The 62,699-nt window shown below is 44.2% G+C and overlaps 2 protein-coding genes and 1 pseudogene across 3 annotated transcripts; 1 reads left to right on the top strand and 2 right to left on the bottom strand.

The window, feature by feature from the left end:
- The first annotated feature begins 40,277 nt into the window (after window positions 1-40,277).
- Window positions 40,278-43,236, top strand: LOC136517503 (rho guanine nucleotide exchange factor 8-like). Its single transcript, XM_066511075.1, has 7 exons — window positions 40,278-40,910; window positions 41,004-41,120; window positions 41,285-41,439; window positions 41,588-41,662; window positions 41,769-42,041; window positions 42,139-42,459; window positions 42,562-43,236. The coding sequence occupies exons 1-7, from the start codon at window positions 40,586-40,588 to the stop codon at window positions 42,949-42,951; spliced, it is 1,656 nt and encodes a 551-aa protein (XP_066367172.1). The 5' UTR covers window positions 40,278-40,585; the 3' UTR covers window positions 42,952-43,236.
- Window positions 43,237-44,291: 1,055 nt separating this feature from the next.
- On the bottom strand, window positions 44,292-47,345 carry LOC136517782 (uncharacterized protein At1g76660). Of its 2 annotated transcripts, XM_066511423.1 has the most exons (5): window positions 47,210-47,345; window positions 47,107-47,127; window positions 46,853-46,984; window positions 44,855-46,088; window positions 44,292-44,680 (listed from the first exon to the last, which is right to left on the bottom strand). In XM_066511423.1, the coding sequence occupies exons 3-5, from the start codon at window positions 46,976-46,978 to the stop codon at window positions 44,454-44,456; spliced, it is 1,587 nt and encodes a 528-aa protein (XP_066367520.1). In that variant the 5' UTR covers window positions 46,979-46,984; window positions 47,107-47,127; window positions 47,210-47,345; the 3' UTR covers window positions 44,292-44,453. The 2 variants fall into 2 exon arrangements, with proteins under 2 accessions (XP_066367520.1, XP_066367521.1); XM_066511424.1 differs by lacking the exon at window positions 47,107-47,127.
- Window positions 47,346-48,651: 1,306 nt separating this feature from the next.
- LOC136516072 (uncharacterized) lies at window positions 48,652-50,528 on the bottom strand (annotated as a pseudogene).
- Between the last annotated feature and the right edge of the window lie 12,171 nt (window positions 50,529-62,699).

The raw sequence follows: 62,699 nt of genomic DNA, 5'->3' as shown, positions 1-62,699 counted from the left end.
AACCGGCAAAGCCCTGCAAGTACATTACCTTGCTAATGAATATACGTATATTCCTAATAGCCAAACAAGCAAGCCTGGTGATCACGTATATGCATATATATCTCCTTTGCTTTAATCAGCATCCACATCAAGCCCCACATGCATGCATGTGACTCTTTTATTTGCTTGTCTCTTCCTTGTACGTCATTTAAATTTCCTTGTGCAGCCTAGCTGGATAATATAAGAATACTATCTTTCTCAAATATCTAAGCCGGACTCCTTTCTTTCCCATCTCCTTGCATCATCTATTTTCTCTCATCCGGCTGAGCCTAGATACGACAATTATTGCAAGATATATATGGTATGCATCTTGCCTATATACGTATCTTAATTTAGACACGTATCTTAATTTAACCATCTTGTCTGGACACATCCAAATTTGGCCATCTTGCTTGCTTGTACCCAGCTATAAGTATGCCAATGATAATTAAACTGGTTTGCCGATTCATATTGGAGATCTAGCTAGCATGCATTCCTTGAATCGGCCGTTTAAACTCAATACTCATCAAATTATCAGCTTTTTTTGTAGTCTTTCATTGGCAATAACATTACCAAATTTTGGTGTCAACAAGTATGTCTATCGTGTTTTCAACAAAACCTCCAGGAGAGTTGAAATAGCGGTAGACGTGACATTTGATGAATTTAATGGCTCTCAAGTGGAGCAAGTTGATTCAAGTGTTGTAGGAAAGGAGGATCCACCATATGAAACAATCAAGCAATTAGCTATTGGTGATATAAGACCACAAGAAGACGAAGTCACTAAAGTGGAGGTTCCTCAAGCTGTTGATGAATAAAGTTTCGCTGACGTACCTGATGCTAAGGGGGAGCAGACCCCTGCTGCAAATTAGCAGAGCAGGAGTGCCGCACATAAGAGCGGCAGTGCCGTACTCCCTCTGATAGCAGCAACAAGTTCGACTCTGATTCAAGGACATAACCTACAACCCATATTCGAGCAAGAAGATAATGAAGATCCAGAAGATGGACAAGAGGCCATTGATCATCCATGGCTAAGGCAAACAATACAATGGGATCATCTCGTTAACAACATCCTTAGGAGTCTTCGAAAGGGGGTAACAACTCGTTCACATTTAGCAAACTTTTACCAATATTACTCGTTTGTTTCCTCTTTGGAACCTCTTAAGATTGACCAAGCACTTGGTGATCTGGATTGGGTGATGGCCATGCAAGATGAGCTCAACAATTTTGAAAGAAATCAAGTGTGGACCATGGTGGAGAGACCCAACACCAATATCATTGGCACCAAGTGGGTCTTCCGCAACAAATAAGATGAGAATGGTGTGGTGACAAGAAATAAGGCAAGATTGGTTGCTCAAGGTTTCACTCAAGTAGAGGGCTTGGACTTTGAGGAAACATATGCACCGGTGGCAAGACTTGAAGCAATCCGAATGCTTCTAGCCTATGCCGCTCATCACAATTTCAAGCTATATCAAATGGGCGCAAAGAGTGCATTCCTCAACGGCCCCATTGAAGAACTTGTCTATATTGAGCAACCACCGGGTTTTGAAGATCCTAAGTTCTCCAACCACGTCTACAAACTCTAAAAGGTGCTCTATGGGCTTAAGCAAGCACCAAGAGCATGGTATGAATGCCTTAAGTAATTCTTGGTTAAACAAGGGCAAAGCCGACCTGTAGCAGAACTGACCAATTTATAAGAGCACAAGTACAACGACAGCCCACAAGCGGTTGCACTGTCATACTTGAGCCCATATAAACCCGGTAGTCCATTGAGTACCACGATGGGTCTCGATTAACCATCAACATACAACTAAGATTGTACATGATTCAACATACATGTCACATGTTACATAAGGTTCACAAATATAGTTCATTCATCAAAGTACGAATTAAGATTATTATAAACCAAGTTCAGTAAATAGTAGCAGAAGCAAATTAAAGTTTGAAACTATCATATGCCATTATAGTTCAAATACAGTGCCAACTCGTGATCACACTACCACAAAAGCATATAAGAAGGATTAATAAGAGATGCCTGCCCAGGGCTCACTCTTCGTCCACGGTGGGACAGAAGCAGTTCTTGCAATAGCCATGATAAACTGTACCATCTGCAACAATGGTAATAAAACCCTGAGTACGAGAAGGTACTCAGCTAAACTTACCCATCATAAATCAAAATAAAGTGACTCCAAGAATTATGCAAGGCTTTATACGTGGAGGTAGCTTGACAACATTTTCCATAAAAAGCGACTAATTTAGTTGTACAATTATAATTTAGTCATCAAATTAATTATAGCTATTCATCTCTAGATTAGTAACTAACCTATGCCAAACATGTGGTATATTATTTTGTAGCATACAATAGTAACCATAGCAAGTGTGGTAATTCCATATTCATTAGAACCATCACATTCCATAACACAGTTACTATGATGTTGGGACTAGCCAAGTTTCTCACTGTCCAGGAGAGACGGCGATTTGAATCGATTTCAACCAGCTAGGAATTTATTCCTAACACAAACCTAGGTCTACCAGCCATGGTAGCCTTAGGTCACATTTGGTACAGCTCTGGTACACATTTCACTGGTTCGACTAGCGCCACACAATCAGGGATGACCAGCTACTAGGACGATCAGGACTACCCTACCCTTAGGCTCAATGAAAGCATCTAGGCCCCTGGTAGGGTTTTGGTGATTGATGACAATACAAGATTACTATGACTAATGTGTGGTTTGCAGATGCAATTAAGTTAGGTCATGGTAATAGAGATCAATTGGGTAATCGAGGTGGTCATGCCCGTACGATGGAAATTGTTTTGGTTTCAAAGGATGGACGACAAGGTTAAGGATGACTAGTTCTAAGTGTCGATTAGAGTTGGAGAGACACTTAGAGTAGTTTAGGACTTTGTTTTTTCCTTTGGCCATACTATTAAGGGGGGTATGGACGGGTAGCTTGACCTAGGTGAGTCTAGTGAGTTAGGTGTGGTGCACACTTGTTAAAACTAGCGCTAGGTAGCTCCTACATATGCCTAAGATCCAATGGAGCAAACTTCATTCACGTATGATCGAGAGTTGGAAGTGAATGGAGGGTCAAATACTGACCGGACGCTGGCTTCGGTGTGACTGGACGCTGGCGCAGGGTCCGGTTAGTTCATTTGACTAAGGTGAAATCGTTCGGTGTGACCGGACGCTGAGAGCCAGCGTCCGATCATTTCCAGTAAGGTTCTAGAGAGGGTAAATCATAACCGGACGCGTCCGGTCAGTGCTGACTAGACGCTGGCAGCGTCCGATCACACTGTAAACCCTGGAGTTCGGGGTGTACTGACCGGAGCGTCCGGTCACCCCGCAGAGGCACATAACGGTTCATTTTTCAGCCCATGTTATAAATACCACCTCCACTTGTGTGTGGGGGTACTTTTGCTCATTCCAACAGCTAAAAAACACCTTAGAGAGTGCCAAGAAGAGCAAGGTCCTAGTGAGGTGATTGAGATTTGAGAATCCAGAAGAGAGACCTCATTAGTGAAGATCGAGAGTAGCAAAGTGTGCATCCACCTTCTCATTAGGCTTGTCATGGTTAAGTGAGAGTTCATGCTTGTTACTCTTGGTGATCGCCATCACCTAGACGGCTTGTTGGTGATTGGGAGTTCGGTGATCACCGGTGGAGCTTGTGGGTGACCCAACTCAAGTTGTGAGCGGTTGTGGGTGATTCACCGCGACGGAGTGTCGAAGAATCAACCCATAGAGAGCACTTGATCCTTGCGCGGATCAAGGGGGAGCTACACCCTTGCGCGAGTGCTCCAACGAGGACTAGTGGGGAGTGGCGACTCTCCGATACCTTGGTAAAACATCGCCGCGTTCTTTCCTCTCTATTTACTTTGAGCATTTACTTTGAATATTTACTTTATGCAATTCAATTTATATCTTTACATTCTTAGAATTGCCATGCTAGAGTAGGATTGGAACTTAGGTTGCAAGTCTTTTGTGCGGTAGAACAATTAGGAACACATTCTAGACACAAGGGGTTAATTGGGCTAACCATAGGACTTATTTATTGCAAAGAAATTTAGAATTAGCCCAATTCACCCCCCCTCTTGGGCATCTTGATCCTTTCACTCACGTCTGGCTCCCCGCACATCCTTACTACCATCCAGAGTGCGCACTTTTACATAACGTCACTCGGCCTTAGTTGAGCTACTCGGCTTTGCGGTCAGAACGAGTTATCCGGCCAGCTAAGTGAGAGGCATGTGTTCAATCTTGTTAGAAGCGTCAACAATGGTACGATCCTTAACTGTCATAGACGGAGTCACATAAGTTAACTTACACATAGACTCTGCTTGACCTCCATTTACATTACCCCATGGTTCTTTTCCACGATAGCAAATATATCCAACCGTGCTTTGGTATGCACCTATATCTCATAGGTGATAGGAAATCACTCGACTTTTACTGGTCTAAGCATGGCTAAGCATATATTCGATCCTAGACCTACTCAGGGTTAAAGATATATGTAACTAGACAAGGTAGTTATTAGATTCATAAACCCAGGGTCCCCGATGGGCCCGCTTCCCAGCAAAAACTTGGCCTAGCAGACAACATTACAATGACACACGACTCTTGGGCTGGCCCAGATACCTAACGACAGACCAAAAGAGCGATCCAGTCTCCGACCAGAAGGCCTGGCCAAGGAGGGGACTATGCTCGCTTCCGACTCCGACCTGCTTTTCTGACCAGGAATACATCAAACCTCTACTTACAGCTCCTCTTCGACTGGCGCGATCGAATCCGACTGGGAACAACCGATCGGGGACGCCTGCTCGGTAAGGACCCAAGAATCAGGTGGAGCAGATAAGGCAAGGAGCTCCAGTCAATCGCAATACTGAGGACCATACCCTACACACCTATAGAATAGTACTGATAGGCCATGCTAGAAGGAAGCTTTGCAACCTTTGTCAAAACATGAACAGTGTTGTGGGCGCTGACATTTGACCTATAGTATAGTAGGCGCCAACATTTGCCATACCAGAAGAACATGATGGAGCCTGCCACATGCATCTGGGCGCCAACAGTATTATGGGCGCTGACAAATTGTCTTGTACCCGATGGTGTGGGCAATAAGACTAGGAAACTCTCTCTCTCTCCTAACTTATAAGGCCAACCCCTTCACCTATAAAAGGGGATGCGCTCTCTTCTAAGAGGGACGGTCATCCTGACTCTTTCTTCGCTTAGCTTAGACATTTTGAGCACTTGAACAGCTCCATAGCTTTAGAACTCTAAAGCTACACAGAGCGTACGTTGCAATACTTAGCACACATTGGAGCTCCCGTCACTCTTGGCCCTTCGGTTCAGAGCCTGACCGGACCTTTAACACCCCCTTCTCATTCTCACTCGTTTGTAACCCCACAACAAACTTTGAGCACCTAGGCTTAGGAATAAACTCGCCGACCAACTCAAATTAGACGTAGGGCACGTTGCTAGAACTAGTATAAACCCTATGTCATTGAGTGCTAGGCCACATCCGTTCACAACATACGGCAAAACTACAAATATTTTCTTGTTGGTCACTTTTTGCACCGACAGTTGGCATTGTCCGTGGGGAGAACACCGTATGTTCACGCCTTTGGTCATCAGATGGCCCACCTTTTCGTCATCTTTGTCATGATGGGCTCAAGCGATACGATTCGCTTTGGCTCGCTGGAGTTTCCCACGCTCCTGCCTATTGGGATGTGGGTTCCTCCCATCTTCAAGCCATTCTAGACCTTCCTCTTCGGAAGCCTAGACTTCATCGCCGACTGGCTCGGCGTGCTTTGCCTCCATAAGGAGGCTCTTGTCTTGGCGCCCATCAAAGGAGGAGCGCCCTCTATTGGATCTAGGCCACATGATGACCTCAACGATGAGACACCTACGCTCTGCTTTGAGCCCACATAGGGCTCAAACCCCACTGTGAGTAATGTACATATTGTTCTTTACTCTCTATTTAATATCTTCTGCCGACTCTCCGGAGGGACCCCATTGTCCTTACCACAACCACCGTACGACTGGTTCCCCTATGGCCTCGCATCCCCGTGGACGCGTACGCGCGGGGGCTCCAAAAGATGCTGATGCTGCCCACTCTCACATCCAAATTTGTGGGGATGGCAGGCTACGCTCCCGCCACTTCCCACGACCTCATGGATGATGAGGTTGAAAGCGATGGCTCCAGCATCGGCGACATCGTGGCACCTAGCCACCCTCTGTCCTACGAGTGCGCTATGGTGGATGCTTCAGGACAGCCATCGGTGATAGCAGAGTCTCTATAGACTCACACCCCTCCAGACCCTCGTGTAGAGGCCCTCACGCACGCATAGGAGCACAGCGAGGAGTTATGACAAAGGCAGCAGAGCTAGCCACCACCTATGCCGGTGCACTCGCTGCAGCACGCTGCGCCATGTGTGCGTAACCTAGCTAATAGTGCCCGAGATTGCGCCGGCCAGGTCTAGTGCAACATCATAGATGGAGGAAATGATCCCCCATAGTTCGCTCAGGCTGGCCAGAACATCACCGCTGCGGCGATGCTTCTGCGTGGCCTTCCCAAGCCTGATGACCCCTAGGAGCAGGCGATCCACCAAAATCTCTAGGCATTGGTGGAAATCACCACCGTCCAATAGGCGAAGAGCTCCGCGTCGTGACACCGACTCGCAGTCTCTCTCCCCACTAGGGGAATCGAGGCACACCAGTCAAACTGCTCCATCTGTTCACCGCTACAGTCTCCAGGCATGGAACAGGAGGCTGTAGCTACACCACAGCCTGACCTAGTGCCCGCTCCACACCGACCACCTATGCATGAATGGCTCAGGCCAAACCAAGATGCTCACAACGTCATCAACAATCGACGTCAAACCTGACGTGATGATGACATCCATCATGGGGCGGTGAGAGTAGGCGGCATGGTCCTCGGTCGGACCATCGAGGGAGTAGTTAAATGCACCCCAGGCATGGTCGCTGATTAGATGACCGGAGTCCCAGCCTATATAGCCCAAGACCATAGGCCTTTGGCCATCGCATCCAGAAAGTGCCGTCCCACAGCGCTTCCGACCACCTACCAACATTACCAAATACACTGGGGAAACGAATCCCGGTATATTGCTTGAAGACTTCTGGCTCGCCTACCGAGCCAGAGGAGTGGATGATGACCACTTCATCATTCAATACATCCCCATATATGTGGGGGAGCATGTTCGAGCATGGCTTGAATTCCTCTTGCCTGACAGCATCCGCAACTGGGCGGATCTCAAGAGGATCTTCATCGTGAATTTCTAGGGGATGTATGTCCATCCTGGGAATTCCTAGGACCTCAAGAGCTACTAGTAGGAGCCCAACAAGTCCCTACGAGATTACATCCGTAGGTTCTCAAAATGATGCAACTCCCTTCCTGATGTCATCGACGTGAATGTCATCAGCGCGTTCCTCTTTGGGACAACCTATGAGTCCTTGATCCACAAGCTCAGCTGTCTAAAGCCCCATACCACCCGTGACCTGCTCGATGTCGCCATGAACCATGCCTCCGGTGAGGAGGCGGTTAGAGCGGTCTTTAGTGGAGGCCAAGACAAGCACAAGGCCAAGCACGAGGACCAAGATGAGGGCCCCTCCATGCAAAGGGGCAAAAAGAACAAGAAGGATCAGTGCCGACCGACCAACTCCACTTTGGTCGCCGCGGCTGATCGTGTGGGCAAGCAACCCTAGCAGGGCTAGCCTAACCACTTCAACAAGCTCATGGAGAGCACCACTACTCGCCTACCTCCTCGAGGAGATTCTCCCACCAGAAAGGACTAAAGCATGATGAATCGCTCAACACACCAAGATGTTCATCACATTCGGTAACAAACTTTACAAACGAAGTCTGTCGAGAGTACTCATGAAGTGCATGCCTATCGACTAAGGGAAACAACTCATCCTTGAGGTCCATGCTGGAATCTGCAGACACCACGCAGCCCCAAGGTCGCTGGTCGAAAAAGCCTTTCACTATGGTTTTTACTAGCCCACTGCGCTGTGAGAGGCAGAGGAGGTCATCTGCAGGTGTGAGGGATGCTAGTTCTACGCTCGGCAAATTGACTTGCTGACACAGGAGCTTCAAACCATCCCCATCACCTAGCCAATCATGGTCTAGGGCCTCGACATGGTAGGACCCCTCAAAAAGGGCCCGGGTGGCTTTACCCACCTACTCGTAGCGGTGGACAAATTCACCAAGTGGATAGAGGCAAAGCCCATCACCAACATTCGCTTAGAAGAGGTGGTCAAATTCTTCCTTAACATCATCTGTTGTTTTGGTGTTCCTAATTGTGTCATCACTGACCACAAAACTAACTTCACTAGGAAGAAGTTCTTGGACTTTTGTGATGGATACGATATCAGGATCGACTGGGACTCGGTCGAACATCTACGTACTAATGGTCATGTCGAACTAGCCAATGGCATGGTCCTCTAAGGACTTAAGCCACACATCTTCAACAGACTCAATAAGTATGCCGAGCGATGGGTTGCAGAGGTCCCAGTGATCCTCTAGAGCCTGAGAATAACCCCGAACCGATCCACAGGATTCACACCTTTCTTCCTGGTCTATGGAGCTAAAGCAGTGCTGCCCTCCGACCTCGACTACAGTGCCCCAAGAGTGAAGGCCTTTGACCGAAACTGAGCCATGGAGGCTCAGTAGGACATGGTCGACCTGCTCAAGGAGGCTCACGAGATGATTGTCATCCGCTTCGCTCACTACCAACAAACTTTCAGTAGGTACCATGAAAGAAAAAATAGAGGGAGGATCCTCGAGGTCGGTGATCTCATGCTCTGAAGAAACCAATCAACCAAGGAGAAACATAAACTCTCTCCACCATGGGAAGGACCCTATATGGGGACCGAGGTGATCCAATCGGGCACCTACTGACTGAAGGACGACAACAGCAATGTTCTCACCAACACATGGAACATCGAACAATTATGTCATTTCTTCCCCTAAAGCTCGGTCTTACCATTTTCTTTCATTCAACGTTTGCTCCTACAAGCACCCCAGCCCGAGCACTCTCGGCCTAGGTCGCTCAGGGGCTCCACGAAGGTGTGATACCACCTCTCTTTTTTACTATCATATAGTAAATACTTTTCACCCAAATGAAAGGGTGGTCTGTTTCTTTAATTACCCTAAGTAACTTATGTTTTAAACTCCCAACCAATCACACCCCACCACGACCTACGGTTACGAGCAGCTGAGCCTCGCGGGCCATGCCCGGGTTCTTAAGGTTGTAGCCTATGGGTCAAATGGGCAGGTGCAAAAAAGAAAGGATAAAAAACAAAGCTATGCTAGGGTAAAAACAAGGAACGGATGGGACAAGCTTCCCCTTACGAAGTAATTCCATCACAAAACAAAATTGAAGTATTCATGAATACAAAAAAACTATTCACATAGGGGCTCCCGTATGAACTTATCTTTTACATATACTGACTGCTTCTACTCTAAATTCTATTGTGGCCGCCCGGCGGCATCGGCTGACGGCACGATCGATGAGGATAAGGGCCGCTCGCTTTCCAACAGGACGATGTTCGGCTCGGTCGGAGGTGGGACAACGCTCATTTCTAACCTAGTCTCCACTCCGTCCGCAGGCTAGATGACGTCTTCCATGTGCACGCCTTCAGCCATGCTCGAATGGTGAGCCTCCATCACCCACTGCGTGGAGACTTGCTCAGCAACCATCTAGGCGTATGGCACCAAGCTCTCCCCAAGCGCATGGATTGCATCCGCGCTCCAGCCATCGGTGTACCCTCTATAGATGGCAGTGAAGTCTAGGTCCGGGTGGTGCATCACCACTGAGGTCAGCACCCTCAACGTCCCATAGAACATCCTGTCGGAGATGAGCGCTCGAACTTCCTTTGGGACCTCCATCAGCTGGACGGCAGGTGTACTAGTGCTCGGCGCTGACCTGAACACCTCGAAAATGACCACCTGGGTGACATTGCGAATCTGGTCGAGCTCCCCCTCGAGAGCATGTCACTCTTCAAGGGATTTGGCTAGAGCCTCCATGCTCCGACTGATTGCCACCTTGGCTGTCTCCAGCTCTCGCTCTAGGGAACCAATTTTTCCACCCACTTCTAGAAAAAGGATGACAAGTTCAAACATGAAGGAAAGAAAAAACCAAGGCATCAACTAAAGGTAGAATAGATACATACCAAGGTGGGTGCTTTCAAGGACGGAGAGTCCCTCCTCTTGTTGGGTCACCTTCTCAAGCAGTCGAACGTTCGACTCCTTCGCCCCAAGCACCTGCTCCCAGAGTGTGAGCACTTCTTAATTAGCCTCCGACCAGGCCCTCTGCTCCATCTCTAGAGCCTCCAAGGACTTCTAAAGCGCCGCCTTGATCTCTACTAGGTGGACCTTTGCTGTGTCGAGTCTCCGCTCTACAGCAGTCGCCTGTTCCGCCATGAGCAGTTCCACCTCCCATGCTCTCATCGCCTCGGCCGGCCAGTCTTGGGACTCACAGTGGGTGGATTCCAGCTGGCGCTCAAGCTCATCAACCCACCACAACATTGTGGCTTCCTACTCCATCCAACCGTGTTCCTCCCAAAGGAAACAGGACTTGTGGATCAACATCGCCTCTAGATCCTGTAAAGCAAGAAGCAAACATGTTGAAACAACTAGTGAAAGACCAAGGAGTCAAGGACAAACCCTAAAACATAGAAAGCTTACCTCTGTGACACATGGCAGGTCGACTAAGACCACATGATGGATGAGCTCGACCCACTCCAAGGCCTCCTTGAGCCTCACCTTGGTTTGGGCAAGATCATACTCCATCGATAGTCCTCTCTCCTCAAGCAAGTGCTAGAGCACCACCTCCTCCTCATTACGAAGGACAAACTGAGCCTTCCTTGGGTCACCAGGGCATGGCCACACCAGCTCATGGGTCGCCTCCAACCCGCTGGAAGATCCAGCCATCACAATATCGTGCGATGACCGGACAATCACCAACTCCTACGACGGCGGGATGGCTGGCGGCTCCACCCTAGTGCCTGCCTCACCGGGGCAAGGGATCTCCACTATCTAAACTCCATGGCCTGCTAATGGATGTTCTACCTTTGGACTAGCCACATCTCCTCCCGACCCCTCTAGCTCCAACCAGGAGGGTGAACCATGCGTTCCTCCACCGGGCAAGGCAGGGAGCCCGGTCTCCCTCCTCTCTTCCACCACAACTATTGGGGGAGGGATCGCAAGGGTCACCTCTGACCCAACCTCTGCCATCACCATGGGGATCGCCGCCATCACCGTCCCCGCCACTACCGCCGTACTCATGGCCGGCCGGGAGGACACAACCCCAAGAAGGGAAGGTTGCACCGCTGCCTGTCTACTTTCCCTACCGCTCATCGCGACTCGCTACAGGCTGGGTATCCACTCCTCCCACATGGTAGGTGGGGTGATGCCTAGTCCCGTCAGTCCTTGGCCGCTATCAAATAAGTATAGGTCATCACGCTCAAAGAACTCAACTGTGAGATAAAAATGGAACATAGATGCATACCTAGATGAGAGTGGTAGGGCCCTAAAGCCCCAACCCGCTAGCAATGAGCCCAATAGATGAGGACCACTCACGGGTCGCAACTTGTGCCCCCTTATATCAATTGAGGGAGGAGCCGACCCGGTCGGTTCCCGATCGGCCCGTGAATGGCCACGACCATCGGCTCATGGCGCACCCCCTGAAGTAATTGACAAGGCATCTCCCCATTGTGGGTCACGCGCACATGTCGACCCCAAAGATGCAGGGGTATGCGCATGCTCCTCCGACCGGCTGGCATGCTCCACCACACTCAGAGCAGGGGGGTGCAGAGCCAACAATGCCTCCAAAGGGTGTGGCTACCGTGCTTGCTTTGCCTTTCTCTCGATGGTGGCATTCGAGCTCGCGGTGCGCTTCCCTGACTCAGGAACATCGCCACGCTTCTCTGATAAGAGCTCCTCAAACCTACCACTCGAGTCATCAAGGTATCTTTACCAAACCTTCATACTTTATTTTATCTTCTAATGCATAGTCATTCAGTCATCCTTCCTCATACACACATTCACACATTCATCCATGTATTCATTCATTCATCCCACACATCCAAATCATTGCATATGCAATTGATGCATCACAACACTTTGTGTTGCGTCACGTAGCAGTAGTCGCCTCATTCAACATGAGCGATGACCGACTGAGGTTTGAAGGTTGACCTATGAAGGGCTTGAGGCCACCTCACGTCAAACAGAGCCAGGGGAGAAAACACAGATGAGCCCTAGCGGCCCTCGTCTGATCTACTCAGAAGTAGATAGGGTCATCTCGACCTTCTTGTTTGATCCTAACCTTGAGCCATGCCCATAGAATCTCCATCGAGGGGAGGCCAGCGGGCCACCTGAGTCAATCTCTAGAATGGCTCAGGCATCTACCGAGGGGTGGGTTAAGGAGTAGTGGAATGCTACATGAGGTCTATGTTGACCCCATTATGAACAACAAGCCTAGATTCCACTCAGACATACCTGTTAGAGAGCTCACCGAGCGCGTCACTCAAGCCATCGAAGCAAGCGACGTTAGCTCAGCCCCTCTAGTTGTGGAAACCATAGATGGGGTAACGCACAAAACTAGACCAACCCCTTGGCCATGCCTAGCACTTGGGTCCACACTCCATCATGCCCGACCTTCCGGCCGCGCCCGATGTATGGGTTGGTGCCCAACCCCTAGGTCCGTGCCCTCAGAAACGATGGCTTAGAACGTTGGCAAGTCAAAAAATCCCCAGGCGATTCTACCCGAATCGCCCGGGGGCTACACCCACCGGGTGCGCTCGTGCGCACCCACTAGCAAGTCAAAAAATCCCCTAGGTGATTTCTAGAACCACCAAGGCCATGCCCTTTGTTGGGCTCCGCCTCGTCCGACCCCTGTGGGCTAGCTCCGCTTTGGTTGACCCCCAAGGGTAGGCTCTCCCTCGGCCAATGTTTAGGGGCTAGCTTCACCTCACCCAACGTCTGAGGGCTGGCACCGCTTCACCTGATCCCTCAAACATGGTCCCTAACGGAAGCTTGCGCCGTCACCAAAGTCTATGGGCTAGAAAGTACAACCCTAGGTCAACACGACCCATTTCCGTGACGTGACATTCTAGGGGACTCACATCGACCCACAGTGATGGACGTATGGTCACTATGCTACCTACACCCGGTACAACCGCTGATCAGCATGCTGGTCCAATGCCTGGGTCCACGCTCCATCACGCCCGACCCCTCAGCCACGCCCGATGCATGGGTCCATGCTCCATTGCGCCCAATAGCGACTCATGATCTTACACCCATCCATTGCTCTCGTACAACAAGTATAAACAGCCCCTTCATGACTTCACAGAAGTCCCAAAAGGGCTCGGGGGCTCTTATCGGGTTCATAAACCCAGGGTCCCTGATGGGCCCGCTTCCCAACAAAAACTTAGGCCAGCAGACAGCATTACAAGGACGCATGACTCCTAGGCTGGCCCAGATGCCTAATGACAGGCTAGAAGAGCGATCTAGTCTCCGACCAGAAGGCCTGGCCAAGGAGGGGACGATGCTCGCTTCCGACTCCGACCCGCTTTTCTGACTGGGAATACATTGAACCTTTGCTTACAGCTCCTCTCCGACTGGCGCGATCGAAGCCGACTAGGAATGACTGACCGGGGACGCCCGCTCGGTAAGGACCCAAGAATCAGGCAGAGTAGATAAGGCAAGGTGCTCTAGTCAACCACAATACCGAGGACCATACCCTGCACACCTGTAGGATAGTACTGATAGGCCATGCCAGAAGGGTGCTTTGCAACCTATGTCAGAACACGAACATTGTTGTTGGCGTCGACATTTGACCTACAGTATGGTAGGTGCCGACATTTGCCATACCAGAAGAACACGATGGAGCCTACCACATGCATCTGGGCATCAATAGTATTGTGGGCACCGACAAACTATCTTGTACCCGACGACGTGGACAATAAGACTAGGAAACACACACTCTCTCTCTCTCTTCTAACTTGTAAGGTCGTCCCCTTTACTTATAAAAGGGGATGCACTCTCTCCTAAAAGGGATGGTCATCCCGACTCTTTCTTCGCTTAGCTTAGACATTCTGAGCACTTGAATAGCTCCATAGCTTTAGAACTCTAAAGATACACAGAGCGTATGTTCCAATACTTAGCACATGTTGGAGCTCCCGTCACTCTTGGCCCTTCAGTTCAGAGCCCGACCGGTCCTTTAACACCCCCTTCTCATTCCCACTCATTTGTAACCCCACAGCAAACTTTGAGCACCTGGGCTCAGGAATAAAGTCACCGATCGACTCAAACTGGACATAGGGCTTGTTGTCTAAACCAGTATAAACTCTATGTCATTGAGTGCTAGGCCACATCCGATCATAACGTACGACAAAACTATAAATATTTACTTATTGGTCACTTTTCACACCGATAGTAGTTCTATGCATCAAGTGTTTCCAATCAACTCTTATAACCTAGTGTATCAAATATAAATGACTCAAGTGATATTTTGTAAAACATGGAAGACTTAGAATGCTCCTAGACTTGCCTTTGAGGAAAGAGGTTGGCCGGTGATCCGGGCACTCAGGGAGATCTTCGAGAGTTTGCTCCTCTTCTCCTAGAGCTATGGCCTAAGGCGTCTTCTACTGATCCTCCTCCTCTTCTTCATTAAACTCTAGGAGAGTTATCTCTTCGGACGATCCTATATACATGAGCATGAAATAAGATATCACGAATGCATATATGATGACATGTATAATATGATATGATGTGATGAATGCATCCTCACAAGTGTTTTCAATTGTTTTGTATTAAAGTAATAATAAATTGCATCGTATTTTACTGTGTAGGTGCTTGTCTCTTCTCTAGTAACTTAAGCAAACACTTATGTAAATCATTTTCAGGACTATAAGACAACATCCACTTGTTTTGACCATAACTGGAGTTATACACATCAAAATAATATGGTTGTGAACATTATGGAAATCTTATGAAATTGCCTACAACTTTATTTTAATCATCTTAATGTGATTCAGTAGTTATCTAGGTGAAACAAATTAATCCTTAAGATCTGTCCAGAGAGCAAGTATTCCTAACATCAGACTTCTAACAGCCATAATTCTTAAACCATAAGGACTATAACTATGAAAATTTAACACAAGGTAGATCAGTAAGTTGTCTACAACTTTGTTATTAACCATATTTATAGAAAAGATCATTATCATCATGAAATCATCACAACAACAAAACTATACATGCAGCCATGTAGTTGAATTATAAAGCAACAATTAGCTAGTTTGCATACAACCAATTACTTCTAAGCTTAAATAATAACATCAACATACCATATACATCACAAGAACCACAGAAAACATTATGGTTAAACATAACTAATTTATTTATATCCATTTATTAATTTCCTTAGATAATAAGGTGGTTTAAAGAATAAATAATTATAGTGCTTAATAAATTCTAAGAAATTACAGTAGCCTACAAATGTCCTTAATAGTCTACTGTATAAATTTCATGTCATTTGGATAAGTATAACTACCTCTACAAAAATGATAAGTTACAGAGGCTTATTTTAGCAAAAAAATAGTTTAATGTAGTGAAAAGTGTCAAGCAATAGATTTAATATTTTTCTTACATCCTCCAAGCATAATAATACTGTGTAAAAATTTGCATGATCATATGTTATGTATTTTTACCTCAATTAATTTCACTAGAAACTAGCAATTAATTAGGATTAAATAAGAAGACCATATCTAAAGTATGACCACTACAAGTTTAGTATTTTTCCTAGCTAGATCATGTCGACAGAAGACCAGCAAAACTGGAATCACAAATTTATCATTTTTCTAGCTCAAGTCATGCAATTTACAAGATAGAAACTATTTAAAAAGCATTTATCTAGCTACATTTTATTCTCATAGGAAACTACCAGAAATAGTGCATCTCATATTTTTATCAAATACTACACTTTATGAGGAATCCAAAAAAATTTGGTTCACCAAAATTGAACACTCCTAGCTTGAGATATGAATTTTTAAAACACACATTCAAATCTATGAAATAAATCCAAAAAATCAAATCATATTTGACTAACAGCTGGGGCTCACGGTCAACGGGGACCCACCCATCAGCGAGACCAAAACAGAGGACGGCGCTGACCGGTGAGAACTCACCGACGGTGAGGTCTCCGGCGGTAGCGTCTTCACCACTGCACTCATCTCACCCATGTGCATCGACTGGTAGGCTTAGTTGGCTCGGTGGCTTATCGGAGCAAGCTCGACGGCAGCCATGGTGGACGACGGAGGTCTGGCGGTGGTACACCGGCCATCTCCAGCTATGGCACACTTAGGCGAGGATGGCTACTCTATCTTGGTGACCTAGCAAAGCTACACGGTATAGGTGAGGGTTCGAGGTGGCATCGGTGAGCTTGGCCGCGTGCATGGCCATGTGGCGGCGCACGGAGCACGGCAGTGCTCACGCTGTTCCGGCTAGACGGTGGCGAAAGGTGGGTCTCCGTCATGCTGCTAGCGAGGTCTAGGGTTACTTGACCTAAGGCATGAGAGAAAGGAGGGAGATGATGAACCAACTCGACAACGGTGAGCTCGAGTGCCATGATGGCCATGGCGGACGTGGGCGAAGCGGTGACTCATTCCAGTGCTGTCAGGTGGTGTCATCACCCCTAGATCTAGCCTAAGCATCTAGACTCTAGCATGGTGCTAGACCAGAGGAGATGGAGGCATGCGGTGTGGTGAAACGGTGGTGCCATGCTGAGCCACGAGCGCGGTGGCGCTTCGGTGACAACGGTGGTTGTGGTGAGGCGAAATGCCGCTCTACCTATGGTCGGTAGGTGGTGCTGGTGGCTCGAGGAGGTGGAGGTAAAGATGGCAACGAGTAAAATCCACGTGGATACTAGCCCTAGATATCCATACCCACGAGCAAAAATCCGTGCCCGCGCCCGCACCCGTTAACCATCACGGGTAGAAAACCATGCCCGTGCCCGCTATCCGCGGATATCACATGCCCACGGGCACACCCGTATACCCGCAAAAATGAAGCAACAAAGCACCCAACCATATCTTAATAGCAAGTAAGAAACAATATATCAAAAAATAAACGTCTATATCTCAACATTAGATAAAGTATGACACATTGACCATACAAGAGTAATCAAAAGTACGTCTACATTAGTGTATCTCAAGTCATCACAAATTAACACGAATAAAGACATACAACCGTATATAGACTTATAGGGTCATTGGCGTGGGTCTAGCGGGTTTGCGGGTGCGGATATCATTTTTCCATGTCCACGAGCAAATATCCATCGGGTTTAGAATCACACCCATGCCCATGCCTATGGGCACAAACTTAAACCCATATCCATGCCCATCGTGTTTTCTATCCGCGGGCACGCGGATATTTTGTGCCCGTTGCCATCTTTAGGTGGAGGTGATGGTTGGGTAGCTGTGGCCGAGACGAATCGGCCGGTGAGGCTACGTCGATGGCGAGTGGCTGCGATAGAGCTACGGTGGTGCTGCGGTGAGCTTGGTGTGGCACTGTGGAGAAGCAGAGCGAGAGGGAGGAGGTGAAAATGGGCGAGTGGAGTGAGTAGCAGGGGCGCATCATGAAAGGTCCTAATGGCGAGAGGGGGGTGAATAGCCTATTAAAAATTTCTACAACAACACTTAACAAACTAGTTAGACAATTATGAGGCAAAGCAAGTGTGCGCTAGCCTACTAAAAAGACAAGCCACCTACCACAATTCTAGTTTATATAGTTTCTATCCACACAATAGCTATGACACTACACTAAGTTAGTGTGCTATGAAAAGCTAACTAAAGAGCCTCACTAACCAAACTAACAAGCTCTCACAACTAGCTACACTAAAGAGCTTAACAACTAATTTACGGTAATGTAATGAGAGTGAGCAAGAGGGTTATACCGCCGAGTCGAGGAAGGAGCCAATCAATCATAAGAATGAATAACAATGAAGACCAATCACCTCGGAATCAAATGATAAACATAATAATTTTTTACTGAGGTTCACTTACTTGCCGGCAAGCTACTCCTCGTTGTGGCAATTCACTCACTTGGAGGTAGGGTACCATAAAACCAATATAAGATGAGGATCACATAAGCCACAAGCAATCCACTAGAGTACCTTTTGGCTCTCTACCGAGGAAAGGTCAAGAACCCCTCACAATCACCACGATCAGAGCCAGAGACAATCATCACCCTCCGCTCGACGATCCTCGCTGCTCCAAGCTATCTAGGTGGAGGCAACCACCAAGAGTAACAAACAAATTCCACAGCAAAACACGAACACCAAGTGCCTCTAGATGCAAACACTCAAGCAATGCACTTGGATTCTCTCCCAATCTCACAAAGATGATGAATCAATGATGGAGATGAGTGGGAGGGCTTTGGCTAAGCTCACAAGGTTGCTATGTCAATACAAATGACCAAGACAGTGAGCTTAAGCCGGCCATAGGGCTAAAATAGAAGCCCCCACAAAATAGAGCCGTTGTACCCCTCCACTGGGAACAACATGGTGTGACCGGACGCTCTAGTCATATTGACCGGACGCTGGACCTCAGCGTCCAGTCACACGATGCGTGCCACGTGTCCTCTCTCTTCAAATGTTAATCGCCCGATCTCAATGGTTAAGTGATGACCGAACGCTGCAGCTCAAAGTGATCGGACGCTGAACCCCAGCGTCCGGTCGTTTCCAGTAAGCATCCAGAGATGACTTTTCATAACCGGATGTGACTGGACCTAGCGTTTGGTCACTCAGTGACTCCTCAGTGCGTGACCATGTCAGTGTGACTGGACGCAGCCAACCAGCGTCTGGTCGATGACCGACGCTATGCATTTTCTACTGCTACTGACCGGACGTGCCGGTCCTTCAAAGACCAGCGTCCGGTCACTTACAGTGACCTCCATCTTATCTATCTAGGGCGTTGGTGGCACCATTGGACTGTCCACACTCTATGGGTGGATACTCCATTGGTGAAGTTCCAAACCCTTGCTCAAATATGCCAACCACCAAGTGTATCATCTTGTGCACATGTGTTAGCATATTTTCACAAATATTTTTAAGGGTGTTAGCACTCCACTAGATCATAAATGCATATGCAATGAGTTAGAGCATCTAGTGGCACTTTGATAACCGCATTCCGATACGAGTTTCACCCCTCTTAATAGTATAGCTATCGAACCTTAATACGGTCACACTCTCTAAGTGTCTTGATCACTAAAACAAAATAGCTCATACTATTTATACATTTGCCTTGAGCCTTTTGTTTTTCTCTTTCTTCTTTTCAAGTCCAAGCACTTGATCATCACCATGGCATCATCATCATCATGTCATGATCTTCATTTGCTTCACCACTTGGAATGTGCTACCTATCTCATGATTATTTGATAAACTAGGTTAGCACCTAGGGTTTCATCAATTCACCAAAACCAAACTAGAGCTTTCACAGCATTTATGCGCCTGCACTGGCCTGACCGATCGGGCCAACGCCAGTGTGCTACCACCATGCGGTGGCCACAGCCTATGGCCGGTCGGCCATGACACTGCACGCGTCCACGCGGTTCAGTCTGCTAAAACCGACTAACAGTGCATCTTAGTGACTCAATAACTCCTAATCCGTGGTGAATTGACAAAACTTTCTTAATAACTATTGTAGAGCTACATGAGATCTCCAACTTTTCTTTAAGAACCATCATCTAATTCTCACTAGTTAACAAACTACACTGCTCCAAAGTGAGATACTCTGAAACTGAAAATCGTTTTAACAGAAAATTTTGCAAGTCTCAAAACAACATTTTGTTGATACTTGTGAGCTATTTTTGAACATGCTATGCAATGAATTAGACCTTGACACAAAAATAAAAGTTGTTACCCTAGTCAAGCACTACAACTCTTATTTAGGTCACACAACCATGCAAACACTCTAAGCTACTGTTCAACTTTAGTCAAACTAGTATCATGAAAATGGCATTTCAAATGAAACCAACACTTAAAAGCAAAATTGGCCTAGGTTATGAATACAAACATTGCTCCATTGATCATCCTAGATGTGTCTAAGGTGTTTCCATGACCTCCCAACCATCTCATACATTGGTCATACATGATTGCAAGCATAACACATATATAAATCAACATTTCAAGTGACAATGTATAAGAATGAGATGAAATTTCATATGCTCATGTTCATGAATGCTTGGATGATGCTTGTGCTCATGAAATGCAGGTGTCAAATGTAATGCTTAACACTGGGGTGTTACACGACCCTACCCTTTTCACTCACAAAGTTGGTAAAGATATATTTGTGTGCCAAATATATGTCGATGACATAATATTTGGTAGTACTAATCATACTTTTTGTGAGGAATTTAGTAGGATCATGATGAAGAGATTTGAGATATCCATGATGGGTGAGTTGAAGTTCTTCCTCGGATTTCAAATCAAGCAAGTGAAGGATGGAACTTTTATTAGTCAAACGAAGTACACCCATGATATGCTCAAGAAGTTTGACATGGTGAATGCCAAGCCTATCAAAACTACCATGCCAACCAATGGACATCTTGATCTCAACATTGAAGGGAAAGCCATGGATATCAAGGTATATCATTTCATGATCGGCTCTCTACTTTATTTGTGCGCATCTAGGCCTAATATTATGCTTAGTGTGTGCATACGTGCTAGATTTCAAGCTAACCCAAAAGAGTGTCACTTGGTGGCCGTTAAGAGAATCTTGAGATATTTAGTACACACTCCTAACCTTGGTTTATGGTATCCTAAGGGCTCTAAGTTTGATCTACTTAGATATTTAGATTCCGATTACACCGGTTGCAAAGTAGATCGAAAAAGCACTTCGGGGGCATGTCAATTCCTTGGACGATCCCTAGTGTCTTGGAGTTCTAAAAAGCAAAATTGTATAGCCCTTTCAACTACCGAGGCTGAGTACGTTGCGGCTGGTGCATGTTGTGCCCAACTACTTTGGATGAGGCAAACTCTTCGTGATTTCAGATGTCATTTTACCAAAATCCCATTATTATGTGACAATGAGAGTGCCATTAAGCTTGCAAACAATCCCATAAGCCATAATAGAACCAAGCACATAGACATCCGTCATCATTTTTTGAGAGACCATGAAACCAAAGGAGATATCGAAATTCGCCATGTGAGCACCGAAAAGCAACTAGCCGATATCTTCACAAAGCCCCTCGACAAGTCAAGGTTTTATGCTTTGCGTAGTGAGCTAAATATACTTGATTCTTGTAATATGGTTTGAATTTTAGGATGCCTCTATTTGATAAACTAGTATCTAGGCAAAAGAGTTGAAAATTTTCATATTGTGCATGAAAATGATTTATAAAAGGCAACTTATGTATCATGATCATGGTCTATATTGATTATTTGTTTCTGGTCATGGTATATAGGTGATATGTGTCCATACCTTATACAGAGAGAGTCATATAGATTATAGCTAACTCCCACTATTTTGGGGAGTGCGGTAGTGCGTGCCTGCGATAGCACCGGGCTAGGCATGCGGCAGTGTCGCACTTTGAATATCAATTAAGATTCGGCCCAAACGGTTTTACTGTGGAGCCCATTTACTCTTCCTCTTATCCTTAGGTCAACATTAACTTCTTTCCCTCTTTCTTCCCCCTGACACCGACGCTTGCACCTCTCTCTTCTCTCGCGCCCGCGCCGTCGCCGTCTCTTGGCCGCGCGTTGTCGGTCTTCAGCAGTGCCATGACAACTGCCAACCCTCCCTCAATGTCACTGACGACTGCTATTTCCCCTAACCTGAGTAGTTTCTTCCCTCTCCTCTTCAATCCTTGTTTGAGAAGGTAGAACCCTAAACCTACTTGATCTATGCAATGTGAGTGTTTCTCTGATGGATTCGGGTTCTTAGTGGTACTATGAATGAGTAGGAGGGAGATTTGATGGATAAATTGAATCAATAGATCAATTCATTTAGGGCGGTGCATAGCACATGTGGCAGTGCTGCGGTAAGGTGCGGTAGTACCGCACCCCACAGTTTGAGACTACGTCTGGTTGTGACTTTCCCTAGATGAATCGATGTATTGGTTGGATTTATTCACCACATGCTCTCTCCCACTCAAAATGTTATCACTATTCCCATCTATTACATGACATCATGTGTTTTTATCTTGAACTATGCTCTGGAAATTGTTTGGTGATGTGGGAAGACATTTGAAAAATGGATTTGCAAAGAAAGAAGAAGGAGGTCATGGGCTTGTGGAGATACTGAGTGCGGCAGTGCCGCACTGCCTGGGCAGCACTATCAATAGTGTCTCTCAAGTTCAAGATCTAAGTCCTTTTTCTTATCAAGACTATTCTTCAAGTGATTTTCTATGTTCCATTTATATAGTTCTTATATAGTTCATTCTATGCATAGATGGATCATGGAGATAGTGACCGAAGGGGGAAAAGGAAGATGAATGAGCAAAGAGACAGGGATCCACCTTGCTATGGTCGAGGGAGGTCAATAGCAGCAGGCAGGAGTGCAGCTCCAAGGGGACTTGGTGATAGGGGGAGGCGCGAGCAATACATTGAAGATGAGGAGAGGCTAGAGATGATAGGTCGTACCACTGATGCCATTCCTAACACCCCACAACATCTCTCTGAGTTTGATGGCAGATACATGAGAGATTTTGAGGGTGAGATTATCATGAGACCTCCAGATGACTCCCACCAGCATGTAGTTGTCAACTATTCTAAGAGTTGGAAGCTGGTGGAAGAGGCAAGGGGGATCAATTCCTATGCAGTGCACAAGGATTTGGGCATTGATTACATATTCTGGAATGAGTTTCATTCCAACTTTTATGCCACTGCCATTCTTGCATCTAAGAAAACCAAGATCATCAAGATGTAGTATATTGATTGGGATGAGATGCAGGAGAAGGAGGAGCCTAAGTTTGACAAGGTAATCAAAATTTGTGATAGGTTCTAGCTTTCAGACATCATGGGTTTCCAGTAAAACTAGAATGAGGAGGTCCTTGCATAGTTTTATGCCACATACTTCTATGGCCAGACCTCTGATGAGATTCACTGGATGACTGATGGTCGGCACTACCAAGTCGACTTTGTCACTTTCAGCCAGATTCTTGGCTTTGGGGAGGAGCACAGGGGTTACACTTACATTCATGATGAGCCTCGAGCTGAGATCTATGACATCAGTTACATGTGGAGAGATAGAAGGATTGCAGATAACAAGAGGAGTGGTCTACATAGCTTCTATTACATCCTCAACAACATGTAACACCTCGGGTGTTTAAATACTAAAACCTGCCATGTCATCATATGCATTGCACATCATTTTGGTGTTAGTGAAAAAATTTATATGCGTACATTAAAACAAGTTTACCTTTATGTATATGTGTTGACTTGTATGGTTTGAATCAAGTTCAAAATCTTTGTATTGCTTTGAAATTTTCAAAAACCCTGATTTTCAGTATTTAAATTCTACCTTGAAAACCAAATTCAAAATCTAAGCACATTTTGGGATTGAGCCTAAAAGCAATAGTGTAGAGCTTGTCAAGTTGTACAAAGTTTGTTTTTGGAGTTTTCAAGGTTGTTATATAAATTTTGAAGTAATTTGAAAAGGCGAAATGTACTTAAAGTGTCCCCTTTTGATTTTAAACTTGCATTTCAAAATGTAGACATAATTTGGGTATGGTTATGAAAGCAAAGTTGTAGAACTTTGAATTTGGAACAACTTTTATTTTTGGAGATTTTTGAGTTACCATACAAATTTGGGAGTAATTTGGGAAATTAGGCGAGTGGCAATTCTATAATTTTGGTGGACAGTACCCACGGGCAACACCTCACCGTCGACGACCTTCTTCTGGCTTCCAGTCGCGCCCGTGGCCTTCTCCGGCTTTGCGCTGGCATGAGCAGGCTGCTATGTGTCATCTCCTTGCTTCTTTGCCGCGCTATAAAGGCCGAGACGCCGTCGTCGCCGCTCTTTCTCCTTCCTCTGCTTTTCCCGTCGCCACTGCCCAACTCCGACGAGCCCATGTCGTCGCCGTAGCGCCTTTCCAGCCATAGCAAAGCCATCATAGCTCCGCTTGCTCCTCGCACATCTAGCCGACCAGCTCTTGAAGCTTGACTCTGTCGGGAAACTACAGAGCGCGCCTTTCTTCCTCGCAGCTGGCAGCACCACCGTCGTGTGCGCGTTGCCGTGGCCAGCAATCCTCGGTGCGTCTTGGCTCTTGCTCAGCGTAGTTCCTGCTTCGCCTTGTTGCTATGGTGCTTTGTGACCTATTGATTGAGCCTTTTGTCCACCGCAGCCACCGGAACACCACCGTCGACGTTGCTCACACCGCCGTGGCTGCTGTGATCGTCGACCCGCTTCACCGCTGCTCCTCTAGTCCATCCTTCGGCTCGAGCGTGCTTGGGGTGAGCTCCTGGTGCTTCCTGGACCTTTTATTTAACTGCTACCGGCCTAGTTTCACTGGCGTAGTGCAGCCGTGCCGTTGTGGCCATCATGGCCGGCGTCGAGCTCGTACACCGCTATAATTAGTCCAGATAGTACTGTCAATCGATGCGTTGTGATGTGGGGAGTGCGTTGGTACCCTCGCCGTCGCCGTTGACCTCACCGGCGGTGAGAAATCGCTGGTCAAAGCATGGTCGTCGCTGTTGAGCAGGGAGGACGGCGCTGATAGGTGGGGTCACCCCTGTCAGTGACCGTTATTTGAAAATGGATTTTTCCTATTTTGCAGAATTGAATGAATAGTGCTATGATTTATTATTTTTGTATAGAATTAATTAGAACTCCAAAAATTATGAAAATTTTTGTGTGACCTCTCTGTGATGTAAAATATTTAGGAAAAATATTAAATGTTGATTTTTAGTATATTTTGACTGTGATAAAAATTGCTCTAATTAATTAATAAATGAGCTTCCATGATTTTTCTAGGCTTTATTATTCATCCAAAAATTATGAAAATTATTTTGCCACTTAGTTATCATGGGATAAGTCTTCATAAAAATTTTGAGCTCATTTGGAGAAAGTTGATTTATTTCATATCTTTTAATTAAATAATTAATTCATAAAAGCAAATAGTAAACCTTAATAATTTAGGTTTTGTTTGAATTTTGGATTGAGTGATGACCTTGGGTCATTAGTATAGAATAATTCTTGATATTTAAAGTAAGTGTTTGAATTTATGAAATTGTTTAATTAATTGTTGGTTTGCAACTGTACCGCGAAGGAAAGTTGTATTCAGGTTATTAATGTTTGCATCCATTGTCAAGCATCATGTTTCATATCACGCATCATATTAAACATGGCATTGTTACTATGTATAGTGAACGAAAGCGAGAACGTGGTAGTGAATTAGGTTGAGGAGGAAGTTAATCCGTCTGTTGAGGTCGGGTTTGATAATTGTGGAACGTCTTCGGAACCTGACCTTTCTGTCAATCAAGGCAAGCCCCGGATGCATTTAAACCTACCTTGTATTTTACAAGTTTTCATCACTTTTGCTTTTTTATACTGCATTAAGTGATTAGGAGTTGAGTGAAAACCTAATTGGTGCATTTCTAACCTTGTTTTTTAATATCAACCTTGATACCCGTTTCAATTCGAGAATACTTATTTATGCTTAGCCATGCTTAGAACGGTACAAGTCGAGTGATCACCGGTCACCTGTGAGATATAAATGGTTTCTTAGATATGACTGGTTATTTATGTTATCATGAGATATGAGCATGTGGAGTAATAAATCTAGACCGGGCGGACTCGGTGTATGGGAGCCACAAGACATGGAGGTCTTGTGAGCGGGTTCTTTCCGCCTGAGTCGATTAAGACACGTCCGTTGTTGAATTGCATGAGGTGAGACTTTGTAGTACCGATCACATACTCCGGTAAGCCTTAACTTGGCTATTCTATTATGAGAATGGCTACTCACGCACTAGGAGTGGAGAGATGGTGAGAGTAGCGTGTACCCACGTGGCAATGGGCTAGAATGGTGGAGTACTGTATTCTCGGGTGGCGTGGACCCGTTCTTGTTTTAGAGGATCTGAGGGTGGGTTGGTATATGTAGGTCAGGGACCTGCATATGTCGTGTGGTTGAGAATCCCCGGCTGGGTTATAATCGGTTTGAATCGTCGATGCTCCTCAGTTATGGAGACTCAACTCATTGTTCATCATCGTAGTTAATAAATGAAACATGAGTTGGATTTGAGAAAGAGTTTGATATGAAGTTCATGATCTCATTACAGATCATGGCAGATTCATATATGGTCTTTTGAAGAATTAAATGTAGAAAGAATGAATCTTTTAAAGAGCTTTTACGCAAAAGAACTTTGAGTCTTGCTAAAGCCCTACCTTGAATCCCTGAGCCTGCATACCTGAGTTATACTCCATTTATATTTCAGTTAAGTCTTATTGAGTACTTTTGTACTCAGGGTTCGTTAACCCTTATTGCAGGTGAGCCTCATGGGTAGGTCTGTCTTGGACTGTGCTGCATGACTGTTGTTCAAGTCGACGATAATAAGTAAATGTGTGACCCTTGGGCAGGGTATTTCCTTTGTGTTTTATATTTTATATTACTTATGCCACTCCACTACTATGGTTTATAATAATCATCGTACTTAGTTTATAAGGTTTGAAATAGCTGTTTTGTAAATTAAGTTATTGTAAGACTTCCGCTATTTTACTCTGATGTATATTAATGAAGAAACTATTGTAATACTATAATGACTCTGTAATGGGATCCTGCTCGGAAAATCGTGGATGATTCGGGGTTCCCTGGGGACACTCGACAGTTTTCTTAAGTTACCGGGAACATATGCATAGTCATCAGAGGTCTTTGGACAGTGACAGGTGCATGTGGGCCCTATAATTTTGGAGGTTCTGCCATAGAGTGGTATCAGAGCGATTATTACAAGGTTTTTGTAGTATTGTTTTACAAAAACTTCAAAACGATTTGGGGCAGATAAATTTAAACTGTTAATTTGGTCCAAATTACTTCTGACTTATCTTAATTCATTCTCGCCATTCCTTATTTGATTAAAGAGGTCTTGTTGGTGGAGTAGTAATCTTATTATGCCCTATATAACAAGAACTATTGTTTATATACTTTAGGAGCTTTGATGTTTAAGTTTCGTAAGGACGATTCATGCATCATGATTAATCCACTTGTTACTTACTTTCCCTCTGAGTTTGGGTTGAGTAGTGAGTCTGGGTTGAGTAGTGTAATCCATTCTTGCTGCTTTTTAGACTTTTATCAGATCATCTTATTGTTTGAAATCTTGCTTTCTATAGTATGGTTCGTACCAAGATAACGCCCCATAAGTCCATTGGACCCAAAGGAGTTCCTCGTCACTAGCTTGCCCCTAGGAGTGATGGTGCTAGCAGTAGCAGCTTTAGGCCTGATCCCTAGGCTGAGGTACAGAGGCTTTCAGTAGAGTTAGCATAGGCTACTAGAGATAGGGCCTTGAATGCCATCTAGGTGGGCAAGTTAAATGATCAATTGAGGTGTCGCACCACCGCTCATAAGAACTATGAGCGTATGTTAGTTCATATGGTGGAAGGAAGAAATGAAGCTTGGCATAGAGAAGATGTAGCTAGAGCCTGAGCTCATGAGTTAGAGTTCTATGTAGAAGACTTAGAAGAATATTATACCAATCTGCATGAAGAAGTCCATAGGCTGAATAATCTCCTGAATCCAAATCATGAGCCTCAAGTTGATGCAATAGACCTAGGTGTCATCATAGCAGATGATGATGAAGTGGAAGAAGAAGAAGAAGATCCAGAAGAAGTAGTGATGGTCAACAAAAGTGATGAGGAAGGTGGAAATGTTTCGGGAATGGATACCGATCATGAGGTTTGAGGTGATCGAGGAGAAGAGTAGAGTTGTAATATAGTGAGTTCTAGTCTAGTTGGGTAGTCTAGCTTAAGTGCAGACTTGTGTATAAATAAGTGAGCCCTATGTAATGCGTTTGTAGCAAGCTCTTTTAACAGTTCAATAAATGGTTGTGAATAAAGTTTGGATTATTATGAACAGATGCGTCGTACTCAGGGTTCAAATGTTCCTGGTTCTTCGCAAGATGAGGATGGTATTCCTAATCCACCACTAGTTCCACCAAGTTTGGCTGATGCTATCGCAACACTAGTCAATGTGACTGTGGAGAATGCTCGATTGCTTCGGGAGTTAGCTCAAAGCAATCAGAATATGATGCAAGGGAACCATGGTCATAATCATCATAGGCAAGAAGCTACATATGTTGACTTCACAGATACATGACCACCAGTATTTACCAAGGCTGACGAATCACTTGAAGCTGATGATTGGCTTCGTACCATGGAGCAAAAGTTTGATCGCATTCCATGCACTAAGTTCTAGAAGCCTATGTTTGCTGCCCAACAGCTTAGAGGTGCAGCAGGTGCTTAGTGGGCAAACCTTGTGGCTATGCAACCAGCAGGTGTTCAGTTAACTTGGGCTAAGTTCCGCACTGCTTTCCATGCCCATTATATTCCGGAGGGAGTAATGGCCATGAAGCTTGATTAGTTTCTTGCTTTGAAGCAAGGTGATCAGACAGTCATGCAGTATGTGGGCAAGTTCAATCACCTTTCACAATATGCATCTGAACATGTTAACACAGATGCCAAGAAGAAGTGGTTCATGCGTGGCCTAAATACCAAACTTTAGACCATGATGACTACCTACACCAATGTCACATATCATGAGGTAGTCAACATTGCTATTGCATCTGAGGAGAAATATCGGCAGCATAAGGAGATTAAAAAGAAAAGGAGTGTGCCATCTGGATCTTTTAGTGGGAATCAAAAGAGGTAGAAGATAATCTATCATCTAGTGAATCACTATCGCCCTCCTTATCGCCCACCACAGTTCCAAGCCGATCAACAACCAAATGTTTGTCCTGCCATAACTTACCCAAACTCTCAATAGATAAATGTTCCTGGTGTTCATGCTCCAACACCCCAAGGCCACCATTACCTATGTTTCAATTGTGGGAAGTCAGGTCATTTCTCTAGGGAATGTCTGTATCCTAAGCAGTACAATCCAAATTTTTAGAAGGCTCCTAGAAATCAACAACAGGGTCAAGCTCAGGACAAGAACAACAACCATAATGCTCAGAAGGGCAAAAATGAAAAGAAGACGGGGCGGGTTTTCTATATTCAAGCTAGGGAGATTCCAGAAGGGGAACCCATGATGCTAGATATGTTTCCTGTAGCCGATCATTCTGCAGTTATGCTTTTTTATTCTGGTGCATCTCATACATTCATCAATAGAACCTTTGTCATAAAGCATGAAATTCCAATTGGGAAAACAAAGGAGAATTTTTATATACAGTCGCCGGGGGACGTCTGTGTACTAAGGAAATGGTGTACCAGGTACCCATAAACCTGGGTGGGCATATTTTTCCCACCACCATGATTATTCTAAAGGATCAGGATATAGATGTGATTGTGGGAATGAACTGGATGTATCAGCATAAAGCTGTGGTAGATACTCTGAATAGGACAATAAGGGTGAGTTTACCAGATAGTAATTCTTAGCTTCTTATCCAACTTCCAATCTTAAAGAGATCAGTGGAGAAAGTTTGTGCGACTTCCATCAAGGATATTAGAGATATCCCTGTAGTTGATGAATTTCTAGATGTTTTTTCTGAAGATTTACCCGGTCTACCACTCGATAGGGATGTCCAGTTTGGAATAGATCTAAAACCTAGAACAACTCTAATCTCTAGGAGTGCTTATAGGATGCCTCCCAAGGAATTAGCTGAGTTGAAGACTCAGTTGCAAGAGTTAATTAATAAAGGGTTTATCCAACCTAGTTCATCACCTTGGGGATGTCCTGCAATTTTTGTGAAGAAGAAAGATGAGACCCTGAGATTGTGTGTTGACTATTGTCCATTGAATGAAGTAACCATTAAGAATAAGTATCCCTTACCTCGGATAGATTTACTTTTTGATCAACTGGCTAGAGCTAAAGTTTTCTCCAAGATTGATTTGAGGTCAGGTTACCACCAAATCAAAATTAAGCCTGAAGATATTCCCAAAATGGCATTTACCACCAGATATGGATTATATGAATACCTGGTAATGTCTTTTGGTTTGACAAATGCCCTAGCTCATTTCATGTATCTAATGAATTCAGTATTCATGTCTGAGCTAGACAAGTTTGTAGTGGTGTTTATTGATGACATCTTAGTATATTCCAAGAACAAGAAAGAACATGCGGAACATCTTAGAATTGTTCTGACCCGCCTAAGAGAACATTAGTTCTATGCCAAGTTCAGTAAGTGTGACTTTTGGCTAAAGGAAGTGCAGTTTTTAGGACATGTCTTATCAGCTGAAGGAGTTGCAGTGGATCCAAGCAAAGTTAAGGATATACTAGATTGGAAACTGCCAACTACTGTTCATCAGGTTCGGAGTTTTCTAGGAATGGTGGGTTATTACTGTCGTTTCATTCCAGATTTCTCTAGAATATCCAAGTCCATCACTGGGTTGTTGAAGAACCAAGCCAAGTTTGTCTGGTCATCTAATTATGAAGAAGTTTTCTAGACTTTGAAGAGATTATTAACCACTGTACCAGTGTTAGCACAGCTAGATATCGAGAAGCCATTCGACGTTTATTATGATGCTTCGGGTATTGGGATTGGATGTGTATTGATGCAAGAAGGCCGAGTCATTGCCTATGCTTCCAGACAACTTAAACAACATGAAAAACATTATCCAACTCATGATCTGGAGTCAGCAGCAGTTGTCCATGCTTTGAAGATTTGGCGGCATTACCTGCTTGGTAATACATGCCATATATATACAGATCACAAGAGTTTAAAGTATATCTTTACTCAATCAGAATTGAACATGCGACAAAGAAGATGGTTAGAATTGATTAAAGATTATGACTTGGAGGTGCATTACCATCTTGGTAAGGCAAATGTGGTTGCAGATGCCCTCAGTCGTAAGAGTCATTACAATTGTCTGACAATAAAAACAATGGATCTGACTTTATATCAAGAGATGGAGAAGTTGAATGTAGAGATATTTCAACAAGGTAGTTTGACCAATATAGCTGTTGAATCAACTATTCGAGATCAAATTATTGCCGCTCAGAAAGAAAACAAGGGTAGAGCTCATATCAAAGAAAGAGTTAGGAAGGGAAAAACAACATGCTTCGGGATAGATGATGCAGGTGTGTTATGGTTCAAGGATCGCCTTGTGGTACCAAAGGCTCCTGAGTTGTGACAGTCAATTCTTGAAGAGGCACATACAACCAAGTTATCTATTCATCCGAGAAGTAATAAGATGTACCATGACTTGAAACAGAGATTTTGGTGGACCAAAATGAAGATAGAGATTGCTCAGTATATAGCCAAGTCTGATACTTGTCAAAAAGTAAAAGCTATACATTTGAGGTCTGCTGGAGAGTTACAACCATTGCCTATTCCAGCTTGGAAGTGGAAGGATATTAGTATGGACTTTATCGTCGGTCTACCCAAGACATCAAAAGGTTTTGACTCAATATGGGTTATTGCAGATCGACTAACTAAGTCAGCATATTTTCTTCTAGTCAAGAGTATATATCCTACTATCCAATATGCCAAGATGTATTTAGCAAGAATCATGAGCTTACATGGTATACCAAAGACCATTGTGTCGGATAGAGGTACACAGTTTGTCTCTAACTTTTGGAAACAATTGCATGCTTCGTTGGGTACCAAACTTTTGTATAGTACAGCTTATCATCCATAGACTGATGGTCAGACTAAAAGAGTAAATCAAGTACTTGAAGATTTGTTAAGGTGTTGTGTCCTTAACTATTCCAATAAGTGGGATGAATGTTTGCCTTTGGCTGAGTTCTCATACAACAATAGTTATCAAGAGAGCATTAAGATGGCTTCGTTTGAAGCACTTTATGGTCGTAGATGCAGAACATCACTAAATTGGTCTGAACCTAGGGAAAGATGGTTCCTTAGAGTTGACCTTATGAAAGAAACAGAAGAGAAGGTTAGGCAAATACAAAGTAATTTGAAGATAGCTCAGTCCCGACAAAAGAGTTATACGGATAAACGACATAGACCATTGGTGTTTAACAGGGGAGATTTTGTATATCTAAAGGTATCACCAATGAAGGGAGTTACCCGTTTTGGTGTTAAAGGCAAGTTGGCACCTCGTTATATTAGACCATTTCAAATTTTGGAGAGGTATGGAAAGGTGGCATATCGCTTGAAGTTGCCAGAACATCTCTCAGTTGTGCATGATGTGCTCCATGTTTCACAATTAAAGAAGTGTCTTCGAGTGCCTGAGCAGAATATTGAGGTTGAAGGAGTGGAACTTGAACCTGATTTGACCTATTCTGAATATCCTATCTGGGTTCTGGATTAGAAAGACTGTGTCACTCGAAGGAGGACAATCAAGTTCTACAAGATACAATGGAATCAACATTCTAAAGAAGAGGCTACTTGGGAATCCAAAGATTACTTGTTAGAAAAGTTTTCAGAGTTTCTTGTGTCAATATAGAATAATGTTAGTTGTGCTCTGTCGTTACAAATCGTGTTTTGTAAAGAGACCTTAGCTGTTTTATGGACAGGTTTTGAATGTGTTCGCTCAACACATTTCCTTATCCATTACTTACCCTCAGACTTTAAATCTTGGGACGAGATTTCTTTTAGGGGAAAGATTGTAACACCTCGGGTGTTTAAATACTAAAACCTGCCATGTCATCATATGCATTGCACATCATTTTGGTGTTAGTGAAAAATTTTATATGCGTACATTAAAACAAGTTTACCTTTATGTATATGTGTTGACTTGTATGGTTTGAATCAAGTTCAAAATCTTTGTATAGCTTTGAAATTTCCGAAAACCCTGATTTTCAGTATTTAAATTCTACCCTGAAAACCAAATTCAAAATCTAAGCACATTTTGGAGTTGAGCCTAAAAGCAAAAGTGTAGAGCTTGTCAAGTTGTACAAAGTTTGTTTTTGGAGTTTTCAAAGTTGTTATATAAATTTTGAAGTAATTTGAAAAGGCGAAATGTACTTAAAGTGTTCCCTTTTGATTTTAAACTTGCATTTCAAAATGTAGACATAATTTGGGTATGGTTATTAAAGCAAAGTTGTAGAACTTTGAATTTGGAACAACTTTTATTTTTGGAGATTTTTGAGTTACCATACAAATTTGGGAGTACTTTGGGAAATTATGCGAGTGGCAATTCTATAATTTCGGTGAACAGTACCCGCGGGCGACACCTCACCGTCGACGACCTTCTTCTGGCTTCTAGTCGCGCCCGTGGCCTTCTCTGGCTTCGCGTTGGCATGAGCAGGCTGCTGCATGTCATCTCCTTGCTTCTTTTCCGCGCTATAAAGGCCGGGACGCCATCGTCGCCGCTCTTTCTCCTTCCTCTGCTTTTCCCGTCGCCACCGCCCAACTCCGACGAGCCCATGTTGTCGCTGTAGCGCCTTTCCAGCCGTAGCAAAGCCGTCATAGCTCCGCTTGCTCCTCACGCATCCAGCCGACTAGCTCTTGAAGCTTGACTCCGCGCGGGAAACTATAGAGCGCGCCTTTCTTCCTCGCGGCCGGCAGCACCACCGTCGTGTGCGCTCGCCGTGGCCAGCAATCCTCGGTGCGTCTTGGCTCTTGCTCAGCGTAGTTCCTGCTTCGCCTTGTTGCTGTGGTGCTTTGTGACCTGTTGATTGAGCCTTTTGTCCACCACAGCCACCGGAACACCACCGTCGATGTTGCTCGCACCGCCGTGGCTGCTGTGATCGTTGACCCGCTTCACCGCTGCTCCTCCAGTTCATCCTTCGGCTCGAGCGTGTTTGAGGTGAGCTCCTGGTGCTTCCTGGACCTTTTATTTAACCGCTACTGGCCTGATTTCGTCGACGTAGCGCAGCCGCGCCGTTGTGGCCGCCATGGTCGGCGTCGAGCTCGTACACCGCTATAATTAGTCTAGATAGTACTGTCAATCGATGCATTATGATGTGGGGAGTGCGTTGATACCCTCGCCGTCGTCGTTGACCTCACCAGCGGCGAGAAATCGCCGGTCAAAGCACGGTCGTCGCTGTTGAGTGGGGAGGACGACGCTGACAGGTGGGGTCACCCCTGTTAGTGACCGTTATTTGAAAATGGATTTTTCCTATTTTGCAAAATTGAATGAATAGTATTGTGATTTGTTATTTTTGTATAGAATTAATTTGAGCTCCAAAAATTATGAAATTTTTTGTGTGACCTCTCTGTGATGTAAACTATTTAGGAAAAAATATTAAATGTTGATTTTCAGTACATTTTGACTTTGATAAAATTACTCTAATTAATTAATAAATGAGCTTCCATGATTTTTCTAGGCTTTATTATTTATCCAAAAATTATGAAAATTGTTTTGCCACTTAGTTATCATGGGATAAGTCTTCATAAAAATTTTGAGCTCATTTGGAGAAAGTTGATTTATTTCATATCTTTTAATTAAATAATTAATTCATAAAAGCAAATAGTAAACCTTAATAATTTCGGTTTTGTTTGAATTTTGGATTTAGTGATGACCTTGGGTCATTAGTATAGAATAATTCTTGATATTTAAAGTAAGTGTTTGAATTTATAAAATTGTTTAATTAATTGTTGGTTTGCAACTGTACCGCGAAGGAAAGTTGTATTCATGTTATTAATGTTTGCATCCATTGTCAAGCATCATGTTTCATATCGCGCATCATATTAAACATGGCATTGTTACTACGTGTAGTGAACGAAAGCGAGAACATGGTAGTGAATCAGGTTGAGGAGGAAGTTAATCCGTCTGTTGAGGTCGGGTTTGATAATTATGGAACGTCTTCGAAACCTGACCTTTCCGTCAATCAAGGCAAGCCCCGGATGCATTTAAACCTACCTTGTATTTTACAAGTTTTTATTGCTTTTGCTTTTCTATACTGCATTAAGTGATTAGGAGTTGAGTGAAAACCTAATTGGTGCATTTCCAACCTTGTTTTTCAATATCAACCTTGATACCCGTTTCAATTCGAGAATACTTATTTATGCTTAGCCATGCTTAGAACGGTACAAGTCAGGTGATCGCCGGTCACCTATGAGATATAAATGGTTTCTTAGATACGACTGGTTATTTATATTATCATGAGATATGAGCATGTGGAGTAATAAATCTAGACCAGGCGGACTTGGTGTATGGGAGCCACAAGACATGGAGGTCTTGTGAGCGGGTTCTTTTCGCCTGAGTCAATTAAGACATGTCCGTTGTTGAATTGCATGAGGTGAGACTTTGTAGTACCGATCACATACTCCGGTAAGCCTTAACTTGGCTATTCTATTACAAGAATGGCTACTCGCGCACTAGGAGTGGAGAGATGGTGAGAGTAGCATGTACCCACGTGGCAATGGGCTGGAATAGTGGAGTACTGTATTCTCGGGTGGCGCGGACCCGTTCTTATTTTAGAGGATCTGAGGGTGGGTTGGTATATGTAGGTCAGGGACCTGCATATGTCATGTGGTTGGGAATCCCCGGCTGGGTTATAATCGGTTTGAATCGTCGTTGCTCCTTGGTTATGGAGACTCAACTCACTGTTCATCATCATAGTTAATAAATGAAACTTGAGTTGGATTTGAGAAAGAGTTTGATATGAAGTTCATGATCTCATTACGGATCATGGCAGATTCATATACGGTCTTTTGAAGAATTAAATGTAGAAAGAATGAATCTTTTAAAGAGCTTTTACGTAAAAGAACTTTGAGTCTTGCTAAAGCCCTACCTTGAATCCCTGAGCCTGCATACCTGAGTTATACTTCGTTTATATTTTGGTTAAGTCTTGTTGAGTACTTTTGTACTCAGGGTTCGTTAACCCTTGTTGCAGGTGAGCCTCATGGGCAGGTCTGTCTTGGACCGTGCTGCATGACTATTGTTTAAGTCGACGATGATAAGTAAATGTGTGACCCTTGGGCAGGGTATTTTCTTTGTGTGTTATATTTTATGTTACTTATGCCACTCCACTACTATGGTTTGTAATAATCATCGTACTTAGTTTATAAGGTTTGAAATAACTATTTTGTAAATTAAGTTATTGTAAGACTTCCGCTATTTTACTCTGATGTATATTAATGAATAAACTGTTGTAATATTACAATGACTCTGTAATGGGATCCTGCTCGGAAAATCGTGGATGATTCGGGGTTCCCTGGGGACACCCGACAGTCTTCTTAAGTTACTGGGAACATATGCATAGTCGTCAGAGGTCTTTGGACAGTGACAGGTGCATGTGGGCCCTATAATTTAGGAGGTTCTACCACACAACCTCATCAGGAACACCATCAACCCAAAGGATGAAGCAGCCTTAGATATTAATGGCTATGTGAGAAATGTGTTGGCTAGATTTGCTCCAGGTGGGGATAGGTTCAATGTCCCTAGATTCATGTGGACTGAGTTGAGATTTATAGTGGAGGATGGGAGGAGGGGGCTGCCCTATGCTCCTTATCTCATGTTCATGATTGAGAGGGTCACTGGATTTTATTTTCCAAATGATGGGATGCACACCGTCTATAAAATTGAGAAGACCTAGCCAGCTGTAGCTACTCAGGGAGCAGGAAGCTCTCATGCTCATGTAGATATCCCTGAGTCTTCTCGCTCTAGGTCTCGCAGAGGAGGCATGATGAAGAAGTTTGGCAAGTGGTTGAAGGCAATCTTTGGCAAGTTCACCTATACAGCTGATAGAGCGTATGAGACACAGCTTGAGCAGCATGGACAGGACCTTCCACCACTTCCTCCTATTCCACCTCCTCCATAGTATGACCTTCTGAGTCTCTCCGACACAGATTCAGATGATGATGATGATGAGCAGCAGGGACGAGTAGCAGATTGGGATGAGACCCTGGAGGGATACCGTCAGAGACAGGAGCCAAGGTGTTCCACTCGTTCCACTCGCTACACCGCCACTACTCACCATTAGGGCCGTGCACCTATTGACTCTGACGACGATGATGGTGATGGTGGTGCCGGGACTGCTGTAGGAGGTGCTATGGCTGTAGGAGGTGATGATATTGATTGGACGGACATCCAGGGAGATGATGAGTAGGTGTTGATCTTTCTTTTCTTTTCTTTTTGGTGCTTTATGCCAAAGGGGAGAAAATCAGAGGGGTCAACAACTTTTCGACGCCATGGTCAGCAGCTGCGCTTCATGTCCTATTCGATGAGTGTTAGTCTTCGCTGGGTGGAAAGTTTGTGAGTCGCTCAAAACTCTAAATTGTAAAATAATGCTACTATTTGACTCTTTGTGTATCAGATATGGACATGTATCGTTTGTGTGAATTAGAAGTCATCTTATCGTGCTAGGTTGGATATCTTTTTTTATCTGAGCTAGCTGTGTGGTGCTTGACGCTGTCTTGTTCGTATAGTCAGGTGCGGCAGTGCCGCACTCAGCTACAGCAGCAATCACATGTGTGCATGATCTGTCATATGCATCATGTATATATTTTCTTAACACTGTGTGAAGCACGCCACAAAAGCATGGATGTAGGAGGAGCGCCAATTTTTACTTCACTAAAGTGTGAATCTTGGCCTCTTATGCTAAGTTGAGAATTCAATTCTCTATTCACATATTTAAGGGAGGCTCTACACCCATGGCCCAAAAAAATCTTAGTTATTCATTTCATATCTTTTGTAGACTCTAATTGGGTTATCATCAATCACCAAAAAGGGGAAGATTATAAGTGCAATAAAGCCCTAATGTGGTTTTTGATGTTGATGACCACCTAATTAGAGAACTAATGAGATTTATTAAGATGACAAGCAGGGAATTCATTATAGAGGATGTCACATGGAAAGGAGGAGCCTCCAATTACAAATAAGGATGTCATCGTGTTCAAAGGAGTTTTGAATTCTTTTCTTTTAAAATTGAGTATGGGAAAAGTCGTACTATAAAGAGGATACTGCAACTGGTTAAAAGTGTGCAACCAAATGATCAATCTTTACACAAAATATCCTCACACCTCAGCCAAGACAGCCAACTTAACAACTCATTCACCCTTGTTGTCTTGCTGGGTACGGCAGTACCGCACCTGGAGAGAGGCACTGCCGCACTTAGGGCGGCACTGTCACACTTAAGTAACCGTTGGGAGGCAGAGGATATTTATACTTTTTCCTGTCCTCCATAACGTCTCTCTCTTCTTCCCCAATGGTTCAGACCGACAAAAATCAGCAGGTGCTCATCTCCTCTCTCTCCTCCATTGGTGCCCTTCAAGCTCTCAAGCTTTTCCTTTGACTTCCCCATCAATCCTTGAGAGAAAAATGTACCAAAAGTGATTAGAGAGTAGCTCCACTGATTCTCAAAGCCTAAAGAGCATTTGATTCATGTTTTGGTCTGCGGTTGTGTTTGTTACTCTTGGAGCTTGGCTCCTAGCCGGCTAGAGCGTCGTCCGATGAGCTTGCCAAGTTTGTGGCAAGCCCAGGAGGTTTGTAACCACCTCTTGCAGCGAGTAAAATCACCCCTCATCTCAAGAGTTCACTCTCTTGACTTGAGAATGAGGTAGGGTTGCAAAGCCCTAAGTCTTAGTGGTATACCTCAACAACGTGGACTTAGGTAAGTCTTGGTGGCGAGCTAAACCACGGGATAAATCCTTGTGTTATCTTGTGCTTGTGTTGCTACACTTGTGTTCTTGTTGTTATTGAGGTGATTTTTAGGGTTTGAGGCCGATCTACTTGTGTGTGGTGTTCCCACCACTTTCAGCTGTCGATCTATGATCTACTATCCTGCAGGAATCTAAGAAATTTACCCTATCTAAATTTCGTTGGGTAGATTTTGAACTATGAACTAATATCTCCTGTAGGTGCGGCAGTGCCGCGCTCACAGAGCGACAGTGCTGGGGTGAATTTGACTTCGGTTTGAGTTGAATTTTTACAGGCCTATTTACGGCTCTAGGCGTACCAGAGATCCTACAGTCGTTGCAGTTTCCTTACCTCCCGGTGTGGATCTTCTGGGTGAAAACCTCGTCCCTTCTGGACAGGCAGCAGTGGCGTTGTTTGCGTCGCATTCCTCCTTGGAGGCGTTGCCTCTTAAGTCCCATAGCCATTGCACGCTTGGGGGCTGCTTCCCCCCTCTCCTTGGTGCTGCGCTTGGTCATCATTGTGACTTGTGCTCCTGTCGAATCATCCGGTTGGCGGTGGATTTTTTTGGCTGTGCATGTGAGTGCTTCATATCCTTCATGGCTTCAACGCCTGTGTTTGTCCTACAGTTTGGTTGCTTCTTCGACGGATGCTTGGTCGTTTCCTTTATCGCTTCGGCGGCGGATGCTTTGCCGCCGGTGTTCCTAGTTATCACTGAGCAGATACTTTGTTGCTGCAGTTTGCTGGTCGTAGTGGATACTTTGCCACTAACATCGTGTGCCTCTTTTCTGTCAGATGCTTGGTTGTCGTGGTCGTCTCTCTATCAATGCTTCGCCTTTGTTGTCGTATTGGCTTCCTTGACGGATGCTTTACGACTGTGGTCGCTTGGTCCTTTTCCTGGTGGATCTTTGCCGCCACTACTATTGGAAGCCCACCTCGTCTGGAAGCCCGCCTCGTCGCCGTCGCTCGCTACAATGTAGGCTACCATTGTGTTGTAGTCCTTTTGTCATAGACTTGGTCTGTTAGGGTCCTGAGGATGAGGGTCCCTCCCCCTCCGTTTTCTCATGTTGCTCTTTTGTGCCTCTGGGACTGCTATGGTAATCTTAGTATTAGCTGGCAAGTCTTGTGTAACTTTTAAAACTCTTCTTCTATTTAATGAAATACGTGCCACGTGCTCGAGGAAAAAAAAGCCAAATTGAGCTCCGCTTACGACTTTGAAATTGACCGACTCCTGGTTGAGGAAACTCTTAACAGAATCTTGCCTTCTTTTTACTGCTACTATGGTTTCAACTAACGTTCTCCAAAAGGCAAAAGTATCCGCAGTACGATCCGCAGTGAGGAATTTGTACTCATCCACCGATCCAAGAGCTGGGCCAAGCGCAAGCAGGACGAGAGGCCAACGCCACCATGCACGGCACGGTTCTTGTCATTATTGCACGAGCAGCGGAAGATTTCGCAGGCCGTGGCGGCGTGGCGCCGTGCTGTGCTATCAAGGCGTGCCTGCTCTTTATATTTGGCGGCCGGCCAGCCGGACGCACGGAGTCCGGCGCCCGCGCACGATAAAAAGCCTGGCGCTGCATGCCGGGAACGCTGCCGTTTTCCAAGCTTGGCGTGGGGCAAGGCAAGCCCAGAAACCAACCAATTCTGCTCCGCTGCCACCCACGAGGCCACGACGAACACGAACAGCAACCGCAGCCTTCCAGCAGATCGCACGCACGCACGCCCCCAGCTTGTGCTTCCCTCCCTCCCGGCCTCCCTCCCTCCGCCCCTCCCTCTCCTGAGTCTCCTCACCTCCCATACACAGCGTCCCCGAAATCTAGCCAGCCACCGCCCACCGCCTCCCTCCCCTGACTCCTCTCTCTCCCTGCGCGCCACGTTGACATTGCGGATGCCGTAACGGGCGCGCGCGTGCCAGCCATGCGCTCGTGATGGCCCGGCCGTTCCAGAAGATCGGCCACGGCCTCGAGAGGTTCTCGTTCAGGCGCCGGAGGTCGGCGTCGTCGTCGTCGCCGCTGTCGCTGGCCTCGGACGGCTCGGACGCCTCCTCGATGGAGGCGCAGGCGCCGGCGCCGGCGCCGGGGCAGCCTTGCACCAGGCGCGCGCTGTCGAGGAGCTGCGGGTCCAAGGGGAGCCGGCTGTCCGTTGACCTTCCACCGCCGCTGGCTGGCGGCCCTTCGGATAAGGGGGCAGCCGGGAGCTCGTCCTCGCTCGCGGTGCCGCCCAAGCCGGTCCGGCACGAGGGCCCGCCCTCAGGTGACGGCTGTTCTTGGACAATCAACCAACGCTCGTTATGCTGCTGCAAATTGCAATCTTGTTGGAGAAATGATTCGCGTTTGTGGGTTGCAGATGCGGAGATCGTGAGGGAGAAGTTCTCCAAGCTGCTGCTGGGGGAGGACATGTCCGGCACCGGCAAAGGGGTGACCTCTGCTCTTGCCCTGTCCAACGCCATCACTAATCTTGCAGGTAATCCCCTTTCCCCCCTTTTGTCCCCAAGAATCCTTTCTTTCCTTATTTTTCTACAGATCAATTATTTCCTTCGGCGGTTCCACAATTTGAGCTTTTGCCCAATTTCTAGTGGAAACCCTGATCAGCTGCGCGTTCTTTTTCTCGTAATGCCACCTTTTCAGCTTCTGTGTTTGGTGAGCAGCGCCGTCTGCAGCCCATGGCCGCCGACCAGAAATCGCGGTGGAAGAAGGAGATCGACTGGCTTTTGTCCGTCGCCGATCACATTGTTGAATTTGTTCCTTCGCAGCAGGTCGCCGAGAATGGGACCTGCATGGAGGTAAGAAATTCTCCCTATTTCAGTACTTGCTGTTGCTGTAGCAAGTAAGTAGCATCCAGGTATTCAGCTTCATTGTCCAATTCGGTTATACAGCATTAAATAACAGTGCGTTAACCGCCTTCAATTGATGCGTTTTCATGTCAAACAGATAATGATAACCCAGCAGCGTCAAGATCTACAAATGAACATCCCTGCATTGCGCAAGCTCGATGCAATGCTCCTTGTAAGCATGGGCATGCTCTTATCTTGATCATTTACTGAACAGTTTTGACTTCAGAGGGATATCTGAAGTTCTAAGTTTGGCATTGCATATGTCTCCTGTGGAATAGGAATACCTTGACAGTTTCGAGGGTAAGCAGGAGTTTTGGTATGTGAAGAAAGATGCAGATGAATCGGGGCAGGGCAACATGCCGAGGGAGGACGACAAATGGTGGCTCCCAACTGTCAGAGTCCCTCCTAATGGTCTGTCAGATGCATACAGGAAATGGCTTCAGAACCAGAAGGAGCTTGTTGCACAGGTGCTGAAGGCAGCAATGGCTATCAATTCTAATATTCTTATGGAAATGGAGGTTCCTGAATCCTACACGGAGTCCCTACCAAAGGTGATCCATAAGACCAGACTGTTAACCGCCTTGCCGTATTCTGTTTACAACAATTCTAACGATATAACTATAACTTCTATTGTTTTATGTCTGCTAGAAAGGGAAGTCCACCCTTGGAGATTCAATGTACAAACTTATAACCGACGATTATTTTGACCCTGAAGAACTTCTACGCTCCGTTGACTTGTCGGATGAACACAACATTGTTGATCTGAAGAACCGAGTCGAAGCCTCAGTAGTCATCTGGCAGAAGAAATTGACCCACAAGGACAGCAAATTGTCGTGGGGGCATAATGTCAGTCACGAGAAGAGGGGAATGTTTGAAGGGAGGGCAGAAAATGTTCTTCTCCTTATCAAGCACAGATTTCCCGGCATCGCCCAGTCGGCTCTAGACATAAGTAAAATCCAATGCAACAAGGTATGAGAAGCATTCACAATTACCTTTGCCTTTTCAGATACCCCACAGTGCTTTGTTTACTCGAATGCCTTGCATACCTCCCTTCTACCCTTTTTTCATCAGGATGTTGGCCTTGCCATTTTGGAGAGTTACTCCAGGACTCTGGAGAGCTTAGCTTTCACAGTCATGTCTCGAATCGAAGATGTTCTCAGCGCGGACTTGGCCACTCAAGATCCCAAGAACGCAGGATCGATGAGAATAGCCAGTTTAACTTCAGACGACACCGACAAGGTTGTCTCGGATGCTAAGGCCGAGGTAGAGAAGATGAGGAGAATGGAGCCAGTTTCGCCGATGCTATACGACTATGTGGGCCCACGGGACCAAGACCTCAGCACATATATCAAGGAGGGTTCTAATGGTCCAAAGCTGACAAAGATGTCATCAGTTGCAAACAAGAGGTTTTCATACCTTGAGAATTTGGGTGGAACAAGAAGCCCAATAGCTAGACACTAGCTGTTATAGGGGGTGTGAGGATAGATGGATCATGCTGCCACAGAGCCTTCGGAAGAAACTTTGTACATAGCACGTATGTCCAAAGGAGGTGCCAATGTGAGGTCTTGGCATGTTTACATGAACTAATCATAAGATCATAACTCATGAGCTGGCGCTCAGTGATGTGCCTGTGGTATTTGTACTTGTATTATGGTTTCAAAAGATAAGGAAGGGAAAAGATTGTATTTTTCTTGTAGCGCCTTGTTCAATTGAGCTTCTCTCTCTTGACAATGCAAGGGGGTAAACCCCTTATGACTTCCAATATTGTTACAAATTCTAGTCCTTCATATTTACAAAACAACAATAACATATCATTTCTGACAAGATGACAGGGGATGGATACTAGTTCACACATCATCACCAGCATCTAATTAAAAAGACATGCTACTTTACAAAACCACAGCAAATGTTTGCGTAACGATAATGTAACATCTAATCGAATAATAAACGCAAAAGTTCTTAAAGCGCAAGCATTTTCACCGAAACCAAAAGCCCTGGCTTTCATATTAACTTTATTTGATACTTCTATCTTCATTATCCATGGAAGACAAACACACACACACACACACATATATATATATACACATATACATATATAGAACTACTACCATGTAGCTGGCTACAAAATAACTTATTCTGTAGCCACTTTGAGTTACGATAATTACTATACTAATTTACTAAGTGATTTACTATAATGTTATGGTAAATTTCTCCATATGTTATAGTAACCCAACTATCGTAAATATATATTGATATTATCATAAATTAGTGTATAAAATTATCATAAATGGAGATGGCTACAGAATAACTTATTTTGTAGCTGGCTACTGAATAGCCTCTCCATATATATATATATATATATATATATATATATATATATATATATATATGCCGGTAGCGATGGCGCCGATTAGTTTGAACAGCAAACGTGACGTCTCTCCGTTACGTCAGAGGAGCAGCGGGTCTGTGAAAGAGTTTTTTTATGTAGCAGAATAAATAATAATCATCATCAAGTGAAACACGGTTCAAAATATTCTTGACGTCGACCAGCTGTTGCTTTCTTTGCGTATATATAAGACCCTAGAGACGTCAGATTGATTGTGTTAGACAAGTTGCTGTCTCGATGACATACGTGAATAAAAAGCACAAAGATTCCCAATCAGCAGGCTGCAAAATTCAAACACAACCTACATCATCAGGAAGGCCAAAACACAACTCCTGTAATGTACCAACGATATTTCATTTCACTGCTCCTGCGAACGATTGGAGTGTCTACAAAAGAGGATCTTGGAGTTCAAACAGAGTACAAGCTCATCATCACATATCTAGAACACAAACTGGTAATATAATCCTCATATACGATAAAGGCTACTCTTCGCCTACAGATCACTCTAATGACAGCTCGAATTCAATGCACACTAGGCTACATGAACTATGAAATTACCCTGCATACTAGTGACTTATTAATGCAGTTGTCTTGCCAATGCACTCCGCCGCGATAAAACGCCGTTGGCATCCCTCAAACTCCTTGTCCTTCTGTACTCGATTTCTGCATCTGAGCAAGAATGGCCAGGAAGAGATTTCTTCCTTACTTCTATGGGTTTTAGAGATATTTCATCTGTTGTCCTTCTGAAAGGATGACCATCTTTCACAATACCCTCATCCTCAGACTGATGACCTCCTTTTGTTCCTGCCATTTGAGAACAGAAACACAATAAGCATTTGTGGAAACAGAAACACAACAATAGTAGGGGCATAACAAATTTGTTCCTATTAAAATCTGGGTGTACAAATCAGCCTACAATATGTATGTCAAGTCAGCAGATTATTATTTCACACAGTAGCAAGAAAAACCTAATGTTACCTTTGAACACGTCCAAGCGCAGAACTTTATTTGGAGAATCAATGGAAAGTTGGTTTGCTGATTTCTTTGGACTTGTGCCATCTTTAGCGTAGGAACATGATTTATCCACCTTCTGAACCTCATTAGGCAGATCACTAAATGGGCAGATCTCAGTAGCAGGAGTATTGTTTCCAAATGGTGATATACTGAATGACTCATCAACCGCATCTGGTATCCCCACATAAGATTGAGATTGGACAATTTCATCGGCACTAAACCCAAATGAAGCTCTGTAAGCTTCAATTTCATCGGGATCTTGCTTCTCCCTCGATACACTAACCCTCCCGCCATTATGTGGAAACGCCTGCTGAGCCTGGTCCAGGTAGAATTGAGCAGATGCCGCTGGCCGAAAGAAATTGCTATCTAGCATATAGTTTCTCGGGGTAGATGAATCAAGCCCAAAAATATTGGTTGGTGAGGTCCTGGCATACGGTGTGTCACAAGCAGATCTAGAGGTCTTCCACTGTGCAGTGGTTTCTTGCTCAGGAATGGGCGAAGCCCTGAAGTATGGTGTGTCGCAGGCAGACCTAGAGGTCTTCCAATGGGCAGGAGGAACCTCTTGCTCAGGTATAGGTGAGGATAGACCAGTCCTCGGAGTTACTGAAGCCGGTGAGATAAGGCTGCTACAAGGGCTTTCAGGGTAAAGTGGGTAAGATGCCTGGAGTCCTGAACCACCAGAATAGGCTGTTGATAAGAAAGGCATGTTATGCTCCTTGCTGGCGGTTTTGATATCCATTGAAGAAGAAAGAAATCTAGCATATGGAACATCTGGAGAAGAAGGTGTAGTTGCATGAGCTAGTTCAGGTGGTGGGGTCAACGGTGCTGTGGATGGCTCAGTTGTGTAAGTTGAGAAGACAGGTGGCGAGACAAGTTGAGGTTCATTAGCATATGGCCCAACAGCGAACATATTAGATGTCGGACCACCAGGAGAGTTTGCAGATACAGACAGAAAGCAATTCGGTGATTGAGCAGTCGAAGGAAGTGCAGAGTTTGAGAAGGATGCTGGTGATGATGGTGGAGCCAGAAGAGATAAATTCATAGGCATATTTTGGTTTGAATTGGCACCAGATTGACCATTTCCACGAGCATTTGATCCATTCCCATCAGAAGTACGTGCTGCAGGAACAATTCTTTTCCCGCCCTTCTGCGATCCGAAACATGATAAGCCTGAAAAGCAGCCAGCCCATCTACTTTGCTGTTTAGAGTAGAGAAGCGTGTGTTAGTCCAAGCAAATAACTTAGCTGTCACCGCAGAAATAGAAAGAAAACACATGACAACGAAATTTCAAAGGAGCAGTAATCTATACTTTGTATACAAAAAAAAACATTTTTTATTATCATTGTGGGAATAAAAAATGCATAAGAATAAGCATAAAAGGCAATCATGTAATAGAACATACGAAATGTTAGTGTTTCGCAAAAATTCAATGTATTCACATGGAAAAAGATTTTATTATAAAGCAAGGATTATCCCAGGTGTAAAAGCTATTTTGCCCCTACTTCAACTTCAAATGGGTGTGAGTGTATCGAGAGGTAAAATCAAGAACTTATTAGTATATACATTCTCTGGAGGAATGGTATCACAAAAGCAGGACAGAGCTCTGGAACTGAAAAAAAAGGAGTGCAAAACGCGTGTATTACATTACAACGTAGCAAAAGCAAAATCCAACTGAGTAAACTATCTGATAGAAGCAACCAAGCATATGTATATAGTACTGAAGCCAAATTATTGCTGGTAAAGATGCCCAGTTTCAAGATGTAACCACTGCAGGGCAGTACAATTCGTACTGAGTAAGCAAAGGCTGGGCCAAATTGCCAATCTAGGTCGTCAAGACCTACTAAAAATTCCGGTACTGATCCTGTCGTCCACATATCTAAAGCATGCAAGGCAAAAGCTGCAGCTAAAGCACAAGTCCGATCGCATCCGCCCATAGAACAACAAGTGGTGTAGTGTATGTACCCTGTCCTGCTGTAGTAGTTGGGAGTGGAATCTGGCGTCGGCCGAGCCTGCTGCCGTCGCGGCAGCACTGATGGCAGCTGCACCATTCGCCGCCCTGGTGCCGCTGCTGCTCCCAACTGAAGACATTTCTGACTGTATACACACACGGTTGCTCGGGATCAGAGGCGGACCCAGTAAATGGCATGGGTGAATACAAATACAGCCGATAATTTTTGCAAAGAAACGAAATTAGTAGGCATAATGCACGTATGCACCTGTAATTAGCTCAGATCCAGCTGCAAATAGCCAAATAGCTTAAGTTAGGGTTTGTGTGCTCGGTTTCACGCATCTGGAAGGGAAGACAAGAAGTGCGCATACCTGGTGGGTGCTCTTCGCCGGCGATGGTCCCGACGAGGGCCTGGGCACGGTCGGCGCCGGCGGTCGCCCAGTCGTCTCCACGAGAGAGAAAGAGAGAGTGAGAGTGAGAGCGCACGAGGGCTGGTGAACCGGAGAAGAGAAGGCAGGGGTGACTGGTGACCACGGGATGGCAATGGGGCGGGTCGGGGCCGGGTGGTGCATCCGCGCACCCGCACCCGAAACCCGATACTCAAATCCGCCCCGTTGCCATCCCTGCGGCCTAGTCATGCCGCCGCCGAGCCGGGAAAGCGAGCGGCTCGGCGGCGGCATGACTAGGCCACACGCTCACCTGTTCGGCGCAGCGACGCCGCCAGCCTGTGCGCTCTCGGTGGCAGCGGCTTCACCTGTGAGCGGACGATGTCAGTGACCGGAGACGGAGAAAAGAAGTTGAGGAAAAAATAGTGACAGATCCCCTTCATTTAAGGAATTGAGGTGGAATTTTGAGGGATTAAAAAGTTTAGTAAAAGGAATTGCAAAGGGGATTCGCTAGAGCATGTTTTTTTTAATTTAATCCCTTTTATTTCTGGTTATAGGGGGAGAAGATCTTAGTTTGCCTCAACCCGGTAGAGATGCTCTCAATCGCATCATTCCAAGAAGTCAACTATTTTTAGCCTAAGAAAATAATAATAATTATCTTTAAATATATTCTCATAATCAAACCAAGTCAAAATTTAAGAAAGTTGACCGGCACTAATTTCATAGCGGCATTTTTTAGAGAGAATTCTTTATTTGGCACCGAAACAAATCACTCTTCCGTATTTGGCACTGGAAATTTTGAACTTCCTTATCTAGTATCAACTTGAAAATTCCTTCCGTATATGGCACTTCCGTCCATTTGATGTAGTAACGGTGTTAAGTGCCACCTAAAATGACATATATACCCTTCTATGTACCAGCAACATATAGTGCCAGATAGGTAAAGAATAAATGGACATAATGTCAAATAAGGAAAGCACAAATATGACAAATATACTTGATGCACAACTTCACAAATCTGACCACATTGTCAGCATATCTACATAGAGAATCACATTACATTTCACATGTCCGGGTTCATAAATATGCATACATTATCAGGTTCATAAACATAAACACGTGAAGGTTCATACATAGGGGGTACTCTTTCTTCTTAATGAAAATGACAGACACCTCTCCAGGGCTGTTCGAGGAAAAATACACATGGGATACGCTTCTGATAAAACATCAACGAAAGCAATATTAATGATCATTCATGGATCATTACATCATACTAGTGGGACACTTTAACACATTATAGCACATAAGGTCACATGGTTTATGCAGTCAAAATGAAAAGAAAGCATCTACATAAGCATTGTTTGCACTTGTTGGCAGTAGTGCTTGTATGGCAATAAGGCTTAGACAATGCCAGCTCACCTGGCATCTCATTTTGTATCCCAGTCCTTCAGCTTCTTACTTCCCTTTGGTTTAGCAATAGGCGCATTCATGCCAGCCATTTTTGCATTTACTTTGCTCGCAGAGGCCCATCTGTTGACCATCTGAAAAAATCATTAAGAAATTATTAGTCCAGACTCAGTACAGATTTTTTCCTGTTATAAAAGACCAACATACAGCAAATGTTCGAAGCAATTCAATTGATAGATATGTACTAAGCTTTGAGGTTTTGACGAATTAGCAGATCAAAGAACTGCAGTCAAATTCTGTCTCAAAAGGTACAATAGTTATGTCAGGGGGCCTCCATTGGACTTCCTAATAAAAAGCATCCAAAATAATTAGCTTTCAGCCCATCAAAATTTCACTAGGAAATTAGAAATGAAAGCACTTGCAAGAATACTAAACAAGCCAACTGAATAATATCACGAGAGTAAATAACGATGCAACAGACATATGTACTTACGGTGCATTCCAATCTGTAGTGTCCTCATTAACAAGATGTGTCCATTTTGTTCTACCACTGCGCCCGAAATGTTTAACTTGCATGACCTTGGGCAGGATGCTCTTATCCATCTTATCTTCACCAGTGGGTTCAGAGAAATCGCGGCTGTAGATATCATCTTTACCAGCTGACTGGATAACATCATCAACACCTTCCTGGAAGAAAGCACCTTTGTGGTAATACTTCTGCATGAATTTCCACTTCTGTTTCGTTGTCTGACGAAGTGGCTTCGGATTCTTCCGCTCCCATTCCCGACGCTCCTCCTCGGTCATATTCCTGACCTTCTCGATCTCCTCCTTCTCCTTCAACCTCGCATCCCTTTCCTCTCTGTCCCTCTTAATTCTTGCTATTTCTCTGTTTTTCCATGCCTCATACTCCTCTGCTTCATTCAACTCGTCGTCTGTATCGACATCCTCAATGTTGGCCTCTTCATTCAGCGCCTTCTCAATGTGCTGCTCCTTTCTAATCTCTTCAACCACAATATGTCTAGTCTCAATCGCGAACTCAAACCATGTCTGCATACTAAGGCCACTTTGAAAATCAAAATCATGATGGCCTCAGTTCAATGAAATCCCATGGTAATTTCAGCAGTTTACATTTTTAAAATGCTCCAAATACTCAAAATATGGGTGCTATTTCAGCACCAATGGTAACATTATCACCAAGCAAATTTCAGCATATTTCACATGGTTATTTAGATCCAGAAATCAAAACACCAAAGCAAGCATACAGAGACATTGAATAGGCTGACAAAAGGATTAGGGATCCCAAAGGATTATCTCAATGAGGTGTTTAGATGGACATCCTAAACCTGACACAAGATTATGAACACATATGTCCTATTCTTAAACAAAGATTATCGATTTGTTAAGTAAACTTAAGAAATAGCTAGAATAACAGTATGCAATTTTGTTCTAACAATCTAACAGCAATAGTTCTGCAAATACCATACAATCACAATTCAAAGAACAACAATTAGCGCTTCCATTCCAAAACGTACGAAATCGATGAAAGGAAGAGCCGCAGTACTCACTCTTCGGTGGCAGTGGAGCCTTCTCCACGACGGGCTCCGGCATCGCAAGCCGCGTGGTGGTGACAGCGGCCGCCTCCCGCGCCGTTGGACGAGTCGGCCGTTGCGCCACTGGGATTGCTGCTTGGGGAGGCCGCCACGCCTAGTCCGCCGCGTGGTCTGGCCGGTGCTCCGGTGGGCAAGCTCGGGCCAGCGCCGGCTGGCGAGCCCGCCCCGCCACCGCGTTCCCCGCCAGACCCGCGCCGCGCCTTGAGCTGGGGGACCCGCCCCGTGAGTTCCTGGGCACCGGCGGCCGGCGCCTCCTTTTCCCCATCCTCATCTCCTCTGGCCTCCATTCTCTCTAGGGTTTAGGGTTTGTGTCTCTAGTTTTCAGAAGGGGAAGAGGAACGACGGCATAAAGGAGAGACTCGGTGAGATGGACGCACGCACGACCGACGACCTGCGCTCGACCAAAATAAACATGGGCATTTTGGTACTTCTAATGAAAAGCTGACATGGTCTTCCTAGTCAACTAACGGAGGGAGACCTCAAATGGACGGAAGTGCCATATACGGAAGGAATTTTCAAGTTGATGCTAGATAAGAAAATTCAAAATTTTCAGTGCCAAATACGAAAGAGCGATTTGTTTCGGTGCCAAATAAAGAATTCTCTCCATTTTTTAGGATGGGGGAGTAAAGTCTAGCAAACTGGTGCTAAACGGGTAACTCTTGGTTTTTTATTTTAGCAAAAAAAAAACTAAAAGATTTTAAAATATATGTTTCTGCTAAATTATCATAAACTAGTCCTTCTAGTTAATTAGAGGTCGTGGCGAGATCATTAGTCCCAACCACGCCATATATATTGGCGTGATTAACTAGACAAACTGATACGTCTCTAAAACACTTTTCACATAAGTCACTAACATTAACATGGCACGATACTGAATTATGCCAAAGTGAATGATATGCCTGAGCAGTTGAGTTAAGCTACCATCAATAGTGTAACACGTATTTGTGTCCCGTTAGTTATTAGGTGTTTTGGTTTTTTTGAAAAGTTTTTTTTGTCTATCGAAACAAATAATCTACGTGTCTTCAAAATTCTTCAAAATTTTTAAGTATATGCTAGAAAATAAGCATAACTTTGATCGTACGTGTCAACATACTTATTGTAGTTTTGAAATTAAAATTCTTTTTGTAATGCTATATTTGAGTCTTAAGCTAACCTGTGTAGCCTTAAATAAACTCCAAAACTCCGACAAAATTATCTAAATTTGGTGTTTTAGTACTCAAAATTTATAAAAAAAAACTTGATATTTTAACTCTTGGAACTAAGATAGGCTAGTACCAGCTTGAAATTGTGGTTTGCGTATCTCCAAGGATTTCTTTAATTAGAGACTATTCTTTAATTAGCATGGATCACCTTCAGCAAATAGGGGTGCATGGGTAATTTTAATTGTGTACTAATTTGTCCTAAAAATCCTAAAACATCAAGTTTTTTTTGTGAGAAAGGGAGTAAGAATGTAAGATGCACTTAGGCCCTGTTTAGATCAAAAAAATTTGGATTTGACTACTGTAGCACTTTCGTTTGTATTTAGCAATTAGTGTCTAATTATGGACTAATTAGGTTCAAAAGTTTCGTCTCGCGATTTCTCACCCAACTGTGCAATTAGTTTTTTTTCGTCTACATTTAGTACTCCATGCATGTGCCGCAAGATTCGATGTGACGGGTACTGCGCAAAATTTTTTGGAATCTAAACAGGCCCTTATTTTGTTGTCAGCGATCAACTGATCATTCAAGGACTTTCCAAATAGAAAGCATGCACATTGAAATAGGGTTATGAGGAAAGGATATATATATATATATATATATATATATATATATATATATATATATATATATATATATATATATATATAGAACGTCAGATGATGATACATAAGATCTTAATGGTCCTCACACCAATCAACGAGAATGAAAACGATGGAATGGCCAGTCATGTAATGAGATAGGTCACAGCTAGCAAGTATATATAGACAACCTCCACACTCATCATTGATGAATCAACGTATAATTATGGAAGACAAAAGTGTTCAGGCTCTTATCTGTCGTTGTTGGTCGTCTCAAGATGGTTAATAGTACGTTTTTTTATAAATGGCTAATAGTACGTCTTACCATTTTGTTGAGTGCTTTATGCTGTTTTTCCTGGCATATATAGCCATAAAAAAGAACCGTGTATTGTAAAACCGGCCGAAAAGGCCCAGCAGAACGCTCCTTTTAGCGTTGCGCCCCCCCTAAAGGCCCATCTGTAGGGGCTGGGCTCATGCTTCTGATGACCACTACGGCCTCGTTCGCTGGTCTGAAACTTGGCTGAAACTGGCTGAAAATACTGTTCTGGCTGAATTATTGTGAGAGAAAAAAAATACTGTTCCAGCTGAAAAAACAAGCCGAACAAGCCGAATATGGGGTAAGCCGAACAAGGCCTACGTCCTTATCAAAAAAGTAACTTGGAAGCCCGGCTCGGTGGACCACCCCACCGATCGGTTTGACGAAGATCAACGTCGATGCTGCTCTGTCCAAGAATTCGGGAGTCCTCGCAGCAACTGCAGTTGTAAAAGAGGCTGCGGGAAAATTCCTAGGTGGCCGTGGTGATGGAAGGTCGCATGGAACACGGTGGAAGCAATTGCATGCAAAGAAGGCCTAGTGACTGCTAGTGATCTGGTACTTCGTGATTTTAGGCCCTGTTTGGTTAATGTAATGTTTAGATATATGCATGGAGTATTAAATATAGACTAATTACGAAATTAATTGCATAACTTACTATTAATTTGTAAGACGAATCTTTTAAGCCTAATTAGTTCATGATTTGACAACGTGGTGCTACAGTAAACACGTGCTAATGATAGATTAATTAGGCTTAAAAAATCATCTCACAAATTAACCACTATCTATGTAATTGGTTTTGTAATTAATCTATATTTAATGCTCCTTATTAGTATCTAAATATTTGATGTGACATGAATTTTAAAAACGACTAAAGAACTAAACACCCCCTTAGACTATCGTGTGATAATGCTGGAGTCATCAGGAGTATCCGGGAAAGAAGCATGGGCTCTTATGGACATGTAGTTCAAGAAATTAGAGGTAGATCACGCGAGTTCAATTTCATTGAGTTCGTTCATGAAGGGAGGCAATCAAACTTTGATGCCCATGTCTTAGCTAGAAGTAGTGTCTATGATGATCTTGGTAGATATGTTTGGTTTGTATCTTCGCCGAATGGCGTTTGTACTTCTTATGAAGCTCAATAAAAGTTTTGCTTCCCCTAAAAAAAATCAAAAGAGTAACTCAAATTTGTAATATCTCCCCTAACGACTTCGGAATCTGCTAAAATTGAAGCGGGTAGCTTGCAACAATTCATAGTTCAGAAATAATCAATAGCTGAGCATACTTGTGTCAATTTTATGTTACGAAGAAAATATACATGTAATCTCGGTGAAACCGTGAAAGAATTTGAACAATTCCCATGTTTGTAAAACCAGCTGTTCGTCATGTATGCATGTCGTTTATATGCAAGTATGCAAACACAGCTTGACATCTTTTTAGGAAAAAAAATCGACCTCCACTTGTGTGGGTTAAGCCATGTTTTACAGAGCTTTGGGCGGCTCTACCTCTGACTCCTCCGTGTACTATTGTGAGGAGTTGTTTTTATCTCTCCCTTTGAAATGAACTAAGAGCATCTCCGAGAGTTTTTGTTGAACTTACTCTCTAGATCATCATTTAGAGATCCATTTGAATAGAAATTAGTCCCCATATATTTTCATTTTTCAAAAGCTTTTCTATATCTTGTGCGCATTTTATAGAGCTAATTTTGTTCTCCATATAGAGAAATTCATAATAAAGGATAACAATATTTAGAGATCTAATTAGGGAACCTATTGTAGGACATTTTTTTACCAAAATATTTATCCTAGTCAATAAGAAAGGATATATAAAGAGGCTCTTGAAGTTGCTCTAAAAATCGGTAAAATCATTATTTTTTGGCTCCATTGGCTTCGGTTTCTCTGTGGACTATAGTAAGGGCATCAAGAGTGTTTGTGGCTGGTGCAGCCCCTAAGGTAGGATCCCCAGGGACCTTAAGGCCAACTCGTGCTATGTGTAAAGACTTAGGCAGCATTTTAGGTCGGTCTCGCTCCACAGATAAAAGAATCCTGATGTTCTCATCTTCCCCGCACCTTCTTCGTTCCATGTCGTCGTCGTTGCGCGGTGCCTAGCTCCAATTTCATCAAATTCATCGTTTCCCATCCGTCTCTGCTGCCGTGGTTGGGTGCGCAAGGGTCCTCCCTCTTCTTTCACGTTCCATGGCCATCAGAGAAGGGGGCAAAGAGCTTGTTGTGCATAAGATCGACCATATAGAGCTTACAACTCTCTTATTTTTTACTCCTCCATTCTAAACTATAAGACGTTTTGACATTTCTAGATACATAAATTTTGGTATACATCTAGATATATATTTATGTCTAGATACATAGTAGATGTATCTAGAAAAGCTAAAATGTCTTATAATTTAGAATGGAGGAGCACGTGACCTAAAGAATCGGACCTATTTGAAGCCGTGCTAAATAGGACTTGTAACAAAAAAAAGACACAATCATCATCATCATCGTTTATTAATTCCCGTGGCAAGACGGGGCCAAAGCTACGTAGTAGTACGTTGCAAATGAGAGTGGTGTGGTAAAAAAGGGCAGCAGCTCCTCTCCCCTCCTTTCGCGTGTGTCGATAATGCCCGGGGGCTGCTGACCGTGGTGGTCTCCACGTGACAGCTTGTTGGTAGTAGCGCCTCTTTTGGTTTCGTCCGTCGGTAGTGACGCGGCGCTTGTTCGTAGCTCCCCACCACCGGCAACCTTTCTTCTCCACAGACCATGACATCGTCACGATTGAACATGATGATACGGATAGGCTGTGGATACACGCACGAAGCTCATGGGCTGAATGCTCATTGCTTGGTTGTTTGCAACGACGCTCAGCTGCAATGTAACGATACTACAAAACGATGTTTGCCTCCAAGCTTTAGGAAGAAGACAACGACATCCTTCGCATCCCTTCTTCAGCATGTTTCCTTAGTATGACCAGCCTCCTGCTTGTTGCTCTCATTTGTGGATGGAAGAAAACTGCAAAATTCAGAGTGGAATACAAGGAGTTCACAAAAAAAAGAACAATATTTTTTTGTAAAGCATTACTTGGCCACTTGAAGGCTCATGCAGGGTTCTACCTTCGAATGGTGAGAGAGGGCTTCAACCAAATCTTCCTAGTTCATATGCAAGTGTTGTATAAAATTTTGGAGCAGTAGAACAATAGCAAGTGGAGTTTTGCATAGCTATGTCCCAGGCTCCTAGTTTTTTTTCTTCTTTCGAGCAGCAATTGATAAAGAATTTGTTGGGCATATATTAATAGAGAAGAGGCAACATATGCAACAACTAATTATAAAACCATCACAACAATAAACTCCCACCTAAAGATAAATGATGGCTAGAGAACTACCACAACAACGTAGAACTGGCAAAGCCACCACAGGACTAGCAACTAAAAAACCAGCCTACACGCCACAACATTATGAAAGAAGGGGTGAGGGTTCCTCTTAGGGCTACTTGGGATACACCCATTCCCCATGCGGAACGATAGATCTAGAGCCATAAGCGATGCCTCTAGGGAGTGAACCGACATCTGTAGACTGTCGACAATACATATTGGATATTATAAGTGCATCTAGCCCTTTAGTGAATTTTGGTGAATTGAACGACAACACCATTAAAGGTCTAACAAGTTTGCTAAGTGTTGAACAGAAAATTGAGTTTATTGCATACACTTGTGGATTGTGGAATGAGAAGTGTATATAGGTTCAATAAGAAGGCAAACTTGATGACATTCCACGTAATGTTCAAATCAAGGCCAAAATTGTGTATTGTTGTGTTAGAAGATCATGAAAACAGTATAGTTCAAGAAAAAGACAACAATACAAATGGAGTTGATGAAATGGCTTCTATATTCTAGGATATCATAGTATTATGAGAAAGCAAGCATATTTGGCAAATGGTAAATGAGACATGAGTTGATGATTTTGGATTGGTCTTAATAATGGCTTGCTTTGCATGAACAAGAATAGTTTGATAGCAGATTAGCTTTGATCAAGGATTGAAGAATGAGTCAAGAATGCATAAGTGAACAAATACCAAGCAAATGTTTAAATGACAAAGGACATAACTCATATTGAATATAAGTCGGTCTCTATGTTAGTTTGCTTGTATGGATAAAGATTTGGAAAATCACTTTGCATTGTTTTGATCAAGCTAGAAGTATGAAGATAGATATTGAAGTGAGTGTTAGGAGTGTCAAGCCAAAAATGAAGAGGACATAAGGAATCGTGAATTGGCTTGATCATATTAATGTTTGTTCATATATCTCAATCTATGTGAATCCAACTGAAGCTTGATTGATCTCAACATTCATATCTAGAAGATATTCAAGCGAGGATCACAATATTGAAGAAATAGTTTTTCAATGGATACTTGATATGATGTGACTTGAGTATGCCTCGATAGGGTGAAGATAGCAAGGAAAGGGCTTCGAGGGACTAAGCGAAGGTGAAGGGCAAGCGATGGCTTGAGGACCGAGGTACCATGGCTAAGGTGAAGAAGAGAGTACTTGCATTGAGTCGAGGTACTAATCGAGCTATGAGGAGTCATATTGTGTTGAGGATCAAATCATTAATGGAAGTGACTTGAAGCCATGGATTGAACTCGCATGTGTTAAAATGGTTCAAGTCACATGCTCAAGGTATAATGGGAATGAAGACAATACATTCAATGGTGGAGCCCCCAATTATAAAATGATACGGTGACCAACTCAAAGGTGTTTAAATTCTTTAATATTTTAAATTTAAGTTTAGGAAAAGCCATACTATAAAGGGAATACAATGCATAAGCTTTAATGTGCAACCAAGTGCTCATTTACCCACCAAATACCCTTAAAGCCTTAGCCAAGACAAGCTTTGAAATCCTATCTTTTGTGCTGCCTGGTAGGTGAGGCACTGTCGTGCTAAGGCGAGGCACTACCGCACTAAGGCACTATCATAGTTTAGGTGAGGTACTACCGTAGTTCAGCCATGGCACTGCCATGACTTAACAGATCATTGGGAGCAGGGGGTATTTATATCTTCTCTTCTCTCTCTGATATAGACAAGGCCAGATCTTTCGAAAGGTATGATAGCGTTGATTGGTGGAGACTCAACATTCACGATCTAGGCTTTGAACCAAGACTAATTCGGACCCTCACAACCGTTACACCACTGCTCTATTGGTTATCAACCACGTAAACGCGATTGACCTCGCTGAGAAGGTTTTCCTATAAGCGAATCGAGAACACAAGCCAGAATGGGATGAACGCAATCTGAAATTGCAAATAAATATGAGGCTTGTGATAACGAGAAGGAGTTCAAGTATTTATTCGAAAGGACTAATCGCCATAGGCGAACAAGATCAAGAATAGGGGCTCTGGTTCACAACAAGCGGCCTTGGTGGCACAGTTGTAGCAAAATGACATCCGTTTCATAAGGAAATTAAGAACTAAACAAAACCTCAAACCCTAAGGAGAGAGACGGCTACTAATTATAGAGTCTTGGGCGTCACCCCCTGGACGTGGCCCCTAATGGGCCCAAACATGATACACGGTCCAACAGATCAAAAGATGATGTCGCATCACCCTGACAGATTCTGGATATTGACTTGTTTCAACGATTCTCATTGATTTTGAAGAGCTTTTGATATGAGACCACTTGCATTGGCTTCCTTATCTAATTAGCATTCCATCCATATGTGGATCATCGAAAATGGAGCCCGGACGCACCCGTGTGACTAGTTTTATGACAAACTGGTCCTAGAACCCGAGATGGGCTCGAACTTGATTTGGGCCTCCACCTTGGTGACTCAAACTAGATGAGCTTTGGGCCTCCTTCTCGATTAGGACAACCTCGCTGATCTCCTTGGCCTCTATCTCCAAGCATGGTCGTATGTATGGAGCTCATGTCCTTATCAAAGAAGGAGGGTCACCATGTAAGGGATTGCTCCTTGAAGAAAGAAAACAAAGGCATGAGTAAGATTCAAGAGAAGAAGAAGATGGTGTAACACCCTCGATGTTATGCCCTAAACAAATTGCTAAAACATGTCATGAGCATCATGTCTATGTGATAATGCATGTGGTGTAATGTGTGGATAAAATTTTTAACCTATGATGATCAGTAAAAACTGTTAAATGAGAAGCTATTCAATAATGCATGTATATCAAGTAGGGCTTAAAACCAATTTTTATTGAACAAAAATACTATAGAACATATATGTGGCACTTAAATAAAGTTTGGAATATGAACTTGGTAGATGACAATGAAATCCTTGTTGTTGAAAAACAACATTGCTAGCTAATATTTTTATAGCCTAGAAATGCAATTTAGAATCAAGTTCAGCTTAAAAAAACTTAGAATATTTTTAAGTATGTTGACAGCTAGACAATGCTATGTTTAGCAATTTATTTTGTGAAATCGAATTAAGAAGTGGTGTCATGTTTTAGCTCGGGTTGGTAGCCTCATATCCCCTCTGGAGCATGGTGAAGATGGTTTACATTCTAGAGCAACCGTTTAGTTTTTATAGGTGCTTTAAAATTCATGCAAGACATGATTTCAGGCTAGTTCACCGGGTGAGCGCGGTCACCACGTCTCGGGGTGCAACATTACCATGCCGGCTCGCTCTGCGCGCGCACGCGCGCTGCCATGCGTGTCTGGCTGTGACTACCCTAGCCTGACACCACTGGCTCTGCCACATGGAGCCGCCATCGCTGCTCGCACGGCCGGGCAGCGCTGCAGCCTGCCTCGTCATGCTGCCGCACCGCCAATCCACCTCGTGCTATGACGTAGCCGCTACCGGTGTCATCGCATCACCATTGCGTCCGCGCCTATCCCCTGTGCCTATACCCTGCTATTGGCCTAGTTAGATGACATGCGCACGTGGCCAAGATCATCGTTGCCTTGCCATTAATGGCACTTCGCCCGCGTGGGCCATGCCGGTCGATGGACGCACGCGCCTGTCCGATTGCGTCCGCGCACATAACACCTAGATCACACTGGCCATGTCCCGCCAAGGCGAGACCGAGACGAGACCACTTGCCGCCTCGCCTCTCTCTCTCCCTCTGCTCCCGCCGTCGAGCCATGCCATCAAATTGGCCACCAAGTGATAACTTCCATTTAATTCAGCACGTCTATGGCTTCACCATCAAGTTCTCTCACTGCCCGACCCCACCTAGCCATGAAGAAGGCACTGCCAAACTCCAATTTGGCATTTTTCCCGCTGCCGTGCCGATAAGGCCGCGTCCGGCCGTGGACGAGGGCAGCCCTCCTACTGTCCCTGTCGAGCCAATTCACCTACACCACTAGCTTTGCCTTGACTCCCTCTCCACCTTGCGCACGCTAGTGGAACTGCTACCGCCTCTCCGTCACCCCTGACGTGACCACGCCACCATAGTGTGCCGCCGCATGGCTCAGCCACACGTGGCCACACCTCCTCCACCATCCTTCACCCCAACCGTCACCTTGACTAGGTCCACGGTAGTCTACTGATGCTCCCTCGCTAGCTAGTTAGGTTCTTAGGTGCTCTGGTTCGCTGAGGTAGCTGTGCCACCGTCGCGGACTGCCATGCGTCGCCACAGCTGGCTCCAGGGAGTCCCACCGCCCCATGTTGCCACTTAGCGTAGCCGCTCGGGTCAGGGATGGTGACCGACCCGATAGGTGGGCCAGCACATGTCCCAGGTGGTCGGTGCGACCGTGCTGTGTCATCGTCTGCCAAGCCGCTGGGGGTGTGCGCGGGTGAATTAGGGAAAGGACGGGAGGTTAAGTGAGAAGGTCTGAGAGAGGGGGAAATAGTGTTAGCACTTAGTTGTGATTTGGGAGAAGTGTGAGGCCTCTTTTGCAAAAAGCGCCAACGCAAGCGGGACTCCCCCGCCATGGGCCGCCTCGCGAGCGGGCCGACCTCGTGTGGGCCGACGCCACAGGCTGTTTCGCGTGTGCGCCGCGCATTGTGGGCCACACGATGGAATTTGTTTTTATTTTTCTTATGAAATTAGTAATAGCTTTTTATTTTAAATTCTGAGCTGATATTTGGTAGTTAATATAAAATCATGTAGATGCCCAAAAATTATGAAACAAATTTTGTAAGGTTCTTAAAATTGTGCTCTATCTGTTAGTGTATTTAGTTCATGTTTATATGTGTTGACACTAGGATCTATTAAATAGTATGAGAATGCTTAATATTATTAAGTTGATTATTGTAGGAATTTTTGTGGTGAATTGGTGATAGTTTTGATCCTAAAATTTTTACAGCAGTTTCATTGTATTATTATGTGTTCACTGTATTTTTTGTAGCCTTAGAATAGACTATGCATTTGGGTAGTTAGATGCTCTCTGTTTCAATATACATTAAATCACTAATAGAAATAAAGATATATCCTTAATTTGCGAAGCTAAGGGTTTGTTAGTTGAACACAACACTTTGTTGGATGAAAATGATAGTTAGCTTAGTATCTTAGTCATTAGAGATAGCTTAGTAGTTTGGTATGTGTATTCTTATTTTAAGAGTTATTGTTGCCTAAATGCTAAGTGTTGCATCATCATCGCATGCATGTAGAGAATGAGTTGGTGGAGATAGTGACCACAACCGATCGTGAGTTTGAGGAGATCTTCGAGGAATACAAGGAGGAGATCCTCGTGAGGGAGGAGGTCCTAGAGCCACCGACGATTGATTCAGCTAACACCGCGCCTGCCCAAGGCAAGCCCCGGTGCATAACCCTTTATTTTTTATAATCACTGTATATATATGTTATGTGCATTTACATTATAGGAATTTTATGGAAACCACATGCATAGATATATCTGTCCTATGAGTCTTACTAGTTTAGGTTCGAGTAGCTGCCATGCTTAGGTTTTCGGTAGCGTGAGTAACCCGCCGTTACTCACAATAGGTGATTATTATAATTACTCTCATGATAAAATGATGAAAGGAAAAATAGAGACTAGATAGGGATATGGTATGGGTTATGGTGGGTGTGACAAGTTGTGTCCCACGGCCATGTGGCTTAGCTTGGTTACACTATTTTCCCTATCTGTGTCGATTGAGGACCATCCGTTGCCGTGGATGGTAGTCAGGTCACAAACTTATTATTCTGAGCACATACTTGCTTATGGGAGCAAAAAGGCTCATTACGCTCTTATCGTGGGTTTTGGCTCTTTCTGGACCGACTGATTGGAGGTGGGGAAAGATGGAGGTCTAAGCACCATATTGAGACTAGGTCTCAAGTGTGGGGGCTTGGAGTCCAAGTTTGGACAGGGACCTAGACCCCGTGATAGGAGTGGAATGGGTTGGTCTTGTTTATGCCTAGGGTACAAATAAAGCATGTGTTTCGAGGTACCCAACTGGGATACATTGGTTCGTGAATCACCATTTCTATGAGATGATGCGACTTGGCTATGGTCTAGCACCGTAGTAAGAACTAGAATATGAAAGATGGTAAAATAGTTCTTATTGCTCAACCCTTGCTTGAAGGTAGTATAGGTGCTTACCTAGAATGATTAGTTAATGAAGTAATCATGACTGCTAATTAAACTTGATCTTAAGGATGTACTTCTAGCAATGCTTTTCATAAAACAAAAAGAAAACAACAAACCCATATTGCCTATCATACCCCTTGGAGTCGGGAAACTATTCCCACTAGTCGGGTAAGTCTTGCGAGTACATTGTGTACTCAGGGTTTATTTTACCCTATTGTAGGTGTAGCTTGAGGAGTAACTCTTGTGTGGAGGATTCTTCTGATGGGCATAGATGAATCCTTGTATCGTTTTTGCTAGATGTTTATTTTCATTCCGCTGTTTAATTATCGCACTCTGAACCCTGGTATTGTAATAAATAATTTCTAAGAACTCTTACTGTATGAAATAGACTAAGTATTATAAACTTGTACTCATTATTGGATTCTAGAGGTAAAACGTGGATTGATTCGAGTTCTCCCATGGAGTGTGCTTGACGGAACTGTCCGATGTAGGTAACTTTGGGGGTGCTTAGTGTCTAGTAGAAGACAAGCGCCTCCGAAAGCGTGTTATTTCGGGCGGCTCTACCACAGATGGCTCATGTCAAGTGCCTCAAGTGTTCCAACATGGGACACAATGCCTCTATGTGTTCCAACAAGGTTGATGACCAAGCCACACTTCCAAAGAAGAAGACAAGAAGAAACAAGAGAAAGTGTTATGGTTGCAATGAGAAGGGACATGAAATTGGCTCATGTTCTAACAAGAAAAGTGAAAGCCTTGTGTCATCAAGAAAGTGGCTCATTAGCAAGGTAGCAAACAAGAAGCAGGATAAAAAGATGTCTTACAAGATCAAGCGTCGCATTTGCTACACTTGCCGAGGAAAGGGACATCTAAGTATGGATTGTCCCATGGG

Source organism: Miscanthus floridulus, chromosome 17, assembly GCF_019320115.1.
Source record: "Miscanthus floridulus cultivar M001 chromosome 17, ASM1932011v1, whole genome shotgun sequence".
Lineage (NCBI taxonomy): Eukaryota > Viridiplantae > Streptophyta > Magnoliopsida > Poales > Poaceae > Miscanthus > Miscanthus floridulus.
This window is presented reverse-complemented; position numbering and strand designations above follow the sequence as displayed.

Coding starts and splice junctions, on each gene's coding strand:
- LOC136517782 (XM_066511423.1), bottom strand. CDS start 46,978: ATGTCTTCAGTTGGGAGCAGCAGCGGCACCAGGGCGGCGAATGGTGCA. Junction 46,089..46,852: donor AACTACTACAGCAGGACAGG/GTACATACACTA, acceptor TACTCTAAACAG/CAAAGTAGATGGGCTGGCTG. Junction 44,681..44,854: donor GCGCTTGGACGTGTTCAAAG/GTAACATTAGGT, acceptor CTCAAATGGCAG/GAACAAAAGGAGGTCATCAG.
- LOC136517503 (XM_066511075.1), top strand. CDS start 40,586: ATGGCCCGGCCGTTCCAGAAGATCGGCCACGGCCTCGAGAGGTTCTCG. Junction 41,121..41,284: donor CGCCATCACTAATCTTGCAG/GTAATCCCCTTT, acceptor CCACCTTTTCAG/CTTCTGTGTTTGGTGAGCAG. Junction 42,042..42,138: donor ACACGGAGTCCCTACCAAAG/GTGATCCATAAG, acceptor TATGTCTGCTAG/AAAGGGAAGTCCACCCTTGG.